The sequence below is a fragment of the Halichoerus grypus genome, chromosome 8 (assembly GCF_964656455.1).
Source record: "Halichoerus grypus chromosome 8, mHalGry1.hap1.1, whole genome shotgun sequence".
Classification (NCBI taxonomy): Eukaryota; Metazoa; Chordata; class Mammalia; order Carnivora; family Phocidae; genus Halichoerus; species Halichoerus grypus.
Genome location: NC_135719.1, coordinates 9,522,227 through 9,592,559, shown reverse-complemented (window position 1 = coordinate 9,592,559; position 70,333 = coordinate 9,522,227). Strand labels below are relative to the sequence as shown.

General features: G+C 54.0%; 2 protein-coding genes and 1 long non-coding RNA gene across 20 annotated transcripts in view; 1 reads left to right on the top strand and 2 right to left on the bottom strand.

The window, feature by feature from the left end:
• AKAP13 (A-kinase anchoring protein 13) overlaps positions 1–1,140 on the top strand; it is a 322,213-nt gene extending 321,073 nt beyond the window's left edge. For all 14 annotated transcript variants that reach the window (XM_078078910.1, XM_078078912.1, XM_078078916.1 and 11 more), the window contains one exon: positions 1–1,140. This exon is cut by the window's left edge and continues 3,309 nt beyond it. The gene's annotated coding sequence lies outside the window, so the exon portion shown is untranslated.
• Positions 1,141–25,342: 24,202 nt separating this feature from the next.
• KLHL25 (kelch like family member 25) lies at positions 25,343–58,690 on the bottom strand. 3 transcript variants are annotated; one of them, XM_036118368.2, is made up of 3 exons: positions 58,530–58,690; positions 33,790–35,593; positions 25,343–26,925 (listed from the first exon to the last, which is right to left on the bottom strand). In XM_036118368.2, the coding sequence occupies exon 2, from the start codon at positions 35,581–35,583 to the stop codon at positions 33,814–33,816; it is 1,770 nt and encodes a 589-aa protein (XP_035974261.1). In that variant the 5' UTR covers positions 35,584–35,593; positions 58,530–58,690; the 3' UTR covers positions 25,343–26,925; positions 33,790–33,813. The 3 variants fall into 3 exon arrangements, with proteins under 3 accessions (XP_035974261.1, XP_077935033.1, XP_035974262.1); XM_078078907.1 differs by lacking the exon at positions 58,530–58,690 and adding an exon at positions 53,619–53,782; XM_036118369.2 differs by lacking the exon at positions 58,530–58,690 and adding an exon at positions 36,596–36,774.
• Positions 58,691–62,258: 3,568 nt separating this feature from the next.
• LOC118552109 (uncharacterized) lies at positions 62,259–64,745 on the bottom strand. Of its 3 annotated transcripts, none has more exons than XR_004925366.2 (4): positions 64,611–64,745; positions 63,913–64,431; positions 62,744–62,909; positions 62,259–62,640 (listed from the first exon to the last, which is right to left on the bottom strand). It is a non-coding gene; the product is annotated as an uncharacterized LOC118552109 (long non-coding RNA). The 3 variants fall into 3 exon arrangements; XR_013450095.1 differs by having other exon boundaries at positions 63,913–64,216; positions 64,611–64,737; XR_004925365.2 differs by lacking the exon at positions 64,611–64,745 and having other exon boundaries at positions 63,913–64,582.
• Between the last annotated feature and the right edge of the window lie 5,588 nt (positions 64,746–70,333).

Sequence of the window (70,333 nt, the reverse complement as noted above, 5' to 3'; positions counted from 1 at the left end):
GTATTTGTCCGGGAGGGTGTGGGGAGGTTGCAGTCCACTCCAGTGTTGATGGGTGACTGGTTGTGCCCAGGCCAGCCGAGCCCTGGGAGGAACGGAGACACTGTTCGGGTGAGTGGGCCTCAGTGGCCGTCCACAGGGTGGCTTGGAGGGGACGCCAGACTCTGCCAGAGGGGATCAACCCCCCGCCCCCCAGGCTTGGACGCCCTTGGACTGTGGAAGCCCGGAACCAGCCCTGTAGGTTAGACGGCACGTGTGCCCTGCCCGCCCGCCTTCCATCCAGACACACGCATGCCGGTGGTGCTGGGCCCCGCCCCCGACAGCAGAGACAGAGGGAAGGGCGAAGAGTTTGTTGTGGTTTGTGTCTTCATTTGTCTTCCAGTGTAGCCTGACATTCCTAGTTACCCAGAGCTTTGGAATCTGCTTGCTGGCCAGGTTTCAAAGTGAAAAGTATTTTAATGCTGCCATAAAAGTAAAAACAAAAAGGAAGGGAAAAACAAAGGCTTCTGTCCTTGTACCCCTCTAATTTAATTTGTCAAAAGATAGACAGGCCTTGAATTAACTCTCCATCTCGCTAAGGTTGAAAGCCGGGCAAACCCAGCTGGCGAATGCCCTCCGGCCCCAGACCATGAGCCCGGCCTGTGCTGGGGGCTCCTCGCTGCCTCGAAGCAGAGCGCGCTGCCTCTTCACCCCAGATATTCACCCACCTTGAGCTCTCCTGCCTTTTGCAGCCACCCGCCTGGGGCCCGCCCGGTCAGCTTGCCCACAGTCACGGTTCAGCCTGTGGTTTTCTGTGTTCCTTGCCCGCTGGGGGCGCGGGGAGACGCCCGGACCTGCAGGAGGGCAATTACCGTACACCTTATACCTCTGCTTTTGTGGTTTTCAAATGCTAGACGAACATTTCTGTGCTAAATTCTTTTAAATAAAAAGGGGTTAAAACTCAGATGCTGTATATTAATTTGTAATTATGTATAAAGTAAAGCAGTTTTAAACTGTAAAAAAATTTTTTCAGTGTGTTTTCTGGGATTTTGCCACAACATACTGGCTTTGTATTTTATTTATCTTCCTTTCTAGTTATTGGCTTCAGACTCTACTTGTAAAGTCCCCTCCACCCTTTCAAAAAATAAATGTCCTCTAAGTCTCGATTGTTGCCGTGTTGTATTCTATCCCCATGGGCTTCCTGGAGGGCATCCCAAGATACTCTGGGCTCCTGGTAAAGGGGTACCCCCCCACTCCAAGAAGAGCCCTTTCCCCAAAGAGAACTTCTGTTTCTAATGTACCTCTGGGAACAGGAGTCAGGAAGAGTCTGTAAGCACTCAGTGGCTCCTCGGAGACATCTTCCTGGGGCCCAGATGCAAAACCGGGGGGTGACTGGCCAGCCCTGAAGTCATGGGATTTGTGCCTGGAATCAAAACTATTTTCAGGCAGATCAGTGCAGTAAAATCATCCTTTGCTAAAGATTCTACTCTGTAAAAAGAATTGATGTTAGTTTGCCTTCCTTTGACAACTTTCTCCGCCCATATGACCCCCCCCACCCAGGAAGAGGACTTTGGGGGACACTGGTGGAATAGGAGGACCCTAAGCTCACCTCGTCCCACAGACACGACTAGGTAACACTCACATCAGTGCAAACAAGCCAAAGACTGACTCTACAACTAAATGTAGAAATGAGGCCTTATCAAAGAGGGGAGGAAAGGGAGAGACACTGTGGGGAGCTAAACAGATCACAGCCCTCCATGGGAGGGAGGGAACAGGGCCCAGAAGAGGGGAGAAAAACAGATCATCGCACCGGGGAGCCTGCACAGGGAGGACGAATCCCCATTACATTTTGCTTTGAAAACCGGAAGGGCTGAATTTCACAAGTTCTTAGAACCAGTGGGACTTAAAACCTGGAACCTTAAAAATCAGCTGGCTTGGCTCTGGGAGTCTGGATGGCAATAGGAACCTGAGTCCCCACCCTTAAAGAGACAGCATGACAAACAGCCCAGGGAGACACAGTATAGAAACAGCAGTTTGAAAACCACCTGGGACATACAGGAGGGAGGGTTATTTACTAACCTCAGAGCACGTGCAGGAAGGGGCAGAGATCATCGGGAGACTCCTCCAGGACCTGGCAGATGCCCTTTCCCTCCTCTGCCCCCCAGCATCAACACACAGCCACCTGCAGGAACCAGGGAGCTGATCTTCACTGCCCAACTTGCGAACACCTCACCCCACTCCCTGCCCTTTGGCAGATCCACCCCCTCCAGCCAGGCCTGCCTCAGTCCTGGCGCTGCAGGTCCCCTCCCCCAGAAGGCTGCAAGAACCTTGCCAACACTTCATGTCCTATCCCCATGCACTTTGCAGATCCGTCCCTTCCAACCTGGCCAGCCTTGGTCCCCGTGGCTGCAGGCCCCCTCCCACAGAGGACTGGCATGCGAACCTTGCTAACGCTGCACATCCTGCCCAGCACACTTTGTAGATCCACGCCCGCCAATACACTCTTGGCAGGAGCCCACCCACAGCAGAGCCACAAGCCACAGTGTGCAGGCAGCCCTGACCTGAGCCAGCACCGCTCCAAAGAGACTCCTGCTCCAGGGAGAGGGAAAGACAACCATACACACCAGTCAGACCGCAGCCCCAGCAGTGGGCTGGGGACAGACATCTGGGCTGACTACAGGCCCCGCCCAACAACAAAACCTTCTCAGGGACCACACAGGGCAAGTGCCCTGTAGTTTGGTGATACTACAGCTATGGCCAACGTCTGGTCTGACCCAGCCCAAGCCCAAGGCAGCCCCAGAGCAGCCCACTAACAGTACAGGGACCAAACTGTGCCCACACCAGGGCAAAGAGGGCCACTGCAGGTGATTGAACAAAACAGGCTGCATGCAACACACACAGAGATCCCCCCCACCTCGGGGGGTGCCTGGGGGGCTTAGGCGATTGAGCATCTGTCTTGATTTTGGCTCAGGTCCTGATCTTGGGGTCATGAGACTGAGCCCTGCATCAGGCTCCATGCTTAGCACTGAGTATGCCTGAGACTCTATCTCTCCCTCTCCTGCGCCTCCCCCTGTTTGTGCTAAATAAATAAAAAATAAAAACAGTTTTTTAAAAAAAGGAGACACCCTTGAAGCGCCCAGGTTCTGCACTGCAGGGCACTACAGGACTTCTTCTTCCACTACTTGAAAGAGTAGGAGACATAGGTTACTTTCTTAACACAGAAACAAAGTTAGACAAAATGAGGGGACAGAGGAATATGTCCCAGGTGAAAGAAAAGGACAAAATCACATCAAGAAACCTAAGTGAAATGGAGGTAAGTAATATGCGTAACAAAGAATTTCAAGTAATGGTCATGAAGATCCTCACTGGACTTGAGAGTGGAGGACCTCATTGAGGTCCTTAGCAAAGAGATAGAAAACATAAAAAAGAACCAGAGATGAACTCAAAAATGAAATTAAAACTACATGAGGTGGAATAAATAGACTCAGAGGAAGCAGAACAGATCAGTGACAGAGGACAGAGTAGTGGAAAGCAAGCTGAGCAGGTGAGAGAAAAAAAACAAAATGAAAATTGACTTAAGGAACTCAGTGATAGTATCAAGCATAATAACATTCACATTATAGGGATCTCAGAAGGAGAAGACAGAAAAGGGGGCAGAAAATTGACTTAAATAATAACTGAAAACTTCCCAAATCTGGGGAAGGGAACAGAAATCCAGATCCAGGAGGCACAACAAAATCAACCAAAGGAGGTCCACACAAAAACACAGTAATTAAAATGGCAAAAAGTAGTGATAAAGACAGAATTTTAAAAGCAACCAAAGAAAACAGTTATATACAATGGAAACCCCATTAGGCTATCAGCTGATTTTTCAGCAGAAACACTGAAAGACCAGAAAGTAGTGGAATGAAATATTCAAACTGCTGAAGGAAAACAACCTGCAGCCAAGAATATTCTATCCAGCAAGGCTATCATCTGAATTGAAGGAAACAGTTTGCATTTCTCAGACAAAAACTAAAGTAGTTCATGACCACTAAACCAGTCCTACAAAAAAATACTAAAAAGGGCTCTTTGAGTGGAAAGGAAAGACCATAAGTAAGAGTAAGAAAAATAGGAAGCACAAAAGCAGTAAGAAGAAATATATCTGTAAAAATCAGTCAAGGGACTCACAAAATAAAAAGATGCCAAGTATGACACCATAGACCTAAAACATGGGGAGGAGAGAAGTAAAGAATGGGTTCAAACTTAAGCGACCATCAACATAATACAGACTGCTACATGCAAAAGATACAAAGCTAATGGTAACCAGGAATCAAAAACCACCAATAGATTGCAAAGAATAAAGAGAAAGGAATCCAAGCATACCACGAAACAAAATCAGCAAACCATGAGAGAGCAAGAGAAGACAGGATCAGAGATAAAATACAAAAACAACCACAAAATAAGTAACAAAATGGCAATAAATACAAATCAAGAAGTCCTTTGACTATAAATGGACTAAATGCTCCAAAAGACATAGGATGACAGTATAGATAAAAAAACAAAACAAAACAAGACCCATCTATATGCTGCCTACAAGAGACTCATTTCAGACCTAAAGACACCAGCAGATTGAAAGTGAGGGGATGGAGAAACATTTCTCAAGCAAATGGATGTCAAAAGAAAGACAGAGTAGCAATACTTACATTGGACAAAATAGACTTTAAAACAAAGACTGTAACAAGAGACAAAGGACATTATAATAAGGGGGACAATCCAACAAGAGGATATAACAATTGTAAATATTTATTCACACAACATGGGGAGCACCCAAATGCATGAAACCATTAATAACAAACATAAATGGAATAATAGACAATATTACAATAATAGTAGGGGACTTTAACACCCCATTTACATCAATGGACAGATCATTCAAACAAAATAAGGAAACCGTGGCTTTGAATAACACACTGGACAACAATGGATTTAACAGATATATTCAGAACATTCCATACTAAAACAGCCAAATACACATTCTTTTCAAGTGCACATGGAATGTTCTCCAGAATAGTTCACATATTAGGCTACAAAACAAGCCTCAACAAATTCAAAGAGATCAAAGTCATACCATACATCTTTTCTGACCACAATGCTATGAAACTAGAAATCAGCCACACACAGACACACAGAATCTGGAAAGACCACAAATACAAGGAGGTTAAATAACATGCTACTAAACATTGCATGGGTCAACCAACAAATCGAAGAGGAAGAAATCAAAACATACATGGAGACAGATGAAAATGAAAACAACACTCCAAAACCTCTGGGATGCAGCAAAAGCAGTTCTAAGAGGGAAGTTTATAGCAATACAGGCCTACCTCAAGATGCAAGGAAAATCTCAAACAACCTAACCTTACACCTAAAGGAGCTAGAAAAAGAACAACAAATAAAAACCCAAACCAGAAGAAAGGAAATAATAAAAGATTAGCAGAAATAATAGAAACTAAAAAAAACCAAAAACAATAGAACAGATCAATGTAACCAGGAGCTGTTCTTTGAAAAGATCAACAAAAGTGATAAACCTCTAGCCAGTATCATTAGAGAGAGACAGAGAAAGTACTCAAACAAAACCACAAATTAAAGTAACAACACCACAGAAATAGAAACAACTTAGAGAATATTATGAAAAGCTATATGCCAACAAATTGGACAACCTAGGGGGAAAAATGCATAAATTCCTAGAAACATATAATCTCCCAAAACTGAATCAGGGAGAATTAGAAAATTTGAACAGCCGATTACCAGCAATGAAGTTGAATCACTAATCAAAAAACTCCCAAGGGGGCACCTGGGTGGCTCAGTCAGTTGAGCATCCCACTCCTGATTTTGGCTCAGGGCATGATCTCAGTGTTGTAGGATCAAGCCCCGCATCAGGCTCCACACTCAGTGTGGAGTCTGCTTGAAATGCTGTCTTTTTCCCTCTGCCCCTCCCCCTGCTCGTGTTCTCTCTTGCTCTCTCTCAGTAAATAAACAAAATCTTTAAAAAAAACAAAAAACTCCCAACAAACAAAAGCCCAGGACCAGATATCTTCACAGGGGAATTCCACCAAACATTTAAAGAAGAATTAATACCTATTGTTCTCAAACTATCCCCAAAATTGAAGGAAAGCTTCCAAATCCATTCTGTGGGGCCAGCACTACCTTGATACAAACACCAGATAAAGACACCACAAAAGAAAGAGAGAGAACTACTGGCCAATATCTTTGATGAAAATAGAGGCAAAAAATCTTCAACAAAATATTAGCAAACCAAATCCAACAATACACAAAAAAATCATTCACTGGAATCAAGTGGGATTTATTCCCCAGATGCAAGGGTAGTCCAACGTTTGGAAAGCAATCAACACGATATGCTGAGTAAGGTATGGAGGTGCTGAATCCCTGTATTGTGCATCCGAGACTATTAGAACACTGTTCGTGAACTATACCAGAATTTAAAAAATTTTAAAGCCTTTAGGGCAAAAATAATAAAAAATAAGTACAACTAATTCGGGAGGAAAAACCCCATTTGCATCCCGCTGCACGGGGGGACTATCTGGGTCTGACCTCAGAATGGAGGGGCGCATGGGGAGACTGCTGAAGCCCCCCATGGCCTGCTGGCTGTCACTCCGCCGCGCGGTGTCTGCGCGAGGGCACAGCTGCCCCGGGTCCGGACTGCCACTCCCCTGCCGACAGCCCCAGGAGAGGGTCCTGCTAGAACCACCCTTGTGCAGCGGGCGTGGGCGCGCACCACCAGTCTGAAGAGTCTTCCGTGGGCCTGGCCGGAGCTGCCTCCCCGCAAGCCCGCGCAGCCCCGGGCAGGGGCTGTCCCCGTCACCCCAGCCCCCCCAGGCCCGGGCCCCACAGCCAGGGGCCCTCGGCAGGGCCAGCCGCGGGTCCCAGGGCCTCCCGCCGCGGCTGGGTCTGAGCCAGGGACGGGCTCCGTCCGGGAGGCCCGAGGCGTGAGGAGGTTCGCTCATTCCAGAAGAACGGTGGAGGCACAAAGCGCCCAGGGCTGCAAGGATCCGGGGCGGCCATTCAGCGGGGCTCTGAGGGACGTGCTGTGCCCCGTGGCTCGGCGACAGCACCACCTGGCCTGGGGGGGCTCCCCACTCGGGGGAGAGCGGGGCACGTGGAGGGGGGCGGCCAGCCACCTACTGCCCTGGGAGGGGTCTGCAGCGAGGGCTCTGCCCTACGGGAAGCGTGGTACCTAATGCAACAGGACAAACCTCTGAGCCAGAAACACAGGAAGAAAAGTCCAGAAAAGAGCTGGCAGGGAAGGAAGAAATGCAGTGCGCAGGTCTTGTTTTCTCAGAGGCCGGCCTGAGCTGAGCTGAGCTGGAGAGCATCAGAAATAAGACAGGGAACTCGCTTCACTCTAGGGGACCCGTCCCCTCAGCCCTGGCGCAGCCTTGGGGCCGGATACCACCTCTGCGAGCAGCACCCCTCAGGCCTCCCTCCCACACCTCCTGTTCTTGGGTTCTGAGGTTTTCTTTTCCTTCAGATTGCCCCCACTTCTTCAGGGGCCTCAGACCACCCAGAGGGAGGACCCCGCCCTGCCCCCCCGGGGGGAGGCCTGACAGGTGTCGCTGGGGCGGGGGAGGGGGGTCTCAGGGCTTGGCTGCCTCCCAGGACCCCGCGCCTCCTTTCACATGGTAATCACCTGCAGGACACAGCTCTGAAGAGTCCCACCCACTGAAGTTTGGGCTCCCCCCCCCAGGCTCCTCTGTGACCCTTTCCTTCTTCCCGCAGAATGGTTGTGGCCCCTCAGGATGGGGGCAGAGGGGAGAGGAACCCAGGAGGGCCTCCGGGGGAGAACCGACTGGCTCAGGGCTGGCTCTAAGTGGCTCCCCGAACAGAGCCCTCCCGTCTCCCCTTCCCTCCGAGGGTCCCTGCACCTCCCACCCACCCCCCCCCCGCCCCGGGGGTTGCAGCTGGAGGTTGCCTGGACCACTCCTTCCCAGCCCGGCCTCAGTCCCTGCCCGGGCAGGACTCTGCGCATCTGAGCATCTGAGACAGTGCTCTCTGCAGGAGCCAGCGCAGTGAGGAGCTCGCGAGTGGGCCAGGCGAGGGCCCCGCTCCATTTGGAGGGGGCTGTGGACGAAGGCTGGGGCGACCAACCTCCAACAGTTTAAAGTATCTCCCTTTCCCCTTTCAGAAGAGACCCACAGTAGCTAACTTGCAGATTTGCTATGAGCGTTTGATGAGGTATGTTGAATGCTTGGTCCTGGGCCTATGCATGAGTCTCTGCACCTGGGGCCTGCTAGTCGGGAGCCCCTAACTCACCCTGGACAGTGTCCCGACCAGGAGGGCCCCCGAGGGCTGACAGGCCTTCTCTATCCGTCTGGCCCCGGCGCCAGCACAGGGCTCCACTAGGAGCATCTTCCTGTCTCTGGGCCTCTGCCTGGTTCACAATACCCTTGCCTGGCCTAGCTGAATTGTCTCCTCCTCCAGGAAGCCTTCCCTGACACCCAAGGAAAACCCAGCCCCTTTCCTGTGGGCCTTACACCAGGAACCCACCAGTCTGCTCTTCCATGGGCTGGCCCCTCCCCAGCTCTGCTGGGGCTCACCTCCCCCCAGCTAGCGTGTAAGGCTGAGCCCTGCCCCCCGCTCCCAAAACTGGGCTGAAGGTCACCTTGTCCACACCCTCATTCCAAGGCTAGGGTGCTGGGAATAAGGACAGGTAGTGTGTCCCAGGGCCTAAACAGGTAGGGGCCACCCCTTGTCTACCCACAGAGTGGAGTCTGGAGGGCAGCCCTCAGCACCAGTGGTTTCAGGGGAGACCCCGGTTGGACTGTCCAGAGTCCTGTTCCCAGGTCCTGGGTGGCCACTTAGCCCCCTCCCCTACAAAGCAGCTGAGCCCCAACCCCACTGGGCCTTGTAGCCAAAAGTAGGCCAGACCACTCCCCCTCCTCTCTGGGATCAGGGAGCCCAGACGGCTCTCACCGTCTCCCACTGGGAATGCGAGCGGTATGGGAAGGCAGGGGTCTGGAAACAGACCCAAGTTCCCACCCTGGTGCCCCACTCCTGTGTCCGGGGCAACACACTACCCTCTCTGAGCTACGGTTTCCATCTGGAAAATGGGGATGATGGCACCTACCCCTTTGTAAGAGAAATAATTGTCCTTTCTTCCTGCTTGGCTGAAGGGATTGAACAATGAAATGTGTGTAGGTCCAGCCCTTAAGGGTGGACCAGCCAGGTGTGAGCATTTACTGCGATTTCAGGGCTCCTGTATGGTTTCAGATCATGTGGGTCAAAGAAAGCTTGTCACTATTTTGTCTCCTTGGGATGAGCTCCCCAGAGGGGGCCTGACAGAGCGAGGCCTCACTGGCTGGAAACCCACAGATCTTTATGATCCCACCGAACCTGACACCCTGGAGGGGGCTCTGAGTCTCCCCACTTGTGGATGATTGCCCCAAGGCTCAGGGAATTAGGCAAATGACCCAGCCACAGACCGCGTCACACCCACACCTGTTGACCCGCAGACCCATGGTTTGCCCTTAGACCAGCGTTCAAGGTACAGTCTTTGGGGGGGCGCTTGGGTAGCTCAGTCCGTTGAGCACCGACTCTTGGTTTTGGCTCAGGTCATGATTTCAGGGTTGTGGGATCAAGCCTCGCATCTCAGTCCTCACTTAGTGAGGAGTCTGTGCTAAAGATTCTCTCCCTAGGGGGCGCCTGGGTGGCTCAGTCGTTAAGAGTCTGCCTTCGGCTCAGGTCATGATCCCGGAGTCTGGGACAGAGCCCCTCATCGGGCTCCCTGGTCGGTGGGAAGCCTGCTTGTCCCTCTCCCTCTGCCGCTCCCCCTGCTTGTGCGTGCGCTCTATCTCTCTCCGTCAAATAAATAAATTAAATTAAAAAGATTCTCTCCCTATGCCCCTCCCCCTGCTCGTTCTCTCTAAAAATGAATAAATCTTAAAAAACAAAAACAAAACAAAAAACAGGAAAAACCAACCTACAGTCTCTGGATCTCCTGCATTCGAATGATCTGGGCTACTTGTTAAAATACATCTCCCTGGGCCAAACCCAGATTTAATGAGGCAGAGTCTCAAACGCATACGAAGTTCCAGAGGCCCCCTGCGCACCCCATCCCTCCTGCAGAGCAGAGCAGGCCCGGAGGGAGGGCAGGAGAACTGAAGGTGAAGAAGGAACGTCGGAAGGAGCTCCCATATTCCAGCCCCTTGGAGCAGCGAGGGCCTTCCCACTCTGCAAAGCGGGCCCCTCTCCTGCAAATGACTCTCCAGGAACACTGGGGCTGTTTACTAGGAGCCTTACAAACCATGGCGAGAGCTGCGCGGCCTCCTCCGGCGCTCTGTTTCCTTCCTCTGCGAGGCACAGAGGATGCCACCTCCCAGGGTTGCCGGGACAAGGAGTGGCAGGCCAGCTCGGAATCCCTGCTCCCCCCCCCCGCCTTGTGGTGCCGACCACCCCGTCCAGGAAGGCCTGGCTGGCCTCAAACCTATCAGCCGGCGCCGCACCTTAGGATCACCCTGGGGGGCGCGCTGGGGCCACACCTGCCGCGGGCCTTCGGGGCGGGCCGGGCGCTGGGACCTTTCAGTGCTTCCAGGTGACTCCTGTGCGCAGCTGAGGCCAAGGAGGTGCAGGTTGGATGATCCCCAGGCTGGATCCGCAAAGCAGCTCTGTTCTGCGGGTGCAGCCCCCTCCCCCGGGGGTCTCCAAGCAGCCCCTGCCGCACAGCTGCCCCGAGCTGGAGCCTGAGCATCACCCGAGCCTGCACCGCCCTGAGTGTCTGGATCTCTCACAGCTCTGTGTGCTTGTGCCCCAGAGAGCCGTGGCTCCTGCATCGACCCGAACCTGCTCTCCACCCCGCAGCCTTCACCAGGGGCTTGCAGAAGAAATGGACAGTGGTGGGCAGAGAATGCAGCACCCCCCGCCCACTCCGGGTGAACCGAGCCCCGCTGCGGGTCCCCGATGCTGGTGCCAGCCTCTCGATGACTTTCCCCCAAGCTTCCCGGCCATCGTGGTCCCTGTCGCAGCTCCCCCTGCCCTGGCCCAGCCACCTCCTCCCCTCTACCCTCCCCCAGGCTGACATTAGCCTCTACGACTGGGCTTTCTCAACGCGTAGGTGGGGCTTGTTGTGTAATATTGTCAATATTACAGTAATATTACAGTCAGTAATAACTGCAATTCATACTCCCTAAAGAATATCTGAGATTTTTTTTGAGAAGGAGAGAGAGGCGTGGATGAGGGGCAGAGGGAGAGAGAGAATCTCAAGCAGACTCCCGGCTGAGCCTGAAGCCCTATGCGGGGCTCCATCTGCCGACCCTGGGATCATGACCTGAGCCAAAACCAACAGCAGTCCCACGGTTAACTGACTGAGCCACCCAGCCGGCTGGGGAAGTACTGAGATTTGTTTTTTTTAAAACTTGTTTGTTTGTTTTCATTGGTCTTTTTATTTATTTATTTTTATTAAGTTAATCACCATACATTACCTCATTAGTTTTTGATGTAGTGTTCCATGATTCATTGTTTGTGCATAACACCCAGTGCTCCATGCAGAACGTGCCCTCTTTAATACCCATCACCAGGCTAACCCATTCCTTTTTAAAACACTATGACCCCATCATCCAGAATAAACCATCCCTTAGCATTTCATTAAGACCCCCAGTGCTGGGGCCCTGGGTGGCTCAGTCGTTAAGCGTCTGCCTTCGGCTCAGGTCATGATCCCAGGGTCCTGGGATCGAGCCCTGCATCGGGCTCCCTGCTCGGTGGGAAGCCTGCCTCTCCCTCAGCCTGCTGCTCCCCCTGCTTATGCTCTCTGTCAAATCAATCAATCTTTTAAAAAAAAGATCCCCAGTGTTTTCTGTGTATGTGGGGGGTTTTGTTGTTTTTAGTAAAATTAAGGTCATGTTCTATATAGACACTTATGTCCTACTTACCTCATTTCACATTTTGGTATGAACACTGGTATGAACATTGCTTAATATTCCACTTTACAGAGATAGCATTTCCAGGAACTTAGGTATTTCCAACTTTTCCCTTTTATGAGTAACACAGAGCTCTTTAATAACATCCACCTTTTTTCCTATTTCAAAGTAATGCAAGTTTATGAGAGAAAAATTGTTAATCAACCTAAAGTCTTCATTAGCATCTGCAAGTGCCCGGAGGGGAAGCTGAGCCAGCAAATTTGATAAGGCTTCGGGAGAGATTTCTCCGTTTTGCAACAATAAGGCTTGACAGGTTTTTCATGGGTCCACATGAAAGGAGCCCCTTAACCACAGTAGTGGCCACGAGCTGGGGAGCAGCGCGTTGTGCGGGGGATTATCTGGGCACATAAAGGCAGCCCCATGGGGCTTGCACCCGAAACACAGCGGCTGCTTCATTGGGGTGTTCCACTCGTGTTTATGGGGGGATGGCAGTCCCCCTTGTCAGGATAAACCCGCTTTACAGGGGCTTTGATCCAGTCTGCCGGACTGGCCAGTCCCTTGGGAACACCGCCCTGTCTGGATCGCTCACAGCTGTGTGTGCTTATGGCCCAGAGAGCCGTGGCTCTCCACCCCGCAGCCTTCACCACCGGACGCCGCTCCCGTGGGCTACCCTCCCAGCCACTTCAGTACGGGCTCCCAGGAGGCTGAGACAGGTCCTCCCACGACACCCTCTGGTTCACCACCTTCTCTATGACACAAGGTCTAAGAGGTGTTTTCTGCTGTCCTGTGCACTTTCCCCTTGGGGCTGGCTTTGAGGTCGTGGCCGAAGCTCAGACTCACTGAAATCCAGCTTGCTCCAGCATCTGGGTCCGACCCAGCGTCCTCTTCCGTTCAGGGGCAGCTGTTAGCGGTAACAAGAACCAAGGGGAACAATACTTTACCTTTTTCTTCTTAGTGTGCATTTCCTGAGGCAACTGGTGACATGCCCCCCGAAGATTGGATTCACCTCCCAATTCCATTGGTAACTCTGCCTCTAGCCACTGGGGGCCACACAGCTTCTGCTTCATCCCAGGGGTGACCACACGGCCACCCAGGAATCCCTTCTTCCTTTCTCTTGCCAAACCACATGCTTCCGGGAGCCTGGAACCATCTAGCAAACACCGCTTCTGTGACACCCACTAAATAAGTGTCCTGAGGCCAATTCCAAAGGGCCTGTGTGTTTGGGAGTGGGGTTCCCCACACCTACAGCCAAGCGATACTCACTTGAGAGAGTGTCCCCAAGCAGACTCCCCGCTGAGCAGGGACCAATGGGGCTCCATCTCCTGACCCTGAGATCACAACCTGAGCTGAAACCAAGAGCCGGGGGCTTAACGACTGCACCACCCAGGCGCCCCCAAGACAAATCACCAAATTTTAAAATGGGCAAAACATCTGAAGACATTTCTCCAAAGAAAGGATATGAATGGCCCATAAGCATGTGAAAAAATGTTTGCATCTTTAAGTGTCAGAGAAGGCACATCAAACCCCCGAAAATGAGACACCAATTCGTACTCAATATAAGATTTTTCTTATTTATTTATTCATTTGAGACAAAGAGATACAAAGAGAGAGAGAGAGAGCATGAGCAGGGGGAGGTGCAGAGGGAGAGGGAGAAGCAGGCTCTCCGCTGAGCAGGGAGCTGGATGCGGGACTCGATCCCAGGACCCTGGGATCATGACCTGAGCCGAAGGCAGACGCTTAACCATCTGAGCCACCCAGGCAACCGGGAGCTCTAACTTTAAAAAGAAGATGATAACACATGTTGGTGAGGATATAGAGAAATTAAACCCCTCACACGGGGCTCAGGGGAATACAGTGACGCAGTTGCTTTGGAAAACATTCTGACGGTTCCTCAGCTGGTTGGACATCAGTACTGATACCACAGGGATGAACCTCGAAGCCACGACGAAAAGTCGAGGAGCCAGTCACAAAGGAAGCACACATCATTTAGTCCATGTATACGAACTGTCCAGAACAGGCAAATGCAGAGAGACAGAAAGTAGATTGGTCATTGGGGCGCAGGGGTACACGAGCACCTGGCTCTGGGGCCCCCAAACAGACCAGGCATGGCCACTCGCCACTGACAGAATCCAAAGACAGAGGGACAAGTGGAGGTGACACAGGAAAGGAGTTTACTTCCAGGAGGCCAGGACCGGGAAGACGGCGGACCAGAGTCTCAAAGACTGTCCCCCAAGTGCTGAAGATACACCCAGGAGAATGTGGGACAAGGGCAGTGGGTACGTGCAGGTGGGTAGTGAAGGTCAAGTCGATAGCTGTCTTGGGGTCAATCACGCAGGGTCTTGCTGGTGTCAGGACAGTCCTTACTGCTTGAAGGGGAGTTTCAGTGCCCATCATGGGATGCTTTTGCCTGAGTTAAGGGATAAGCTGGAAAGAACTTAATCAGAAAGTACAGATGGAGTCCTCTTTCAAGTGCCCAGGATGGGGGCACTTGTAGGGGATGGGGAATGACTATTAATGGGTATGGGGTTTCTTTTGGGGGAGGGAATGAAAAGATTCTACAATAGATTGTGGTCCTGGCTGCATAGCTGTGAGCATATGATAAACCACTGAATCATACCCTTCCCTGGGTGAATTGTAGAGTATGTGAATTCTATCTCAATAAAGCTGTTACATATATTAACAATGTGGTATGAAGCACCTTTCCCAGGTGATGGATATATCAACACAGTGATTGTGACCATTTCATGGGTGTATACATACCTCAAAATGTTTAAAACAGTATGGTCAATTAATCTTCAACAAAGCAGGAAAGAATATCCAATGGGCAAAAGACAGTCTCTTCAATAAACGGTGTTGGGAAAACTAGACAGCCCCATGCAAAACAATGAAACTGGACCGTTCTCTTACACCACCCACACAAATCAACTCAAAATGGATTAACCACCTAAATGTGAGACCTGAAACCATAAAAATCCTAGAAGAGAGCACGGGCAGTAATCTCTCTGACACTGGCTATAGCAAATTTTTCTCGATAGGTCCCCTCAGGTGAGGGAAACAAAAGCAAAAATAAACTATTGGGACTACATCAAAATGAAAAGCTTCTGCACAGCGAAGGAAACAATCAACAAAACTAAAAGGCAACCTCCAAAATGGGAGAAGATATTTGCACATGACATATCCAATAAAGGGTTAGTATCCAAAATATATAAAGAACTGATATAACTCAAATAATCCAATTTTAAAAATGGGCAGGAGACATGAATCAACATTTCTCCAAAGAGGACATCCAGATGGCCAGCAGACACATGAAAAGATGCTCAACATCACTCATCATCAGGGAAATGCAAATCAAAACCAGAGTGAGATATCACCTCCCACCAATCAGAATGTCTAGAATCAAAAAGACTAAAAATAACAAGTATTGGCAAGGATGGAGAAAAAAAGAACCTTCATACACTGTTGGTGGGAATGTAAATCAGTTCAACCACCATAGAAAACAGTATGAAGTTTCCTCAAAAAGTTAAAAATACAACTACCCTATGACCCAGTAATCGCACTACTGGGTATTTACCCACAAAATACAAAAACACTAATTCAAAGGGATACCTGCACCCCAATGTTTATAGCAGCATTATTTATAATAGCCAAATTATGGTAGCAGCCCAAGTATCTATCGATAGATGAATGGATAGGGAAAATATGGTGTGTGTGTGTGTATGAATATATATATATACATACATATATATTTTATAGATATATATATATTCCATTGTATATGCATGTATATATGCATTCCATTGTATATACTTCTATATATGCATTGCATATACAATGGAATATTATTCCACCATAAAAAGAATGAAATCTTGCTGTTTGCAACAACATGGATGGAGCTAGAGAGTATAATGCTAAGCAAAATAAGCCAGTCAAAGAAAGACACATACCGTATGATTTCACTCATATGTGAAATTTAAGAAACAAAAGAAATGAGCAAAGGAAAAAAAGAGGGCGGGGGGAGGGGTGCCTGGCTGGCTCAGTCAGCAGAGCATGCGACTCTTGATCTGGGGATTGTGAGTTTGAGTCCCACATTAGGGACAGAGTCTGCATCATAAAATATAAAATAAAAAGAGACAAACCAAGAAACAGACTCTTCTTAACTATAGAGAACAAGCTGATGGTTACCAGAGGGGAGGTCGGTGGGGGATGGGGGAAACAGGTGATGTGGGAATTAAGAAGTGCACTTAAAAGGTGGGGAAAAAATACATAAAACTGTACATTCTAAATATGTGCAGTTTAGGGGCCTGGGTGGCTCAGTTGGTTAAGCATCTGACTCTTGGTTTCAGCTCAGGTCATGACCTTGGGGTCGTGGGAACAAGTCCCGTGTGGGGCTCACGCTCAGCAGGGAATCTGCTTGAGATTCTGGCTCTCCCTCTGCCCCTGCTCCTCCCCCCTCTCGCTCATGCTCTCTCTCAGTCTCATAAATCAATCAATCAATCAATCAGTCTTCTAAATAATAAAAATAAATGTGTGCTGTTTATTATACATCTATTATACCTCAATAAAGCTGTTTCTAAAAATCAGCTACAGTGAGCATCCAGAAAGGCGCACATTCACATTATCTGTCCTTCCAATCTCTTTATGAACACACACACTTTATTTTACAAAATGGGATAATCTTTCCTTTTCTCCACATGGGGATAGATCGGGAGCAACTTTCCAAGTCATTAAATAACGATGCTTAATGGCCACACAGAATTTTACGTTCAGTAACGTAGTTAACGTGTTCCAAACAGGGATATCTACGGTGAGACCACTGAGCCTTCGGGGTGCGGGGCCCCCCTTTCTACCAGAAGTGGTATAGACTTCCAGGCCCGTCCCTCCCCAGCCTGGCCTCCTCTGGAAGGAGCCTTCAGAAGGCCAGGCTTCTGCCCGGCAGGGAGCCCGTGGGAACAAGCCCCTGGCCAGCCGCTCATTCCTGGCAATCCTGCCTCCTCTTATTGGCCCAGGTTGGCACCCGGTGCTGAGTAGGTCTTGGGCGGTGGTGTCCTGCCCCCTCCCCCACAGGGCAGCTTGGGCCTCACACAGGCCCAAACGGACACCCTAGTCCCAGCCCAGTGTTGGCCAGGCCCTGGTAGTGGTCATCAAACTTCTCAGTCATGTGTCCCCTAAAATAATTTTACATGCTCAGCTCTTTGGTTTTTGTTTTTCTTTTTAAGTAAGCTCTACGCCCAACACAGGGCTTGAACTCATGACCCCAAGATCAAGAGTCTCATACTTCACAGACTGAGCCAGCCAGGTGCTGTCCCCCAGCCACCACCCCCCCAGAATAATTTTGAACACTCATCTACCTCTTGCATTTTTTAAAAAAGATTTTATTTTTAAGTCATCTCTGCACCCAACGTGGGGCTCGAACTCACAACCCTGAGATCAAGAGTCGCACGCTCTTCCGACTGAGCCAGCCGGGCACCCCTACCTCTTGCATTTTTAAACTGATCTCCAAAATGGTATCACAAACTTAATAGGTACGAAGTGTTTGATTTGGGACATATTATTTACATGCCTTAAATAGATTTGGGGATGAGATTTAAGTTGTTCAATGTATAGAAAATGTGTACTGTGGAACCCAATTAGCCAAGCCAGTCCTCGTTGGCAAACTGGCCAATTCAGAATTCATTTCCATCAGGGAAAAAAAAAAAAACAAAAAAACAAAACGATTTTGTTTTTTAAATTTAAATAAAATGGTCGGCCCGGGGACAACTCTTGGTTTTGAATTATGATTCAAGCTAAGAGCTGGACAGAGAGGTAGGCAGGGAGGTAAGTAGGACGGATGGACGGAAGGACAGGTGGACACACAGACACGGAGCCCTGCTGCGCTGTCAGTGGAATTCCTCCTTGGTGGCCTTAGGCTTTGCTGTCAACCTCTCCCTCAGTGCGGCCCGTCCTTAGCACATCCCTCTGTGGCCAGGAAGTTTCTGCACTGTGGGCGGTGGGACAGAATGGGTCTCAGGACAGGACGGGGGTGTCTCTTCTGTGCGGTGCAGGGGCGATCCATCATGGAGGGTGGGGAAGGAGGGGAGAGAGCGATGCACGGGAGCCCCGTGACTGTCCCAGCCGCGGCCACCGCACGGCCTCCCCTGGGTCTGGAGCCTGTGCAGCGGGCACTGCTCCCAGTGGGGACTTGCGCCCTTCCTCGGTCACCACCAGGCTGCAGAGAGAAAAACCCCTCCTCAGTGGCCTGCCCTGACCCCTGCTCCGACAGGCCTGGAGAGCTTGCTCACACCCAGGGACAGCCTCGGTCTCCTGGGGGAAAGCCTACCCCCCCCCCCACCGCCCACCCTCAGCGACCAGCCGGCCCCTCGATGCTTGGCGTGCACTGCGCAAAGCGGTGTCAGACCAGAACACACCTCTTCTAGCCACAGACACAGGCCTGGACCTGGAGGGGGTCATCCCTGCCAACAGCTCAGGAAATCACTCTTCCTGGATGCGGTCAGCTGCCCAGGGAGGAAAGTCTCAAAATCAAGCAGCCCAAGCAAGTCTCTCAGGACTCTGTGCACTTTCTAATTGGAAGCGGAGGTCCTGTGATGGTGCTAACCATTTCCACAGGGGGCTCGTGAACTGGACATCCGGGGGGGAAGGAGGAGGAAGTGTGGGGGCCCGGAGGAGAGAGATCGTGGTCTCAGTGCTGGAACGGGCAGTGGGCCCTGGGTTTCCCGGCAGCCAGCGCTAAAAGGGAAATGTGTCTTTCTCATGGACTTTCCCGTGACTCTCCAGGGAATCTGGCGTGCTTTGTCTTTCTAGTGAATTTCTCTTCTGACATGCACACATTCCTCAGTGGCAACCTTATATGAGCAAAGGAAATGACCATTGTGGAAGGAAGCCCAGCAACCTCGTCATCTACCCCATTCAGTTTAAACCTTACACCAGCCAATATTATCTGCCCCCACCCCCCTCTTGTTGCAGATGAGGAATTGAACTGCAGAAGCAAAGCGACATTCCCCAGGGAGAACACCCCCCACCCCCACCGGGTTCGAGCAGGGCTGGAATCTGGGCCCCAGTGGGCCTGACTCCCAGTGCGTCCGCACCACCCCACCCTGGGCAACCTGCAGGCTCAGCTCGTGGGGACACGGCGTGCGGTCCGAGGCCCACCGCGGCCCGACCCGACCTTGAGCACGGCTCAGACTCCCGGGCAGGGACAGCGAGGGTCCACAGTGAGCAGCAGGGCTAGGCAGAAAAAGCCGCCGCCGCCAGCACACCCAGCTTGGTGAGCAGAAGGGAGGAGCTGGAGCCCCGAGCGGTCCCTACGACAGGGACCTCACAGCCCGACTCAGCAGCTTGGGCTGCAGGGTATCGTCTCAGCTCTCATGTTACAGTTTCATTTCTTGGGGGGCCTGGGTGGCTGGGTCGGTTGAGAGCCTGACTCTTGGTTTTGGCTCAGGTCATGATCTCCGGGTTGTGGGATTAAGTCCCTCACTGGGCCCCGCACTCAGCACAGAGTCTGCTTGTCCCTCTCGCTCTGCTCCTCCCCCTGCTCGCTCTCTCTCTCTCAAATTAAAACAAAGCAACAAAAAAATCCCAAAACAAAAAAACCTCATTTCTCTCCCTGAGAAGCGGGGAGAGGAGAGCAAGGCGACCAAACCTAGTGTCCCTAGTGTGTGACAAGGCCTAGCAGGAGCTCAGAGATGTGACACAGAGCACAGTGTCCGCTCTACAAAGCGGACAGAAGGCAGAGTTATCTTTTTAAAGTTCGCAGGCAGTAGGACTGAGCTCCCGCCGGCATGGAATCTCGGAGCGTGCTTGGTCCTCAGAGCTGGCTCTGCGCATGGAATCTCGGAGCGTGCTCGGTCCTCAGAGCTGGCTCTGCGCGAGGCTCACCCCAGGGGACGGGGGCAGCAGAGTGCCTCCCGATCCCACCTCCCCGGTTCCCTGCCCTGGCCCGGGGGGCTGGGGGTGCTTGGGAGGCCGCTGCCGAGCACGTGGGGCCTCGGCACCCACGGGGAGGGCTGGGTCGCTGGACCCTGGGGGGATGGCGGCCACCAGCAAGGAGCTCAGTGCCTGGCACCTAGTTGGTGCTCCAGAAATTAGATGAAGTAATTGGCCGGGAGTACAGTCCAGTCCGACCAATTCGACTCAATGAACCAGTTACGGCGTGTCCTCCCGCAGGGGACACCTGCACACGCCTGTGTGATGAGCCCCACCGGAGGGTGACCAGCCTTCCCGACAGAGGCGAGATCGGAAAGGCTCTGGGGTTTGCCCACAACACACTGCTGGCAGGGAGTGGGCCCGGCCTGGCGGGGGGGCTAGCCACTGCTCCCTCCCCTGCTGCTCACCTCCAGCTCCAGCCAACCCCAGCGCAGGGCCCCTCAGCTCCGGGGGCCAGCAGAGGGGACGCGGGTGGGGCGAGCCCGTGTCCTGGTCTGCATGACTCTCTCCCCCATCCCAGGAACCGCTCGCTCAGGTCCGGGCAAACCGGGGCGCTGGTCCCCGGGCTCTCTTAACCCACCCCCAGGGCCCGTGGGGGAACTTACGTCTGGGTCCTCGCATGGCGCAGAGGCTCTCGGTCCCCGCCCAGGTGGCTCCCCACCGTTGTGCTCCGCTCCGCTTCCCCCTGAAGGCCACCCTGGCCTCCGCGGGCCAGCGTCCCAGGCCTACCCCAGCAACAAAACATGTCCACCAGAGAGGGCAGGGAGGGCTGTCTGGTCCCAGGGGCCAAGGATGCTCCCTGACGGCTGCGTCCGTGGGGCTTCCCAAGTGCCCCTCAGAGCCTGAGGCTGGGACGGCTCTGGACGGGGGGCCCCCAGCTCACGCCACCCTCCTCACCCTCAGAGCTCTCTCATCCTCATTTCAGTCCCTCGACTGTGCTTCCAGGGAGGCGGCCCAGGTGAGCAGGCATCCCTCGCTCAAGGCCAGATGGTAACCTGGATCTGCTTGGCTCTGAAACTGCAGTCATCTGGTAAAGACCCTGCCCGTTGACCTTGAGCCCGTGTCTTTTCCAGGAAAACAACCCTGCCCTCTGACCTCAACAACCACTTTGGGGTGTAACATGGCTCAAAGCATTGAGCCAAGAAGGAAAACACGACATGAACTAGGACATTCTCGGTGATGGACCGGTAAGCACAGACAGGCATCGGCCCGCTGGTTTGGCCTGGGGCAGCGGCTGGGCCGGAGTGCGGTCTCTGCACATGGAAGTTTCTCCGGGGGCCACCAAGGAGAACCACGTGGCGATGATGTTTGCTGGGCGTTTCCTGAGGGCCAGGGCTGCTCAGCACTTTGCACCAGACACTCATGTGTCCTTACCTTGTTCAGTTCTCCTGGGGACCCGCTGACATGGCCCCTCGTGATGTCTCCTTTACACACGTGGCTGCTGAAGCATGGAGACCCGAGGGGCCTGGCGTCAGGTGGGTAGCTGGAGGGATGAGAAGTGAGCTGGGTGTACACTAGCTTCCCCCACCCCTCCCCTCCACCTACAGATTTGACAACCATTTCTCACAAAGGTAGCCGGGAAGTCCTGGCGTGGGTGCCCACCTGGCAGCCAGGTGTGTGGATACAGAAGGATGGGCCTCAGCGGGTGCAGAACAATGCCCCCTGCTGCTCGGTTCTGGCCACCTGTCAGAGGGAGGGGCTTGTGGCCCTAGTGTCCCCGTTGTCTGGATCTGGGAAATGGGATCCTGGCCCCTGGGGACGTGCATCACAAATGTGTGCCTGGCATTCAGGGCTCTGCCAGGCTCAGGCAGCCCTTCTCCGACCCAGGGCCCTTGGCCAGACTCCTATCATTGGGGAGGAGAAGGTCGGAAGTGAACCCCAGGGGCAGCTCTCCACAGCCATCCGGGGGCTCTGCGGGGCTTCCGCTGGGGAAGACTCCGTTGGGGAGCGTGGCTCTGAGGCCTGGCCCGAGTGGCTGGTGCCCCGGAGTCATGTGACCCCAGCTGGGGGGCCAGATGGCAACCCCCCTGCCAGTGAGGCCTGGCTGAGAGCTTTTCCAGGGGAGTCCCCCGCCCCTACTCTTGCCCTGTCCTGCCCTGGATCGGGACCCCAGGAAGGTGCGGGGTTGCCGTGCTCAGCTAGGGTCCCAGGCCGGGGGTCCCTTGCTGGCCTGCAGCCGCAGAGGGAGCTCCAGAGAGCAGAGAGCCTCGGCACCCTGTCTGCACGGTAGGTCACGCCCTCTAACCTTTCCAGGGTTCTGGCCCCTCTGGTCAGCTGGGGAAGCCTGCGGACCCCGCAGGGGAATGGTTTTATTTTATTTATGTCCCCCTCCCCCTTGTTTTCAATACGTAAGCTACAACATGCAGGCTAGCAGAGGAATGCCCTACACGGTGCGCCGCCTGGCGGGAACCCCAGCCCTGGAGGCAAGTCCAAGATCGGCAGGATGCTGCTCTTGTCACACTGGGGCCGGCTCTGTCCCGGGCCTGTCCCGATAGAGCCCTGGCCTGTGCAGCAAAGCTCCAGTCTCCACGTGCGTTCCCGTGTGCGTGTCTGCGTCCACATTTCCCCTCTAAGGACACTGGTCAGGTTGGGTTAGGGGCCCAGCCTGCTCTGCTATGACCTCACCTTAACTGACGACATCGGCAAAGGGCGTTTCCCAAAAGGCCACACTGAGGCACTGGGGGTTGGTCAGGACTTCAACATAGGAGTTGGGGACAGAGTTCCTATACACCCATAGAATATTTTAGAAACCGAATTTATGTCTTGTAACGTCCACGCTTCTCTATTAGTGACGTGATTGGTGGCCAGTCTGAGAATGGTTGTAATTTGGACACAGTGACGAGTTTGTGATATTTCAAGATATGGACGACCGTAATGCCACGAGAACATGCGGAGTCAGTCCCAGTCCCAGAGGCTGATACCAGTGGGGCGGCTGCCTCCATTCCCAGCTGAAGAAAATGCTGTCAGAGGTTCTTGAATAGAAGGGTGCAATGCTTTCCCATTCAAGGGCACAGACCCCTGAAGTCAATCCTGAATCCCGGGTTAAGTACACCTGCCCAAGCCCAAGCCCAAGCCCAAGGTGGCGGCAAAGCAGGTGAGGACAGCCGTGCGTCCCTGCTGGAAACGGACCCCAACCACACCTGCCGACAGGCCGGGCCCGACGCTGACAGGTGCTGCGAGCCCGGAGGCCGGGAGGCCAGGTGGGGCCCGTTCTGGCCCAGAAGCCTGAGGGGCAGGGAAGCAGGGGGAGGCCGGCCACCTCTAAGTGGCAGAACGTTCGTCCCCCCCTCCCATAGGCAAGAGGCTCGTGGAGACACTGGGGCTGGGACGAGGCAGTTCGTTTCTCACTGCACAGAATACCCACCCACTGATGACCCAGAAGAACCAAAGGCTCTTTCTGAGCCGCCTCCTTAAAGACAGTTAATGGCTGCTTACAAGGCTCCTCTCCCCCCGCCCCAGGATTTATAGCCTTGGGTGCTGAGCAGGGATGGTGGCCACAGGCCACTGGGGTGGATGGTCTGGGCTGGCCCCTCCCCAGCTCCTACACCAGGGAAGGGCCTTTGGACATAGGCAGACCTGGCTGAGGAGCAGTGAGGAGGGACGATCGGACCCCCTTCCTGGCCTTGGGAAAGGCAGGCCCCCAGGTGGGCTCGTGGGGGTGCTGAAGGCTCCAAGGGGCCCGAGCATCGGGAGCTATAACCCGCGAGAGCTCTGTGGGCCACCTTGGGACAAGGTCCCCAGGGATTTCTTACCCCAGCGCTGCTGGGGCTCCCTTCCCAAAGCCCCATCCCAGACACGGCCTGGCCCCTGGGGGTCCAGGAAGCGTGGAAGTGGGCGTGCTGGCCAGTGACTGGGCACGCACCCCTCCCTCCTCCTCCTCCAGCTCCGCCATGATGGCGGCCCTTCTCGTCACCGCAAGGCTCTCTGGGTGCCCGGCCTGGCGTTCAGCGCTGCACAGAACCCAACCTCACTTCCTCGTGAACCCTGCCACCACTGAGTCAGACGCACACACAGGAGCGCGCACACCCGCCCCAGCTCCTTCTGGCCAGTGTGACCAGTGCGGGGCGGGGGGAGAGCTTTATCCTCCAGGCCTGTTTCCTCAGCAGCAGGGAGAGGACGAGAAGGCCCACCTCCTGGGGTCACCGTGCAGACCACGGGGGCAACCAGGCAAAGCGCTGGTCGGCGGCAGCACGGGCGGGCCTCCCCGATGCTGGCGCGCACACAGGGCCAGGCTCTTGAAGAGGCCTGAGGCTCTCTGCGCACCCCACTTGACCGGCTCCAGAGAAGGGGAGGCAGGCCAGGGTGGACAGGCTCCTTTCAACTCCAGGTCAGGCGGGCCGGTGCCGAGGTTGCTCCTTGTCCTCCAATACCCGCCTCCCCTTTATTCAGTGATCGGCTGGAGCTGTGGCTGCCATGCCCAGCCTCGCATGGGAGTGTGCACAAGTGACGTGTGCAAGTTGGGGGGCATGCCCTTAAAGAGGTTTGCTGGTCGTGTCCTTTCCTCTTCCCAACGGCTGGGATGCAGACGAGATGGCAGGAATGGGGTGGCCACATTGGGCCAGGAGACAGAAGCCTTGCATGGAAGCTGCCAGAGTAACAAGATAGGAGGCTGGGGCCCAATCCTACTCCGGCCTTGGCTCGCTTACACTCACACCCAGGCTGCATAAGGAGAAACACGCCTCTACTTACCATTTGTGCTGCTTCTACTGCAGCCTAGTAGGAGGCCGCCCCCACTTCTGGTGGCCAGTGTCCAGGCCTGCGAGGGGGGGGTGCTTGCCTGTCACTCCCAGCACTAGGGGCAGAACAAGCAGCGAGAGGGGCTGTGCCTGGCGGTTTGTGGAGGGAGCTGGGAGGGCGTCCCTGCTTGGCAGTTCTGAGCGCATCACACTTTCGAGATCGACTCACTCGTTCAGATGATGCTCCTTCGAGGTGTTGAGAAATGAGCTGTATCACGCCGTCAGCATCTGAACCACTTGTTCACACAGTTCAAGGCCAGTTTGGGTTCGGGGGGCCTGCGCACCGTGGAGCTTCAGAGCACACGGGCAGTGGGGGCCACGCTGGGCCGCCCGCTCTGAGGGGCGCCCTGAGCCCACGCTCCCGAATTGGGAGTTGCTTTGGCTGTGGAGGGCGTGAAGGGACAGCAGGGGACACGAGCGTCTGAGGCCGCACGGTGCTAATGCTGGCCCCTGGGGGCGATTGCGCCACCTGACCCGCCTCCCTCTGTTCACACAAATGAGTGTCAGCCGGGGCTCCCGCACAGACGAGCACATTGAACTTCGAGCTCCCCCAGCAGGGGCTTTTCAGGAAAGCAATCTGGATTCTACGAGGGTCAAGGGTCAATTTCAAGGCTTCACTGCTGGGACAGTCTGAGGAAAGGAAGCCATCTCATCTGGGTGCCGGGGGGTCCTTGGGGAGGAGGTCTCCCCGCCCCCCAACTCAGCGGAGGGGCAGAGGTCAGGGGGCAGACTCCGGCCCTGGCTGGTGGCGCGAACTCCAAGCCTGCCCAAAACGGGTCCCCAGTCCCCAACAGAAGCACGGTTTTTCTCAGCTCTTTATTAAGTTAGAAACAGAAGGAACACAACTCTTGGGGGAAGCACCACTGCGAGGCCCGTGGTGCTGCGTGACAAGTGTGTGTGTCCCACCTCGGCCGTCCAGAAGCCCGGGCCTCGGGGCGAGTGGCTTCCTCCGTCACCCCCGTTGCGCCATCCCCCAGGACCAGAGCCCACCCCGAGAGATGCCCACGGGGCCAGCGGCAGCACGAGGTCCTGCGAGGGGGTGGGGCGGAAGGATGACAGCGGCGGGTCTGTGACGTGGCCCCACCACAGGGCAGCCCACTGGGGCGCCCCAGCCCCGGACCAGCCGAGCAGCATCAGGCAAATGGCAGGTAGCTGGCAGGCGGCCAGGGAGCCACCGGTTTGGCCCCCGCCCCGTCCCCCCACAGCGGTGCCCGCGGGTGGCAAGGGCTGCACTGCAAACCCGAAAACTAGGTGTGAGCTGACCCCTCCAGAACCCCAGACACTGGGGATACACTGATGAGGGACCCACTGACTTCGGGGGTGGAGAAAATGAGCCAAGAACTGGCAGTCCTCCTGGGGACTATTCTTGCTTCTGGGGCCCAGGGAGCGACTGGGCCAGCTGGAAGGCCCAGATGCCAGAGGACAGCTGGTGCTGGTTGGGGGCCCGGGGTCACAGGCCTTGTTGCTGTCCTCCATGCTGAGGCGGCCAGGCCTGCTGGGATCTCGATGGGTGCCCCGGAGTAACCCTGCGGTCGTCAGCTCTTATCTGCCCCTAGGCTTGGGGGGCAGGGCCACATCCCGAGGGCCAGTATGGTCCTGTCAGGAGATGGGGTCACTGCCACCTCTTGGGGTGTGGGCCCTGAGGAGATGGGCAGCCCCCAAGTCCTGCTGTGACGGGGCACGAGTGTCCGTGTGCATCCGGGCCCAGCGGGCCTGACTCTGGGGAGGGGCCCACAAGAGTTTCCTCTTTAACCCTGGGGGTCTTGGTGTCATTTGCTAATGAAGTTTTGTGGGTGCCACTGAGGTCACCCGATGGGTTTCTGCCCGTGACACAACGTGTCCTCGATTTCCTCCCGGGCAACTTGTGCTCTCAGGCCCGGTGGACCCCATTTCCCTGAGGCCCGGGACACCCTCTGTTGGGTGACATCACAATGACAACAGGGAGGCGGCGAGGCCAAGGCAGTGCTGTCGGCGTCGCGTGACCCGAAGGCCTCCCAGTGCCGCCCACCCCAACCCACGGGGGGCTCCTCCCTGCCCCGTCTCCCTGCCCCCGAACAGGACTTGCTGCAACAGGCCACCTCAAGGCTCCGCACATGTGTCTTCTCCCCGAGGCCGAGGGACTCCTGAGGTCGGTCTGTGCGCCTCCGGAAGGTCTTCTCCCCTACAAACCACCGCAAAGCGGAAAAGGCCTCGGGCGGACACACAGGGCACTCCAGACAGCGTCTCTCCTCTTGTCTGAAGCTCAGGACAGCCCCCGAGACCGCTGCTCCCACTGCGAGTGCTGCCCCGGGGCCGGGCTGAGCTTCCTGCGGCGGCAGGCGGGGTCAGGGCCACTCTGGGACAGTGAGGGCTGCAGCCGCAGGGGTGGGAGAGACACACAGAGTCTGCAGGGGAAGAGAGAGGGAGGGGGAGAGAGCATGAGTCACATCCACATGGCTCTGTCCTAACCTGGAACAAAGCGAGAATCAGGAGGCCACACTAAGGGGCTGGAAGTCAGGCCCCGAGAGCAGAAGGCCCGGGGCGTGAGAAGGTGGCTCGTCCATTTACCAGCAGTGCAGCTGCTTCCCTGGGCCCTGCTTCCCTCACCCGGAACGCGGCAACCCCCCCCCGTCCCTTCAGCCACTCCAGCTACATGGCCTGAGCCCCTGCAACCCAGCAGGCGCCGCGCTAGGCGCTCGGGAGACAGGAGGGCAAACAGACACAGCGACTGTCCCCTGGATCGTCCCCCGGTGGGAGACCCCGTATGCTCGTACCAGTAACTGCATACAGCAACCACGCGCTGTCAGAGGTGCTATGCGTGAAAAATAAAAAAGTAGAAGAACCAGGACTTTTTATTTTGGTGGAGAGTGTGGGAAGATGGTAATATTTAACCTGAGACCTGAAGGAGGGACAGGAGTTTGCTAGAGGGGCCAACAGCAGTGCAGGCAGGAGGAACGGCACGTGCAAAGGCCTGGAGGTGGGAAGCTGGCACGTCTGAAAATCGAAAATGAGGCCGGTGAGGTGGAAACAGGACAGGCGTAGACACAGAGAGCAGGGAGGCAGGGGGGGACGCCAGCCAGCCATTCGTCCGTGTCCTCCACAGATATTTACTGGGCCCTGACACAAGCTCTGGGGACTGACGGTGGTGAAGGAGGGAGCACAAGCCCGCGGTCACCGAGCTCACACTCCAGCCTGGCTTCTCCATCAGTGCAGCGTCCGCCCTCTCTGAGCTTCCTGCTGTCCGGGGAAGAGGAGGGATGGATCTCAGCCTCCCAGGGGAGGACGGAGTGGTCCACCGCATGGGAGGGGTTTCGCGCAGAATGTCCCTGAAGCACCTGACCTAACCCAACTGGGCCAGCACGGTCGATTTTAAAGCCTGACCCACCGCGACAGCTCAGCATAGCGCTGCCTGAGTCCACGTGGAGATGTGGCTGTGGACGTGTGTCAGGGTCAGGGGGCGACAGCCGTGGCTGGAACCACGGGGACAAAGGACCCGGGACGGGGGGGGGGGTGCACAGGAAGGGCCTGGCTGGGCAGGAAAGAGGAAGCACTCAGGACAGCATGGCAGGGACTGAGCACTTGGCCTCCACACGGAGCCGAACCCTGGGGGCGGGGGCAGTGCTGTAAGAATTCTCGGGAGTTCTCCCAGAGGATTTCCAGGTAACTGGCTCGTCGGCACACCCCTTTAGCACCGGGAGGCACACTCTGGCCAGCACTGGAAGCGCCGTGGGCTCCGGGGTGGCCTTAACCAAGGAGACGCGTATGCGCCAGGGGACACGGAGGATGTCCTCCCAGCACGCTGAGCTGCCCGAAGGAGTCTCCGGTGGCTGCAGAGGGGCAGGGAAGCGGGCCCTCGGCACGGGCGGGCAGAGCGCTCCAGGAAACCTGCGGGTCCGCCAAGACGCCAACAGGCCAGACCGTCTCCGCAGGACAATTAATGACGATGCCGTTCTTGGGGTCCCAGCTTTGGTTAGAGTCCCCCTGTGTACTCGTGTCCGCTGTACAACACCTCCACACGTGGCGGCTTAGAACCACTTGTAGGTCTGCACGTATTCAAGTAACATTTAAAAATTCAAGCCAGCACTGCAATCTGTGGGACTTTCTTCCTTCAAGTCGGGTATGCCCCTCACTCCCTCACTGCCAAGGCTTCTGGAAGGTTGGCTTGAACACAGGGGGAAGTTCCCAGGGGGTCAGCAGCCCCCAGATGCAAGGTAGGGCAGCCACTTTGTCTTCAGGGGGGTCGGTGAAGGCCCCTCACAAGGTAGAAGCTGGGTCACAAGGCCCCAAACATCCCGAGACGCTCCAAGGTAGCCAACCCAAACCTCCGGGGCCCGTCTCTGCTCACACCCTCCCACCACACTAGGCAGGCAAGGGGTTCCCCCCCGAGACAAGGCCCCACCGCTGCCCCAAACCAAACCTCAAAGCCACCATGGCAGCGGTGAGGGGCTGTGGGACCCTGACCTGTCCCGAGTCTCTGAAGGCACTCTTATGACGGAGAAACTGGGGAGCCCACTGCCCGGCTCCTGAACTCCCTCCCAGCTCACACAGCCACCTCAGGCTCAGCCCATGGCTGTCCTGGTCTGGGCCACCGCAATTTGGGTCAGGTGCCTGTCTGAGGCCTAGGCTCCCCATCTGTGAGATGGGACACCCCTCCACCTTGCGGAGTGGTGTGGGGCCCGCGGTCACCACACGCTGCCCGCGTGCAGCTGGCCCTGGCAAGCCCCTTGCTGCTCTCACAGTCCTGTGGGTTGTGGGTGAGGGGTCTGCCCCGCAGGACTGCCGCAAGGGAAGGCGGCTGGCACCTGATCCCCGGCCTGGCACGCGGCCAACCCTGGTGAACACTACCGAGCACAAGACTGTGGGTGCACGACGGATGGACGGAGCTGGGGTGTTCCAAGAGGCCTGAACTCCTGCCCGGGCACCTTTCTCGTGACACCAGGCCCATCGTGTAGATCTGTGCTCTGGGATTTCCTCTCGGTGGCAATGTCTTTTAAGGCAGGATAGGATGTGCTGAGTCGCCCGTCCTGCGGCAGTGACTGAACCCCTTGCAGGGCCCCGCGGGGGAATAACGGGCTCAGCCTTTCCCAGAGCTGGGACTGGAGGCCCCTCCACCCCCACACCCCAAGTGGCTGGGTCCCAACAATGACTGTGGAGAGATGAGCTCCTGGTGGCCTGGACGCTTGCCCAGCATGCTGGGTGGGGGTCCAGGGAGGAGAGGCGAGAGCGCTGGGCCTTTACAGAGCTTGATGGGGGGCAGGGGGACTCAGTGGGAGAGAAAAAGAGAAAAGAACATTCATGGCTAGTCTACACTTCGCGGGTAACCCAGGGTAACCCAGCTCCAATGGCCTCCCAGCTGCCGCCGGCTGCCATCACCCAGCTACGTGGGTCTGGCTGTGACAGTGGGGCTCAGGGGCTGGTCCTGGAGCTCCTGCTGGCCTTGAGCTTCTGACACAGCAATCAGCCCTACCGCTCGTGCCCGTCCCATGCTCGGTGCCAGGGTACAGACAGAGGAGACCCAGGGCCTGGCTCCCCAGATGCCCACAGGCGTGGGGCACGGCTCGGGCTCGAACCCTGCTCCAACCCTTCCTAGCTGTTTATCTGATGCCAACGACGTAGCCTCTGTCTCAGCTGCCCCCTTTGCAACAGCGGGACCTAGGACAACTCGTTCTGAGGAGTCAACGAGATCACGATCACTTTGCTGTGGACACAGACACCCACCAAGAGCTCAAGGCTGGGGGCCGAGACAGGACGTCACCTGGCGTGATGCTGAGGGGCTGCAGAGGGCAGGCGACCTCTGGTTGCTGACTCCTGGAGTCGGAGTCTCGTAGGCCGGACAGAGGGGCACTCCAGGCACAGGGGCAGGAAGGTCCCCGAGCCAGCAGGGACAGCGAGGTGAACGCGGGAATCCGGAAGCCAGGCTCTGGCCCTGGCACCGGGCTGGGGGATTCCCAGCTGGCAGCCAGGCTCAGTGGAAACCGCCACAGTCCACTGCGGGTGCCCACGGCAGGTGGAAGGGGAGGCAGCCGGCATGGACACCTCTGCTCTTCCCGTCCTTCCTCCTTGTGGACGGTGTCGGCCTGGGCTCCTCTTGCGCCTCGTTCGGGTGCCACGGCTCAGCTCCCCCTACTCCCCCACACTGCTGCTGTCCCAGCCCCACTCCCACCCCCCCATCTGCCGCCCCCGACTCAGGGCCACCTGCCTGCCGCTGCAGCCCCATTTCCTGCCCGGTGCCGGGTCACGGGCCCCTCCCCAGAGAGCCCCGTTTACGCCCCGGCCTTTGAAGAGATCTGGAGAACTCCAAGCCGTCCTGGGCCGGCAAAGCTGGAGGGAAGCAGGGCTGTGCAGAGCGTGGGAACAACCCCGGGTCAACCTGTGGGACGGAGCCACGGGAGCGCCGGTTTCCCAGGCGGAAGGGGGACTGCAGGGAGGGGGCTGCTTGGCTGCAGGGGCCCGCGGGAAGGAAATGGCTGGGATACAGGGCAACAGCTGAAGGACCCTCTGCCTCTGCTGCAGGTGCTGCTGGGTGCTGGGCACACCTGCGCTGGGGACGCTCACACACTCACGTGCGGGCACGGCTCTGGGACGGCGGGGCCCAGGCATGGCTTTCCCTGGGGATGCGGGACTGGCTCCGTCTTGTGTCCCTCTGCACCTGCTTCCTCCTTCCTGAGATGGGGCTGACAACAGCACCCCCACCATGGACCAAGGCCCCGGCAGCACTCAGACGGGCACACCCCACGTGCCTCCTGTGGTGATGGACCCTTCTAGAAGGAGGGGCTGGCCCAGGGACGTGGAGCGGCGCCCACCGCAACCCGAAGCCATTACTGCCACCATCCTTCCGCATCACCGCCTCATATAAAAACCTACCCTGAACCCGCTCCTCACTTGACCTATACAAGCACTAGGGATCATACAATTTTCACTCCTGTATTCGAGATGGCAACGCTGAGCTCAGGGGAGCGCCATAAGAGGGTCAAGCAGCTACTGAGAGCCAGAATCAAAGAGTGATGCATGCTTCGCCTCCCCGTCCCTGGAACGGGGCAAAATGCCTGGAAAAGTGCAGGGCTCATGAGGTCCGCTGGCCTGCCCCCACCCCTCCCACGTGGGGTTGAACTGCTGTCCAGGGTCATGGGGAGGGGCGAGCACCGCGAAGGAGCCCTCAGGCCCCACAGGTGACCACCCCTGAGTGCAGGGAGAGGCCAGGAGGAGGTGCTACTACCTCTTAAAGCTTACGCCCCAGGGACCAACAACTGGGGCTACACAGATTGTTCTCGCAAAGAGGGAAAGAGCAGATTAAAACAAAACAGGGTAACCTCAGAAAGGGACAAAGCCCCCTCCTATCTGGATTGGCCTTTAGGAGCCTGAACACCCTGGACGTAGGAGGGGCTGCGGCCTGGATGGCCTCACACGCCGGCCCAGCCGACCGGATCATCGGGTCGGAGCACGTGCTTGCCTGGAGGGGCAGTCCCAGCAGCCACCACGTCAGCGAGGAAATCAGGTTTTCGACCCAGGCTGGCTCCTGAGGGGGCTTCTGTGACCTGAAGGGCCTGGCCTGAGGGCCGGTTTCTCAGAGCTGGGGCTGGTCACCAGCCCTCCCGGGTGGGAAGGTTAGCTGCACAGCCTCTTCTTGTGCTGGGAGACAGAGCCTGGGATCTCTCGCCCCATGCCACAGCTTCTCAGAGTCCCTGGGACCCATGCCTCCCTCCCTTCCACCCACCCTGGCATCCCCAGAACTCAGTCCTAACGGCTGAGGACCTGCTGCCCCTGCCCCAGGTGTGAGGGGCCCAGGAGGAGGGCTAAGGGTGGGGACACACAGCCTGGCATCCCCAGGGCCTGACCAAGGAGGGTGGGACCAGAACACAAACCCTTCCTGGTGCCTACAGATCTACCATCCCTTTTTCCAGCCCCTACTCCTGAGCTCCCTGCTGGGCCGGCTCAGGACACCCTGATCCAACCGCAGTTCTGGTGCTGTTCCTGCCCCAGAGGGGCTGCAGGAGAGACCCCACCCCACCCTCAGAAGAGGCCTGTCTGGATAAGCCGGTCTTTCCCTCCAGCTGACTCTGCACCTGCCCTCAGGCCTTGGGCAAGTCCCTCCTGTGTCTCCCCATCCCTCCATCACCCCAAAGAGCACCTAACGGTGTCCCTTAACTCCCTGCATCCACTGTCACCTTCCCCTTCTGGGTAAGGACCTCACATCATAACGGCCCCAAGAACAATGAGCAGGAGCAGTAACTTGGGCAGTCCTCTGCCGCAGTCCCTGCCCGGCCTGGGGGCCCCCCGTTCACCAGGACGCCCGCTCTGAGGAAGGCCTGCTCGCCACCTGGCGGGACGGGAGCAGCACCCCGCTGCCTCCACAGGGTGCCTGCCCTGCGGCTCCAGTAGCCCGCTTGCCCCTTGAGCTCTCCCATCCACCGTCCCTGTTTCTCATGGGACCCTGGATGCACACTGGACTCACCTGGTCCTGGGTGTGGTGTGGGCTTTAGCACTTGTGTCGTAAGGAAGTCTGGCCTTTGCCCTTGGCTTCTGGGAGAGGATCGGTCCTTCCCAAGAGACTGTCCTTGTTTAGGGCGGGGGTGGGCACATCCGTGTGACTTAGGGTAGGGGCTTTGGGTCACGCTATACCAGCTGACCTGGACTTGGAGAGGAGCCCCGTGGGTAATCCATCGAGCCTGCGTGATGGGGCCCCGAGAGAAACTCTGGCCCCCAGAGCTTGTGTGAGCGTCCCCCCGGTCACTCACTGACCGAGGCACAGTAACACGGTCTGGACTGCACGGGCAGAGGGCTCTGCCCCAGTCATCTGCACTTGGCTGATCTTAACCTGTATCCCTTCCCATAACAGACCATGACCGTGACCACAGCAGCCTGCAGTGCATTCTGTGAGTCCCTCCAGTGAATACTCGCATCTGAGAGTAACTTGGGGAAGCCCTAACTTGCCGCTGCGTCAGATGTGAGGATACTCTTGTGGGCAGACTGCTCCTCGACTTGGCCCGCCTTGCGCGGCCGGGCACAGGGGCAGAAGACCCCCAGTGATTCTGCTGGGCAGCTGCGTCTGGGACACACTGCACCCATCAGGTGGTTGTTCCCATTTGGCAGAGGGCTTACACACTCTGCTCAAGGTCAACTGCAAGTAACGGGCAGAGCCAGGCTTTAGCTTCAGATCTGGAAAAGGCTCCCAGAGCACCCAGCCACCTGCTGCCCCATCCAACCCTCCCTGGAGGACACAGTGACCCTGACCCTGAGTGGGAACAGGCCCCGGGCTGCGGGGGACTCACCTGGCTGGGCTCTGCTGGTGCTCCTCACGAGGGCAGGTGCTTCCAGGTGCTGACAAAGGCAGTGGGGATGAGCGAGTAGGGGACGGTGGTGATGCAGTTCCACGTGTCCGAAGTGGGGTCATAGCAGTCCAGGGTCTTACACCTCTGGGTCCCGAAGTAGCCCCCCACCACATAGAGCTTGTTGCCCGAGGCCAGGGCGTGGCAGGACATGCGTTTGGCGGTCATGTCCCCGATCCGTGTCCACTGGTTGGTCTCACAGTCGAAGCGGTAGGCTGAGGCGGCCGTGAACTCCGTGTCACCTCCCATGATGAAGATCTGGCTGCCCAGCACGGCAGCTGCCGTGTACCGCCAAGGCTGGGGGCACTCAGCCTTGATGGTCCACCGGTTCTCCGAGGGGTCGTAGCACTGGACCTTGGACACCATGTCTCGGTGGATGCTGGTCCCTCCGAAAACAAAGAGCTTCAGCTTGGCGCTCACCACTGCGGCATTGCTGACACCGTCCCTCAACGGGGCCACCATTGTCCACTTGTTAGCCCCGGGGTCGTACTTCTCCACCTGCTTCAGGGAGACAGAAGGGGAGGCAGGGAAGACACCCGCCAGGGACGTGTGTCCCCCAACCACATAGAGACAGTTCTCCAGCTCCGCTGAGCCGTGACCGAAGCGGGCGATCAGCATGGGCGCTGCCTTGGACCACTCCTCGTGGACGGTGTCATACACCCACACGTCCTTAGAGACCCCGTTCTCGGAGCCCCGGCCCCCGGTCACGTAGACCTTGCAGCCGATGGCCGAGGCGCTGAACTCCTTCCGGGGGCTGGGCAGGTCCGCCTTGGGGATGATCTCCTTGGCCTTGTGGTCCACCTGGTAGATCTTGTCGCACATGAAGGTCTGGCCCCCCAGGATCAGCAGCGTGTGGCCCGCCTTGCGCGGCCGGGCGCAGGGGCTGGTGACCACCCCGTCGTTCTGCAGGATCTTGGTCTTGCAACGGAGCGCCTCGTCTATGATGAGCCTGGTGCGCTCGTCGGCCATGAGGAGGGCCTCGCCGGAGACGGCCTCCTTCAAGCAGTCTGCCGGCAGCAGGGCCAGCCGCACGCTCCGGAGGAGCTCGGGCAGGTGGGCCTTTCTCTGCTCCAGGTCATGCTTCACCCACTGGAGGATGGCCTCGAAGACCACGCGCTCGTCCTCCGTCTCCAGCTCGTCGCTGGATATGAGGTCCAGCAGGGTGTCCTTGGACAGGCTGTTGAAGTCCTCGCTCTGCCGCACGGTCTCGAAGTGCACGAGGCACATGCGCCAGGAGAACTCGTACAGCCGGCGGCACTGGTGCGCGTCCGACAGCAGCATCATGCCCAGGCAGTTGGACGGGAAGAGGTTCTTCTCCAGGAACTCGGCGGCGGCGTCGCGCACGTCGTGGAACTGCAGCATGTCGCCGGCCTCCAGCAGCGACTCGGCGTTCTCCTCGTTGATGACGATGCGGGACGAGTAGGCGAAGTCCAGCAGCAGCTCCAGCACCTCGGGGTGCAGGTTGTCCTGGAAGTTGACCGTGTCGTCCCGGCTCTCCCGCAGGCCGTGGCTGAACATGGCCTCGAAGTAGCGGCTGGACGCGGCCAGCACGGCGCGGTGGCAGGGGAAGGCGCGGTCGCCAGCCCACAGCGTGACGTCCGTGAACATGCGGTGCTTGCGCAGCGTGTTGAGGTGCGCCAGCACGCAGTCGGGGTGGGAGGCTTTGTGGAAGAGGCTGATGTTCATGGACCCCGTGCTGCTCCGCGACTTCCGGGTCTCATGGACGCTGACCGACATGCTGAGCCACCTGCGGGAGGCGGGGCAAGGCCACAGGTGAGAGGGGCCAGGCCCTGGCTCCCGGCACGGTGGCCCCACGGCAGCTCCCCCTTCAGCCCCGCCCCTCCCCTCGGCCACGTGGTCAGGGACGGTGTGGGGGGTAGTGGCTGGTTTTTTACCTCTGCCCTTCAGAAACTGATTTTTTAAAAATTTCAGACCAGCTTTGGAACCAAACGTCTTTGGCCTGGAAATGAGCCCCCTCGGAGTGAGTTTGAGCTGCAGCTGCCTCCCACGGTCAAGGGAACACGTATATGGTGGCCTCGGGACACTAAGCGGACTTCAGGTCAGAGCAGGGCTAAGTAGCATGTGCCCTGGGCCACATCCCATTCTCAAGCTGTCCTCTGGGGACACGGCTCAGGTGGCCTGATTCTACAGCTGGGGAAGCTCAGAGAAGCAAAGCAGCTGGCCCAAAGTGCCGGAGCCAGGATTCCCACATGGGCTCTCCAGTTCCAAGCCCAATTTCTATTCTCCACGGGCCCAACGAGACTGATTCTTTCAGGGTTTTCTGTGGCAGGCTGGATACACAATGAGCCCAAGGAGCCACAGACCCCAAGCAGAGCCTTACGCCCTCCCCGTGCTCCCAGTGGGACCTGTCCTGAGCTGGGCTCCAAGCAGCACTGGCCAAAGTCCCTCATCTCCCTTGCCCCTGGAAAATTCCCAAGAGCTGCCGCTACAGCCCAAGGGCTCAGTATAGACATGTTCTCCAAAATCCAGGGTCTTCCGAGGCTTCCTGACCCAGCGGGGATGAGCAAGGGTTTGGAGGCAAAGCTGGCTGATCAGTGAGTGGCTCACCTACAAGACACCTGCTTGATTCTGAGGTGCCAAACAAGAGAGCCACAAGAAGAGCCGGGTACAGACCACTAAAGCAGTCCAGATTTGCCTCGGCCGAAGCAACTGGAAAACCCGCAACCAAAGGAGCCTCCTCAGTCCCTACAGGCGACTCCAGGATCTTGGGCCACAGCGAGAACCTTACCTGCCTCCCCGCTATGCCCTTCAATGCCAGGCCAGGACTCGGGGCTCAGAGGGCTGCTCTGCATTAGCATCCTGACCCCCCAAAGCCTGTGCTGAGTTCTTCCTGCTGGTAATGAGCCCCCCTCAAAAAACCCCAAACCTCCTCTTCTTCCTTTTTAATTTTCAAAAGTATATAACTCCCCCAACCCCAACTCCCAGTCAATTTTCTGCTTAAGTAATAATCTGGTAAAGGAAGGAAACGATTTCATGCTTCAGTGACATTGTAAATTAGCGTCCAAGTGCTCTGCTCTCTCACTCACTCACTCCTCCCCTGGCAAAGAACCAGAGAAACCACAAACTGACGTGATCTGAGCTGCCTGGGCAAGGCCCCTGCTCCCGGGCCCGGGCAGGAAAGGCGCAGGGGCTGGGGCTGGCCCTGCTGCTCCTGGCCCCCAAGCCCCAGGCGGCTGACCCACCAGGGACGCGGCTATGCACACGTACCACTGTAGGCCACCAGGCTCTCGGTTATGAGGTTAGCCCACGGGAGTGGGAGGTGCAGCCGGCATGAGGGTAAGAGAGTTGGGCCCAGGTCCAGGCTGGACCGGGTGGTCCCCGTTCAACCACCACCCTGGGCACCTCTCCCCCGAACCCCCCATTTTCTCTTCCGTGAAACAAAGTCCCTGTCCTGCTGGGACCTCAGAGTTACTCAGTTGTTGGCAGTTATTTACCGAGCACGACCTCTGAGCCTGGCCCTGGGACCAAGATGCCTAGAGGTCGAGAAGCTCCAGTGGCCTAGCCCACAGAGGCTTTCCTGGCAGCTCCGTACTCGGCCCAGATCCGAATTCCAGACACTGCAACACGTTTCCCCAAATCTTGCTCACAGACACTTTCCCAAATGTGGCCATTCATCGAGTGACTCCATCCATCCCGTCCCCACTGTGCCTGGGCTGAAGAGGAGCTATGGCCTTTGACCTATGCACCAAGCCGGGGGCGATGGCTCCAAGGACTCCGATTCAGGGAACCGGGTGGAGATTCCCTATGGAGGGGGCTAAGGGTGGGACAAAGCAGGACTCAAAGAATAAGAAAGCGTCAAAAAGCAGGGCAAACCCAAGCGGAGCAGCCGAGTCTGCCCTGAGAATGAGGTCAAGTGGTGACCTCTCCAAGGCCGAGTGCGCAGCCCAGGGCTCCCGAGCTGGCTGACGTCTTGCTCAGCACCAAGATGCCTGCCCACTGACGCAAATCCCCTGCACAGGCGAAGAGCCAGGCGTGGGCGCACGCACCCAAGCAGGTTCCCGCCCCCGAGAGCCGCCTGTCCGGGCATCTCCGTGCCGAGGGCAGAGGCACCTGCCTGGCTGCTCCCCAGACTGTACCACCTCCTCTTGGACAGTGCCCGTTCTGAGCCAGTCTGCCGGTGACAGCAACCACCAGGCATGCTCTGACTTGCCCTGGACCCTGGAGCGAGGTGATCTTGTCCCAGAAGCATCACGACTCCAGGAGGTGGAGGGTCTCGTTACCCCAGTTCACAGATGAGGATGCTGAGGCCCAGACACAAGAAGGGAATCACAAGAGCTGCAAGTCTCCGGCCGGGCCCACAGGTCCCCAGGGCTGTGCTTCTGCTCCGGGCTGGCTGGCACAGGAGGACAGGCCTCAGAGCCTGGGCGGGGAGACGGGGGGCAGGTGCTACATGCCCTGTGGCAGGCTCCTCACCTCAACCACAAAACATCTGGAAGCTGGTCGCCTCCACCATAACATGTCCAGGACAGTGCTCAGCATTTCCTCCGAACCTGCTGCCCCCAGCCCAGGAAAATGGGCAATGGCACCAACATGCTCCTTCTTATCTGGGCCCAATCTCCAGACTCCCCCCATCCCTCCCCACCAGCAACACCTAGCCCTCACAAGTCCTGTGGTTCTGCCTCCTAAGTGAGTCCTGAGTCTGACCCTTCTCCCCGCCTCCATCCCTCCCCTGGACTACTGGAACCCCCCCCCCCCACCCGGTTCTGCTTCTGCCCTCAGTGATCTGGGCTCCCTCCAGACACCAGAGGGCTCCAAAAGTATCACCTGGATCCCATCACCCCCAGTCACAACCCACCAGGGGGTGTCCCAGCACCCTCAGTGAAATCCCAAGTTGTCACTGTGGCTGCCAGGCCCCACATGAGTTGACCCTTCCTCACTGGCTGCCTTCTGTCCTCATATCCTGCCACTTCCCACCCTGCTTGCCCCCTCAGGCCACACTGGACTTCTTACTGGCCGCAGGACCTTTTCACACGCTGGTCCTCTGGCTGGAAGGCTCCCCTGCCTGTCACTTTTTTTTCTGCATGGCTCGCTCTGTCACCTCCTCAGAGGGTGACCTGACCACCTTGTGGAGATCAGCTCCTCCCCACCCCTCACCCACTTCTGCCCTCATCACAGCACCCACCGCTATGTAACATGCATTTGTCTCCTGTCTCCCCAACCTGCTGAAGGTGGGGACCACGTGTGGGGCTGAGGTGACCCCAACACGCAGTGGGACCTGGCACAGAGCAGCCGCTCGATTTGACTGAATGACGAAGACTGGAGACATGTACAATGCACAAAACTCACTCCACTTGACGTCTCATGGAGCGCTCGTTCAGCTTGTTCAGCCCAGACGCAGAGAAGCTGGAGGCTGGGACGGGGAAGGCTGTGCCTCTCCCCTTCCTTTGTGTCTGACAGGGGTTTCTGTCACTGGCCATCTAGAGTCCCCACCAGGACAAGCGCTCACTAACATCAGTTCCCTGGATCGGTGACCAGGCGCTGTGCTCCTTGCTCGGGCGTCTCCACTGTGTGGGTCCCTCAGCCCTTTCCACCTACAGGGAGGCCACCCCAGACACCGAGCATGGGTTTTAGGAGATGGTTTTCTGTGTTCACTAGCAGTTACACGCGCAGCCCTGTGCGGGGCGGGGGACACAGAGAGTGCGGGACACAGGCTCCCGTCCAGTGGCAGGAGGGGCCAGCGTTCGAGAGGGTGTGTTCAAGGGCCGTCTCCTCGGCTCCCTGCCTTGGGGGCCATAATAAATCAGATGCTCTCATGCTGTGTGTATCACAGAACTATTTTGATTACCTAAGCGTCATCCTGGGCTTTGATGGATTTAAGGCACATGAAGTAACAGCCATGCTCCAGACTAGCAATTTATCATCCTGCTAAGAGGTATTGATCCACCTCCGCTCCCCACACTGCAATCCTCACCTGCACAGAAGCAGTTAAAATGCACCAAATAACAATGTGCCCAGCTCATTTCTCCCATCACCCTTGGAGAGTTAACTAAAGTGGCCAAGGCGGTAAGACCTCCAGAAGAAACTCGCCATGCTCTCCAAAGATCCCAGCCCCAGAAAACTAAAGGTCTCCGTTCTCAGAGAAAAAATGCACCACAGACGATCAAAGCTACTGTCAGGAGGCACCTGGGTGGCTCAGTCAGTTAAGTGTCTGGCTTCTGATTTTGGCTCAGGTCATGATCTCAGGGTCATGGGATGGAGCTCTGTGTCGGGCTCCGTGCTTAGCACGGGGTCTGCTGGAGATTCTCTCTCCCTCTGCCTCTGCCCCTCCCCACATGCTCTCTCTCGCTCTAAAATATATAAATAAATCTTAAAAAACAACAAACAAACAAAAACAACAACCAGCTGTTGGTACCCCTGCCCAGAAGGCCTGACTGCATCTGGCTGCAGCACTAACCCCCTCCCCGCCTCCCTCCACCAGCCAGCAGTCTGCGCTCCTCAAAATGAGGATGTCAACGCTACTGATCTTCACCGGAGGCCAGAGGGAGTGGGAAAGCCCAGGGCCCTGCTGCTGGGTTGCAGGTAATGTGGCTCCGACTCACTCATCAACCATAAGCTTCCTGAGCAATTCCCATGTGCCACGTACTGGGCATGGGAGGAGGTGATGGACAGAGACAGGTTCCTGCCCCCACGGGGCTGCAGCTCTGGGGTCAGTGCTGTGTGTGTGTGGGGGGGGCAGACCAGCAATGAGGAAATAGGTCAGTGAGTGAGGAAAATAGGAGTGGGCCACGGTGACAAGACGGTGGGGTCACTTAGGCCCCTGTGAAGAGGGGACATGTGAGTTGAAGCTTCACTGATGAGCCGGAGCCAGGGTGTGATGACAGGAAAAGGAAGGTTCTAGGTGTAGGAACTGCAAACACAAAGGTTGGGCAGAAACAAGGCTGGCCCCCACTCAGGGAAGAGAAAGGCCAGGGGCACAGTCACGTGGGGCTGAGGACCAAAGATGCCCACGAACTGTGACACAGCTCCCACCGATAGGCGGGGTCCATGTCCCCTCCCTTTGCGTCTGAGCGGGTTCTGTGGCTGCCTGTGATGGACCAAACGGAGCCAAAGGGAGCCTGGGCCCAGCGAGGCTTCCGCTCCCTGTCTCTCGCAGTGCTCACTCGAGGGGAAGCCAGACGACATGAGCGGCCCGGCCACTCCCCGTCCATCTGGCCGCCATCTGAACGCCGGTGCCAGACACGTGAGTGAGGAATTCACCTCGCACAGCCCAGTCCGAACTGGGGCGCCAGACACAGGACCTCAGTGACTGCAAAGGTCACACATCACCCAATCTCAAAACCCGGGACAAATCCTGACTGAGCACCTGCTAGATCCCAGGCAATGCCGAAGGCCCAAAACCAAGATGGCAAGGTCTTAGCTCTTGGGCCACGCAACACACGCGTCCCACAAAGGCAAACGTGCGAGCAGGATGGGAGAGGGCCGGGGTGGGCAGAGGCAGCAAGGACCCTGCAGACGCTTCTCCGGTGGGATTCTGCCTCAGCCATACTGAGAACTGTGACAAAGCGGAGGAGGGACCAAAGCTCGTCCAGGCCACTGGTTAGACCATGCAGCCCTTACTGTGTGCCTTTGGGAAAGTTAATTCGTCTCTCTGGGTGCTTTTTTTTTTCAACCACAGATGAGAACAAGTGAGAGACAAACGAGACAGTAAATGATGCGCACTTCGAGTGGCCTGGTCCGTGGGCTGTTTCAGTATCGTTGCTCCATTACCACGGTCACCAAACACACAACAGAGCAGACACCCCTGCGCCTTACTCCATCCCTACTGTTTTTCTGCTTTTAAGTAAGCTCTATGCCCAACGTGGGACCTGAACTCACGACCCCGAGATCAAGAGTCGCACACTCCAGCTACAGGGCCAGCCGGGTGCCCCTGCCCTCTGCTTTGATTAAGGCAATTTTCACTGTCTACTCTATTCATTTATAAGTTGTTTGACTTTTTTAATGATTATGCCATATTTTTGCGATCAGAAAAAACACCGAAGGTGTGTGTCATCTGGGTGTCTCCCGGAACTGTAAAAACGAAAGAGTTAAATGCTATTAAACACCGCATATGTGCTGGGATGTGTGATGCAACACACTTCCCAGGCCAGGATCTCGGGGTGGCCACGTGATGCGGCAGCTCAAGAGCCTGCCCTGCCCGCCCCACCCCCACGTCTGGGGACCCAAGCACCTCAGGGAGCCCGCAGGGCGCAGGGCTATCCGTTCTTCCATCTTTTAAGTGGAAAGCAAACTAAGCACCTTACAAAGCACACAGATCTAATTGTTAATTGAAAGCAAAATCACTATGACCATGGTAACTGAATCAGAGGCAAAGATCATTCTAGATACAAGTGCATCATCAGACAAAGGGTCCTTTCCCTAAATGCCTCCGCCTTTCGAGAGCCCTTTCTTTAAAAAAATAAAACTTTATACACATTCAAAAACTTGTACGTATCCTGTTTTTAATTTAAAACGCAAAGGACTAGAACTATTTGTATTTTTTGCTGTCTCTATTTTGATTTTGCTTTCCATCTCTATTGTGAAAGATCTCAAACCTGCAGTAAAGTCACAAAAATTGTGTAACACACACCTTCTGCTCAATGTGGTTAGTCGGCTGGATGCAACTTTGCCCCACCCCAGGCCACAGCCTCACTCCCGTCCCTCCTACAGGGGAATGGCTTGGCTACAAGGACAGTTCTAGAACGGAGCATGGCCCAGGGAAGGGGTGAGGGTGTTGCTTCATACAGCGCTGGGTTACAAATGAAGTTCCTCTTTAGGCAGTACCAACATGACCCTGCATCCGATGGCTCCCCATGAAAGGGAGACAGCAGGTCAGCCTGCCCCTGAGCTCATCTCCCCACAGGGCAGAATCCCAGACACCCTGGAGATCTCTGGCAGACCACACTATGAGACAAACTGGTTCTCTCGTCTGTGGTTCCGAGATCGTGATCACCAGCGCCACTGTACCCTCTCAAACGTGCCCAGCTCCCTCCTACAATGTGTGCCCTGCTGGGTAGTGAGTCCTCAGGCTTCCCTACACATGGCCCACCTGTCCACCTGCAGCCAAAGCCTGGAAGGGAAAGGGAGGTCCTGGTAGGCCAAGAGGGGTGGGCAAAGGCTTCAGTGCCTTCTCCACCTGTTACAGCCTTTGTACTTAATGCCCGCAAATGTTAAGCACACTTGAGGAAGGCCAGCCTTTTTGGCCTCCATGACTGATAGCCAAGTTCCAGGCTGTTGCAGCCTCTGCTGGCTGGGAAGCCAGGGGGCTATTATTACTAGTTGATAGATGCATTTGAGATGGATGCCAACTCCACTGGTGTGGAAACACTGCCTGGGGAAGGGCTCGGGGGTTGTGCTGTGTTGGCTTACCCAGGGCCAAGGCTCTGCTTTCCCAGAGGAGGCACAGGACAGGCGGTAAGGGGTCAAGGCTGTGCAGCCCTGCTGAGAGGTGAAGCAACACTTGTTGCAAAGCCTCAGCAGGGAATTCTGGCCAGGAGGGGAGCCAGACCAGACGCAAGGCTACGGTGGGCCTCTGCTGTGCTGGGCATCTCACACAGAAGGTGCGATCCCCACAGCCAAGCCTGACACGATCAGGACCACCGCTTTAATCAGGACGGGCTAGGTTACACCACATCAACAAACACCCCCAAATGTAAGCAGCCTCGGAGAACGGAGGTTTCTCTCTTGCTCATACTACGTGCATCATGGTTCGGAGGTGGTGGGGAGGGGGGTGTGGGAGTATTCTTGTGATCACCGTCAGCCCCAGGGACCCCCGAGGACAGAGCAGCACCATGTCATCAGTTGCTAGTGCCAATGGGAAGAGGGAGAGCGCTCTGGACCGTGAGCACCGACAACCCCATGCTTGGCCTGGAAGACACACAGCACTTCTGCTCCCGTCTCACTGGCCAAAACCAGGCCCACAGCTTCACTCACCCACGAGTACCAGAAGTACAGTCCCGCCATACGCCCCACTAGTTCTGTCATCCGGACGTGAGAACGGGAGCTCTGGGATTCAGGGCAGGAGCAGTACTATGAGTACTGAACTCTAGTCCTCGAGTACCACCGTTCCACGTGCTTTCTGTGCTAACGCATCCGCCTCCCCGCAGCCTTGGGTACAACCGCCACCCGCCCCTCCCCTGCTGGACACTGGGCGATGAGCTCCCACCACTGTACTCCGTGCGCCCAATGTCACAAGGTTGCTGGGGTGCAGATCCCTGTCACTCTTTCCCATGCACCAAAGGACAGAAGAAATCTAGGCGCCACAGCCCGGGGTTCCAGCCACCGGGTACTCTCGTCTCCGTCTACCCCTTGTCAACCAGCTTCCGTGCGCCTGGGGCAGTGCCATCGTGAGGAGAACGAAGCCTCCGTGCCCCAAGATATCCAATGTGGGCAACGAACTAACTTCTCTCCTGTGTGCTGCAAAGGGTGCAAGTGAGAAAACAGCCTCTAGGGTCATTTTGTGGGTCCTGTTCAGGTGAGGACACCCAGCTGAGCAAGGCTGCCTCAGGGAAAGGATCCAGCAGTCTCCCATGCCTTGCCCAGCTGCTCCAAGACAATGTAAGGATTTTGCCAGCTCCGCACTGGCAAGGGTCTGTGTTTTAGGAGAAGCCATCTTGCTCAGGAGAGAAGCAGACCCTCAGGAGACACCGTCTGGGCGACACATGCAGCCCACAGAAGCTACCGCCCTGGGCAGTCGGCACCCGGTTCTCTGCCCAAGAGCCCTGTCTTCCCACGGTGTGAGCTCCCCGGACCAAGTGAGACAGGCCAAGAGGCACACCCAGGAGCTCAGTCATTTTTACTGAAAAGGCAATGTAAGATTGAAGCACAAGATACAAAAGATGTAAATCCCCCAGAATTACAGCCCTGAACACTGGCGTTTTCCTGAGGGTTTTCCTGAGGGTGGGGGATAGGGAGGTTGTGGCTGAGGACACTGCCCTAAGGGGCAAAAATTGGTTCTTGGATGAAAATCTTGTGTTGTTGTTGTTGTTAAGATTTTATTTATTTGAGAGAGAGAGAGAGAGAACGAGCAGGGGGAGGGGCAGAGGAAGAAGCAGACTCCCACTGAGCAGGGAGCCCAACGTAGGGCTTGATCTCAGGACCCCAGGATCATGACCTGAGCCGAGGTCAGACACTCAGCCGACTGAGCCACCCAGGCGCCCCTCTTGTTCTTTTTATATACAAAGCACAGATACACAGTACATTGACTTACAGTACATCTGGTATTAACATTTATGGGGGGGGTAAGCACAATTGGGGAAAAAAGGTCTAAAAAGGTTTTGGGGGAAGGCGATAAGGTTAAGAAACACTGGGAACTATTTTCACTTTGGCTTATTTTCCCCTTTTATCCCCAAACAGTTTACATTGTTGCAGTTACAGAATCCTATTTTACACTGTTTTCACCTATTTACATAGTTTCCAAATTCCTATCCTTCACTCACTATTGAGCAAAGGTTAATTAAGTGCCTGCTCCCTACAGGCACTGGGACCCACAGCCTTCTGGCTTCCTCATCAAGTAGCCCAGGGCCTCTGTGGTTGCCAAATGTAACTTTCAATGTCTGTGAAACATACAAGGACCGTCTAGGTCATTCATCCAGTTTTAAAAATTTTTACCCAAAGAATAACATTTTTGCTTATGTTGAATTACTGTATTCTCTAGGGATAAAATCTATGGAGAAGAATCACAGATGTTTGATGTCCTATTGTCCTAAAAGTTCTGTTTACCATGCTTAAACTGCCTCTGCAACAAAGCGCCTTCTTACAGCTAAGGGGGGTAGTGGTGCACACAGCACCAAACTCATCAGGGCCGGACAGACAGAAGTTACCGCATCCTGCTCCCCCTCAGCTCAGTGGGGGCCGCCTGGACCGTCGCTGGCCCCCGAAGCTGGGAGTCTGCAAGCCCAGCTGTTGCTGCAGCTGGGAGCAGGGCCAATGAAATGGACACCACTGCTCTAATCAGACAAGGGACAGAGAACAGCGCACTCAGGCTCACCCATCTGTCGAAATAACTTGTTTCCTTTCACTGATGCAGAGTGAGACAGAGAGAAACAAAGAGGGGCAGAGAGAACAGTCCCCTCCAAAGCAAACATTGCATCATGGTCTTGGGTTCCTCCCTCTTCAGAAGGACTGGCCTGGCCCTTGGCAAACAGAGGGGGGCTGGGGACCCGGAGCGAGGCGGTCTCTTTTCCTGTCTGGTCCCTTAAAAGATTCGCAGAGCCCCACAGATGGAGCCATTAAAAGCACTCTGGCCTAGATATCACTTTCAATGAGCCACCTGGAGCAACAGTCTTGGAGGAAAATGAATATGCAGAATAGAAGGGGGGCGGGGAACCAACAAAACACCAAGAGTAAAGCACTGGCCATTTCCTGTAGTGGGTCTTTCTCCCTGTTCATTTTTCTCCAGGCTGTCAGCGTGAGTGTTGAACTGGAATCAGAATGCTCCTCAATTCCTAAAGCCCAAGATATAAGCTGTCTTTTCTCTTCCCATTGAGGGCCGAGAGCAGGGGAGTGTAGATGGAGAGCAACTCAGAGTATCTTTCAAAATGACAAATGCAGGTGCCCTCTGCCCCAGCATTTCCACGCCTGGGAACCTTGCCCTCAGTCCCATTTGCACATGAGCTTTTGGCTGCAAGCAAAAGGCTGGAAAACAACCTCAATGTTCATAACTAAGAGTCCTAGTCAAATAAACCTTGGTTCATTCACAGTGCAATGCGATGCAGCCAAATATATATATATATATACACATACATATAAAGCAGGTGGCTTTCCATGCTACCATGAGAAATGCTGTGAATTGCAGGCTGTCTTTTACGTCTGCTGGAAACCAGACTACCTATGCACACGCCCGTGGGTACGTGCACAGACCCTCTGGGAGGCTGTGTGGAAACTGGTTCACAGCAGTACCAGGACAACAGGGGAGACCCCCACCCCTCTGAAGGGAATTCTGTGCCAGATACAGTATCACTTTTTTTTTTTTTAAAGATTTTATTTATTTATTTGAGAGAGAGAGAGATAGCGAGAGCAGGAACACAAGCAGGGGGAGAGGGAGAAGCAGGCTTCCTGCCGAGCAGGGAGCCCGATGCGGGGCTCGATCCCAGGACCCTGGGTTCATGACCTGAGCCGAAGGCAGACTTTTAACGACTGAGCCACCCAGGCGCCCGATACAGTATCACTTTTTCAAAACCCTGCATGAACCTTTGTGCCAGGTGCTTTTAAATGCATTCTCTCACTTAATCCTTCAGACACCTCTTCAAGGTCCCACTTGTACAGATGGGCCAACTGAGGCTCAGAGAAGATGAAGAAACTATGTGCACACATCTTCAGTATTCAAAGCTGTTTTGCTCCCAAGTCCCTGCTCAAATAGCACAAGGTGGGTTATTTATGAAGACAAAGAACCTTCCTGGCCACAAATACTGTGTGCAGCTGAACAGGAGATGGTATTTTAAATGAAAACCCTTGATTTCTCGAGCACCCCCCGTTCCACTTAGCAAACCTGCATCTTCCCTCCTGGGCATCAGGAAAGGAGGAAGCGTGCGCAGGTGTGTCTCCCTGCCAGGCTTAGTACTGCCAGGAAGAGTGCCTGCTACAGCGGACAGCGGATGACCTGGGGACAGACCAGACCTGCGATACAGGCCTTCTGTCAGGCACCTGCCTTCCCCCCTGCCTGGAGAACAGCCACCATCAGTCTGGGGCCTCCCCTCTTGCTGCTACTGCCTTGTCTGTGATGTGAGACCTGTGCTGGTATTCAGATGCTCGGTGCCCTTGTTTCCACATTTGTCAAATGGGCGTGCAAATCATCACACCCACCTCACCTGCCTGCTGAGGGACTAAAGGGGGAATTAATGTAGAGAGCTAGGCTCAGGTTCCAGGTTCCCAGGTGCTCTGGGCAGCACCGTGCACTCAAAATGTTTGTTGTAAAATGTTTTCATTGAAGAATGTGAAGAAAATCCAGCCTCACAGGGATGAGCTGTCGGAAAAGGAAGGAAACTGTAAGAGCCTTTTCAGATAATTTAGGGTATTCTTCTTTGATACCTCACCGAGACCTGACAAGCAGGAGCCTGTTAAAGATTAACTGCACTGTGGAACCTGAGCCTGAATCTATGACTTTTGTACACTGTGACATTCCGATCAGTCCTGGTCTATCTCGCACTCTGAATGGAGTTTTCACCCATGCATGCTTTGGTAACACCGTGCAATGGTCATTTGGAAAACATCAGCTCACTAAGCCATGCACTTGGAGAGATTAGTGAAAAAGGCAAATAACACCTTGGTATTGTCATGAAAACAGTTTTGACCTTGGGGACCCCTAAAAGAAACTCAGGGATCCTCCTAACCACACTTTGAGAACACCAGGTTAGCAGAAGAACTCCCTTACCCTCCACATTAGACACGTTTTTGTTAAGAACTCAGAGGAAAACTTCTACGGAAAGCACGGGGTGGGTGACGGCAGGATCACCTGACCCTGCGGGTCTAGGTCCCCTCCCCAGCTTGCAGTCACGGTGGGCAGCCATGGAGGTGTGGTCACAGGGGCCAGCACCTTCTACCCTGCGGCTGGCTGGCCTCCCCACCTGCCCTGGCGCCTCCCTTCTGGCCTGCCCTGCTCCTCCCCTCATTACAGCCACTTTCTTCTTCCCACAGGACCCCCTAATTCTCCCCCAAAATAACAGATCTGGGTACTTTGTACTGGGCAGGGCCTCAGACAGCAAACTACAGGGGCCATGCCTGGGCCGCTGCCTTTGGGCTTTGCAGCTGATAATTCTTGGTCTCTTGAAATTACATATGTGTGTATATTTATAGCCAAATACATCGGTGCCCAGAAATTGCGATTCATTCATATATACATTTTTAGCACATCGCTTGGCCACCAAGTTCCATTAAATCTTCCTTCCTCTGGGTTCCTTGTGTCACCAGTCCTATGCTGGAGACAAGGTGAGGCCCTCCCCACTGCATGCTGGACTGTGAGGGGCCCCTGTCCCCAGTGTGTCCCCCCCCAATAATCTGAGGCCAAATGCTTTGCTCCGGACCACCAGTCTCTCCTGCTCAGAAAGCCTTCAATGAGGCTTGGCCATCCAAGCCTTATTCAGTCTGTCCCCGGCTCCAGCTTCATGGCCCACCCCAGCCCCTCTCCCCGCCACCAAGCGCGCAGACACAGCCTGGCCTTTCCCGCTCTCCCTTCTCCCCTTTCTGCCCTCAAGTCTCAACTCCTCCATGAGACCTTCACCTCACCATCACACCCCCTCTGGACTTGGCAGCTGGTGCGCAGAGGGCCCTGCACACACAAGATACTCAAAAAATTACCCAGATAAGGAATCTGAGCATCTACTATGTGCAGGGCTCTGTGCTATGTACCAGGGACACGGCAGTGAGTAAATGCACATTTTTGTGTTGTTTCCTGAAGTTAACATTCTGATACCCGTTGATTCTTTGCTATAGCATTCTGGTGTTTCTTGTCTGGCACTCTTTATTCCTTCAGGTCATTGTATATCGTGCCCTTATTTTAATTTCCAACTCCTAGAGGACAGTAATCTGTGTCACTTTTGTTGCCTAGAGTATATGCAAAGCTAGTAAATATGGCCGAAGGGGAATGGATTAACCACAACATCCACTGGAATAAGAATCAGAAAGATCCAGACATCTGTCAAACCCACGTGAGAGGTTCCTGCTGTCTGCTGAATTAACTTGCAATATGACTGACATATTTCATATTTAAATATTTCAAGTGCTAGATGGGAAAGAGCAACCCTCAACCCTGCCCTGGACGGTGTTCCATAAATCGCAGGAATCAAACTGGAGATGCCAACTAACGAGGCGGCTAGGCTCTAAGCCCCTGGTTCCAAATCCCAGTACTGCTGTTTGTACCTGTATGACTGGCCCCAGATACATCCATTCCCTGAGCCTCAGTCTTCTCATCTGGAAAAGGGGGGCGAAAATAACTGTCCCGACGTCAAAGGACTACCGTGGGAATGAAAGGAGAGAATCCAGGTAAAGAGCTTAGCACAACGGGGCACACAAAATTCACTCCGTTCGTGAGAGCTGCTGTTCTTCATACTGTTGGTGCAGCCCCTGGAGGCATGAGCCCCGTGGTGGGAACATGCAGATAGCCGGTCCCCTGAGCTCCACCCTGGCCTTACTCCTGTGACCCACATGGTATGCTTGCCACGTTACCCACGTGGCAAAGGAATCTGCAGATATAAGTAATGATGTTGCAGACTCCTCAGGTGACCTAGAAACAGAGAGGTTATCTGGGTGGGCCTGACCTAATCACAGGAACTCTTTACAGCAGAGTTTTCTCCATCGGATCACAGAAGTGGATGCCAGAGATTTCCAGCAGGAGAGGATTTGATATCCCCACTTCGGGTCTGGAGATGGAGGGGGCCATGTGGCACAAAATGTGGCAGCTTCTAGGAGCCGAGATCAGCATCCAGATGACAGCCAGAGAGGACAGGGGGACTTGAGTCCTACAACCACCAGGAACTCAACTGTGCCAACAACCTGAATGGCCAGGAAGCAGACTCTCCCCCAGGGCCTCAGGGTAAGAACTCAGTCAATACACTGACCTTGGACTTCTGGTCCAAGACCCTAAGCAGAGAACCCAGTCCAGCCAGCTCATGCTTCTGCCCTACAGCACTATGAGCTAATAAATAGGTACAGCTTAAGCCACTAAGTTTGTGGTGATTTGTTACGCAGCAACAGGATCTAATATAAGCCCTGCTTGGCCTCAAACCATAATGCATATAGAGGAAAAACATACCAGGTGCTTGTCCAAAGGGTCTGGGACCATCTTACCCGTGTCTACTCCTAGCACTTAGCAGTGCAGGTATCATATAGAAGGTTCACCAAAAATACGTTCACCGAAAATAATGTCAACTTCCGGGGCACTCAGGAACAGAATGGCTTAGCTGGTTAGCTTCAGTCCCATGACCAGCCAGTTACAAGGTGTTCAGGTGCAATTATCTGGGCAAAACCCAGCACAGGCCTTTTCTTGGCCTAGAGGAGAACTCCAGACACGGCAAGAGGTCAGAGGAAGCCACTCAGCAACCAGGGGAGGTAGGCGTCCACGTGCAAAGGGTCTTGCTTTACACACCACCCGACCGTGCTGTGGCCCCCGCCTCAGCCTGCGGCAGCTTCCCACAACTTGACTGGCCAACCAAACCTTGACATTTTGCTTGTAATTGTACCTTCCAGTAAAAAGTCCTGGTCGGAGTGGTAAAAATAGCAGTGGAGGCTTCCTGCAGCACAGACTCCAGTCTGTCTCAGGGCCTGAAAGGAAACCTGGTGATCTGGTCTCACGCTAGCTCCGGGAAACGCCCGCGAGCTGGGCTCAGGCTGACAGCAGGTGGCACCCAGCGAGGGCAGCCCACTCGTGCCGCTGCCCCCGGTGGACCACCCTCAAATCAGCTCCCAAGATGCTCCCCTCACTCCCTTCATGAAAATCCCAACCTTCAGCATCAGGGGATGTCTGAGAAATGTACAAACTTGCCAGCAGCCAGGCTCCCCAGCCTCCTCCCCTCCTGCTCACTAGCTGCAGAAGGACAGAGAGGGGAGGTCCCCTACCAAGGCCCTTTGGGGGTCCCACGGTCCCCTTGCGCATCTGCTCTTTATTACCCTCTCCCATGTCTGTCTACCTCCCTCTCTGTGGCCTCCTGTCCCCTACAGCTGTCCTAACCAGGTCGAGTACTGGGGGGATAGTCGAAGTCTCCACCAGGGCTTACGTCATCCCCAGGGCAGCAGGGCTCAGGCCAGCCTGGATGCTGCCCCTTGAGCAGAGGAGGTGAGGTATTACAGCCCACTTGGGGAATGACAGGAGAGCCTGGCTAAGGTGTCCCCACGTACCGGAATCCCGGCAGTCATGAATTCCTCCAGGGGCCCAGGATATAGGGCTGCCAGCCTCCTGGGTCCCCCAACATAGGGCCTGATGCCACCCAGGAACCACATGGGAGTGGTTTTCCCTGGCCCCAGACTCCTCCTTTCCTTTTCTACCAATCTCCAGAGCTTCCCCATCCTTCTGTCTCCGAATCAAGTACAAGGGCCCTTTTGTCGATCTTTTGCTTGTTTTAAAGCCTCCTGTTATAGGAAAACAGACAAGGACCCCCAAAGTAATAAACATGGGAATCCATAAAGTTCTAAGAGCTCTAGCCTTTGGTCTAACCAGCAGCTAAATAGAGGGATCAGCCTGTGGTGACCAATGCCCCTCTCAGAGCCTTTTTATGGATGGGGTAGAGATCTTTCTCTACCCTCCTGGCTCATTCCTTCATTCCTGCAGGTGAGACAGGGAGGAACACACCTACTCGGCTAGCCCTCTGACTTCTCTCTCAGGCCAGGTGAGGGATGCCAGGCAGACGTCTCACCTAATGCCACCCCAGCCCCTCCCCTAGACACACTGGCCGTTCAGAAATACTCGGATTCACTCACATGTTCTGAGCTTCAAATATCGGGCTCTCACTAGTAAAACCCATGATGTTTGCAGAACTTTTCAGCATCAAATGAACTTTCAGGAATGTTTTCCCATGCGCCACAAGCAATGCACAGCAGCCTGGCAGGGGGCAGGGCAGGGATTAAAAGGGCCTCATTTTACAGATGAAGCTTCGCTGGAGGTCAGGAGACCAGTCAGAGACAGAGCCAGCAACTGCTAAACCTCGATATTCTGGAAAAAAACAAAGATGGATGAAAACAGAAAGAGGAAGCCTGGATAAACTGGATCACTTTTTTTGTTTGTTTGTTTGCTTGTTTTAAAGGAATAATGAGATCTTTACCCCCTTCCCCCCCATCACATGAGCTAAGAGTGACAATGTGGAAAATATCAAGTATTATCATTATGGGTGAGGGTGTGGGCAAATGAGCTCCCAGACACCATCGGTGGGTGAGTGAGCTGCCTAAGTCTTTGGGAAAGGCATTCAGCTTTGACAATGAACATTTAAAAATCAGAAAGATGCACGATCCAGCACATACACGACTTTTTGGATTGTATGAAGGGGGATGGATCAGATAGGACCTAACGGTCTCCCCCAGAGAGGCTGAGATGAAAGCTGGTGACCGGGCCACACGGGAGTGTCATGCAGCTGTAAGATGGGCAGGAGCGCCACCACACACTGGGCCACAAACCCAGAAAGAGGGCGGCCAGAGGATATGCACCAAACCATCGACAGATACCAAGGACGAGGGGGACTTCCAGGCCATGCTGCATTTTCTCTCACGTTGTCCGTTTATAAAGGAATCTACTGATGTGTTATCGAAGTTAAAGGAAACAATTAAACAACTTAAAGGAACGTGTTTTCCTTGGCCTCCCTGGGAACCAGAAGATTACAGCGGGTGATGGCTGCCGCTATCTCTGGCTAGATCCCCCTCCGCGGCCCATGCTGTTCCCAGACTGTCCATTCGCTTGCTCCCTGCCTTGCATGCCCTTCCTCAGATCTTCCCATGGGAGCCCCAGTCCAGTCTTGCAGGTCTTGGCTCAAAGGTCACCAGCCCAGAGAGGCCTTCTTTAGGCCCCCTCAGTCCCCCACCTTGACCTTTTCCTCCTCATCCACTAATGGCAGTTGTATTTATTTTGTCTATCTGGCCCCCGTGGAATAGGGGCTCCAGGAGGGTGGGGACCTTGCCTCGTTTTCTGCTGCATCCCAGAGCCTGGTAGAGAACAGATGGCAAAAAATATTCATTGGGCCCATTTGGAATGGAGATGCTAGAAACGGTCTACTTCCTCACCTCTCCAATGGGGAAACTGAGGCAGACTCTTGACATGCCACTCACTCTTTAGCAGTGTGCCACAACGACCCAACTACCTGTCTGCCTCACACATCAGAGGCCGAACTTCCAAGAAAGGACTCTCTTTGAACGTGACTTCTTTTTCCCAGTTTCTAGTCCAGGATGAGCCATTCAGAAGATGCTAAATAAGAGCTTGCTGCATGAATGGAGCTGTCCTGCTTTCTCCCTTGGATTTTCAAAGCTGTGAACAAGAAGAGGCATTCACAGGTTAAGGGACTCGCGGCCCAGGGTCTCACAAACCTGGCTAGCATGCAGCAGAACTTGAACCCTGGATGCTGGATTTAATGGCTTTCTAGAAAAAGAGCTCCTGTGTCTCTTGGCCCTCGCTCCTGCCCACACAAATCTGGCCTGGCCAACTGTAAACCTGGCAGGCAGCTCATCCTGGAACTGAGTGAGCAAAGCTCCTCTTATCGTAATTAGGGAATTAATTACATTCACCCTAGATTGATCTGTGGTCAGCCTCTCCTTGGGGGCCCAACGAGAACAGGCAGAAAATAAGCAAGGCTTTTTGTTTCTATCCTATCCCTGCATCCTACTCTGATGGACTGGCTGACAGAAGGTATCTTCTTGGCAGGCAGAGGTGGGTGGGAAGTGACACCCAAGACGAACGTGGTCCTCCCTCTGGCAACAAAGACACGGTTCTCCCACGGCCCTGCTCAGCCCCCGCCTTCTTGCGGGAGGAGCGATCCAACTGGTCTTGCAGGCACCTCCTTGGCAAAGTCTGGTGTGTAGGAGGCTCACGTCCTCCTGTCCCCCTGGGCTCCCTCACGATCCCTACCAATCTTGGGAGATTTGTGCCCATCTCTCTTCTTGGAAGTGGCCCTGGGGACACCTGTGGGCTAGGTCCCACCCTTTCCATCTTGGGATTGGGGCGGGGGTGTCAGCCTAAGTGCTCCCACACCTGCCAGAGCAACCTTGGGAAGTCAGTCATCCACATGCCACCTTCCTTTGGGCCCAGCTTTGTTCTTCTTTGACCCAGTCCTCTGCCGTCACTAGCCCCTCATCCATGGGCACCAGTGCCCGCAGGCCCTTTACACCTGGGCCCTGGACTCCAAGGCAGTGGGCGGAGGCAGGGAGCCGAGGGAGGCCTGAGAAACTGGAAAGTCTGACTCAGTTTCCACTCACCAAGAAAGGAAAGAAAATTGGGAGCTTGCCTACTGTATACTTTTCTCGTTCTACAGGAGGGAAAATTAGGGCCCAGAGAGGGAAAGCGACCTACCCAGAGCCCCACAGCACACACCAGAGGCAGAGCAGGAAGTCTAGACTCCTCACTTCCAATTTGCCCCTCCACACTCCACTGGCTGCTCTCTCTCTCTTCCTGCCCAAGAGGGCTAGGCAAATAACTCAAGCCTATAAAACTACATGACATCAGAGGATGCAAGGACTTCTGGGATTTTATAGCAAAACATCTAATAGAAGCATTGTACAGAAGAGCATCCACACATGTTAGAGAAGAGCAAGTTGAGGCCCATAAAGGTAAGGGGACCTACATGGCATCACACACACAGAGGCACAGCAGGACTTTCAGACCCCCCCACTTAAGCGCTCTTTCTGCCAACAGGTTCCAGATGTGAGCGCTCCAACTGTTGTAGGATGGTGAAGAGGTGGAGTTGGCCTTGGGCCTCAGTCACATTGCAACAAAGTATGGCCCAGAGAGCCTCTTCCAGACTCCGTATACATCGCAGGGTGCAAGAGACCACTGTGAGGAAATATGGTGAAATTCGCCAACTAAACTGGATTTCTCAGGTCGCAGAGCCAGCGCTTTGAAGAACAGGTCAATGAGTCACACATGCCTACCTCTGTTCCTCCAAAGGGCAAGGACAGGGCTTAGAAGGAAAGGTCCAGCAATGAGAAAGAACAGAGTCTCCTGGCACCAGAGGGAGGGGAAAGGGGTGGATGGAGGTGGCTGAGGCCCAAGAGATCACAAACACACGAGCAGCATCTGAATTCAAGTCTGGTTCCCGAGCCCGTGCTCTTTTCCCCAATCTTGTGCTTGAAGAGACTTAATAGGAAGCCCTCCCATCTTTGAGCTCTCTCTCTGCTCCCACCATCCCCATCCTCACAGCCTAGGGACCTGGAGTCAGTCTCGCAAGGCAAGTGCCTGCAGGTGACAGGTATCAGCTTTCGTGAATTTTTGATGCTCAGGGGCCAGGTGGTCCAGGAACAAGGCTGGAACCTGCTGTGGAGGCTGGGCTGGATTCAATCACCCGGGGAAAGACCCAGATTACTAAGGGGGAAAGCCCTACTGGGATGAGGTGAGTAAAAGCTGTGGATGCACATGTGGGCCCCCCCCCCCAAGCTGTCCCAACTAAGTGTTTTCTGGCTGGGAAAATGCTTCAATAGCTCTGGTTGCCTGAGGCAATTCAATTATGAAATTTACCACATCAGATGAAAACCATCAGCTCAATCAGCCAATTCATTTTCGTCTGGCCACTCTGTTTCCTCCTCCCAATTCTGTCCGCCCCTCCCTGGCCAGGCCACATCCACACTGCAGGCTGCTCCAGATGGATGAGGGCTTAGACGATGGTTGGTCTTCGGGGCCGGTGGGGTGGCTTTTCCCAGGACCCCCTGAGCAGAGAGGCTGCAACCAGAAGCTATCCCTCTTCCTGGAGACTCCGGGGGCTGCTGACTCCACAGTCTCAGATGAACCCTTCTATCACCTCCCATCTGCATGCTCCCTGACCTCAACCTGCACCTGGCGTCTGGGAGAAGTGCGGGCGGGTGGTGGGAGAAGGCCGCTGCCTGGGGCTCGGAATCAGTGCTCTGCCATGCCACTCTCATCTTTACTTTGTCAAGGCATCATGGCTCCAAAAAGCCTTTGCCACCTGTTCCCCTCAGCTCCCCTTGCTGCCTCTATCACTGGGGTACTGTGCACACACCTGTGTGTCCATGTGGCAGGGCCCCTATCCACGTGCCAGCACACCCCTGTCTAGGAGCTCCCAGAAGACAGGGCCCTGATCAAGACCCTTCAGACAAAGACTCAATTAGTCAATTAACAAATGAATGAACAAACCACTCACTAAATAACACTCCTTCCCCAGCCCCCTTGTGCATCAGAGTGGCAGAAGGGAAGAAGCCAGCCGGCTTTTGCTGCAGGCCACGAAGTCCCAGGCCTGGGTAATCTTCCTCGTCTTCCTACTCTCCTCTGCCCACACTGGGTGCCCAGAGGTTTGAGAGGCTTTTAAGGAGCATCAGGCTGCAGAAGCTGCCTCGGATGCTGAGTGTGCAGCTCACCCACAGCTCCTCTCTCTGCACCACAAACATAAATCCAGCTGCAGCCCCAGCCCCAGGATGAAGGTTTCTACCATTTCTCTCTACCTTCCTTTTAACAACCTCCCTGGAGTCACTTCCTGACAAATGGAATGACTCAAACCAAGAGAGCTGCCAGACCCAGAGGTCTGACTCCATCACCCTCCTCAGGCACAGCATGGGGACCCCAGGACCCCTGGTCTCAGAAGGATACCAAATCGGCCCCCAGTGGGGTGGACCTTATATCCTACTCCCCACTCGCCCCCAGCCCCCAAATGTAAGTCTTTACCAACAGCCCCTAGGAATCCTAAGAGCACACCCGGGCCCACTGAGCATCAGTCCCACCTATGAAGGGGGAGACACAGGTCCAGGGTCCCAAAGGGCCTGACCCCACATCACTGTCACCATAGCCTGGTCTATGATAAGAACGGGGGGTTCCTGCCTCCTCCCCCAGTGCCACCCGCAACTTCACTCTTCACATGGCCAGAGTGAAACCAGAAGGCCCAGACACCTGGTGTTCTCCGCCCTGACTCACCAGGGAGGGCCAAAGCTCAGGGAGCCTTTCCCCTGCTCAAAGCAAGTCGGCAGGACCCAAGAGTGCCCAGCTTAAACCTGCAGGGGCCTGGGTTGCCCTCCACCCCAATCCCTTTGATCAGGTCTCTAGAAAGACTTTTCTTTGCACAAGAGAGTGATCCTGCCCCCTGGGGACTTTGAAGCAGCAGTACAAAAAAATGTACGGTGCCCCTGGGGGTACAGTCTCTCAAAGGAAAAGCTTCTCAAGCAACCAGAGGAGGAAAAGAAGGAGGGGAGGGCGTGCCCAAAAGGGGTCGAGGAGCCAGGGCAGGATGTGGGGAAGAGGACTGCCGGGCTGGAGAAGGCTCGCTCTGGACCTGCTAGGGTGGCGCCCCCTCGACGGGCAGGTGGGTGGGGCCTAACAGCGTGTGACCACTGCTCCGCTGCTCCACAGCTCTCTAAACAGAGACGAGGGGCCCCGTCAGGCGGGACGTGGACGGCCGGGGGCACCGGGGCGGCGGACGCGGGCCGGGCTCGCGGGGACGACACTGCCCTGGTTAACCCCCCCGGCCCTCGCTCCGCACGAGGCAGGCGGCCATCTGGCCCTCGGCGTCAAGTGCGCGGGGACTTCGCCTAGCCCGGGCGCGGAGCCCGGCCGCTCACATCCTCCAACACAGCAGCCTCCTCTTTCCAGGATCGATAGTAATTTTTTAAAAAGAGAGCCTGCAGACTCAATGAATCAACCACTCCCGGGGGAAAAGAGTTGTAGCTCCCGCGCGCAACATCCATTTGCAAAAACAATTCATTCCCTCGCCCGGAGCTCTCTGCAAATACCCTCGCCGGGTCCCCAGGCACGCGCGGGGCGGGAGCAGGCGCGCGGACTGGAGAGGAGGTGGCCGACTCCAGTCCCCTCCCTCCGCACCATTGTCCCCGACTCCAGCCCCCAAGACCCCGCGGCGGTCGGGGCGGTCCGGGAACCCGAGCACCGCGGCGCTGCTCCCGGGACACGCGCCCCCGCGGGAGCTCTCTCAGCCGTGGGCTCCCACGGTGGGGCGCGCAGGTCCCCACCCGGGGGCGGAGTGACAAGTGCCAGCCCAGAGGTCGGGGCGCGCGGCTAGAGCGGCCCGAGGCCGGCGCCCCCAGCCCAGCCCGGCTTCACCACTCACCGCTCGGGGCGCCGCCGCCCGCCGCGCTAGTCGCCCCGGGTCCGCCGCCGCGCTCAGAGGCCCCGCGCAAGGCTCCACAGCCCGGGCCGCCGCCGCCGCCGCCGCCGCCGCCGCTGCCGCCGCTCCCCTCCCCCGGCTCGCCACCGCCGGAGCGCGCTGCCGCTGCGGTACAGCCCGGGCGCCGCCAACAAACTAGTTTCTCAGGCCTTCCCGCCCCGCCTCCCGGCGCGGAGCCAATCAGAAGCGGCGCCTCTGTGACGGATGGGCGGCCAAACCCGTAGTTCAGCCCGCAGCGGGAGAAGGGGGTGGGCGCCCAGGCCGCGCCGGCTCCGCGAGGGGGCGGGGCGGGGAGAGGAAAAAGACTTTGACCAGATTCTTAAAGGGACAGGCGCCTGCCCGCCCTCCCCCCCCCCCCCCGCGGCCGAAGTTTAGGAACAAAACCCTCCGGTGTTCTAGAGCTTTCCGAGGGAGGGAACTTTGTAGATTGCAAATGCCTCTTCTCTACCGGGTGTGCGGAGCTACACTTTTACTTGTGGAAGTGTTAGGGAAACTCTTTCGTTTTACTCTGGGCTTATTTCAATGTTTGGGATTTTCTGCAGCCACTAAACCCCATTGAGTACTTGGAATATGTATTTTTCAGGGACTTCAGCTCTCCAACCCATACCATTTCTCACTAAGTTCTTTATGTAAGCCAGGCTTCAAATATTCATTCATTCATTCATTCATCCATCCATCCATTTATTAATTCATTCCACAAACGTTTGCTTCACGCCTGTTCGATATGCTTGTTTCTGAACGGGAGAAATGATCTATAATTTCTATGTCTTGTCTTTTAGTTTTGCATTTCATTCCACGACTTCAGGTTGCTGTGCGTCTAATTTCTTCATCTGTAACGCGGTGGGTAAAAAAGTCCTATTTCCGGAATTAAAGAACACGAACTCCTATGACAAGGTAAGTGTGCAATAAATGTCATTTCTCTCTTCTACTGAAAATTGATAATAAGATAGGTTACTTAAGGATACGAAAAGCCCCGGTAAAGTGAAAGTCCCAACTGCTGTAGGAGCCCATTATGGGGCGGGGAGAATTCCCAGGAGGCTGAGGTCACACCTGACGGGAGGTCTGAGGAAGGTTTATAGAGGGGGAGGGGAGCACACAGAAGATTTGGAAGAGGGGTGGGATTTTGACTGGCGGAAGCTGGGAAGGAGAGCCCTGCCTAGAGAGCTGTTTGGACAAAAGAGATTTCGGGGTGCAAGGTAGCAGCAGGGAAGACATCTGGGGGAAACTATATGTTGCAGACAGAGAGGACAGCAGAGGAAACCTGATCTGGATTTGGATCCTGGCTCTACCCTCAGGAGCTGGAGAGGGCTGGAGGCAGATTGCTCAGCCTCCGATTCTTACTGGTGAAGGGAGGATTCTAGAACTTATGGCAGGGTTACTGTAAAGATTAAATAAGAGAGCATATGTAATGGGCCTGGCACCTAGTCAGTGCTCAGTAGAGGTTTGTGTCTCTGTTTGGCCTAGATCTGGAGAGGGTTAAGACAGGAGGGTTCTGGTATTTAAGAGCAGTGTTGGCCAGAGGTAAGAAGTTGGCTAAGTGTACTGTTAAGGTGCCTCCAAGGGAAAAAGGAGGCATCAAAATAATTGGCCAATTAGAGAAATGACACAGATCACATTTGTAGTTTTAGCATCCCGCCAATTTTCTAGAGCTAGAGTATTTATATAATTGTTGGTTGGAGGAAGCTCCACATACAAAATGGATTCCTAGCAAGCTCATAACCATTGTTTATTATTCCATTCGGGTTCTCTGAGAGTTTATAAGTGCCAAGCATCTAAAATCGAGTCTGCTGACGTGGGTGGAATTAGAGGGTATTATGCTAAGCGAAATAAGTCAATCAGAGAAAGACAATTATCATATGATCTCACTGATATAGAGGAATTTGAGAAGCAAGACAGAGGATCATAAGGGAAAGGGAGGGAAAAATGAAACAAGATGAAACCAGAGAGGGAGACAAACAATAAGAAACTCTTAATCTCAGGAAACAAACTGAGGTTGCTGGAGTGGAGGGGGGTGGGAGGGATAGGGTGGCTGGGTGATGGAGATTGGGGAGAGTATGTGCTATGATGAGCACTGTGAATTGTGTAAGACTGATGAATCACAGACCTGTACCCTTGAAACAGATAATACACTATATGTTAATTTAAAAAAAAAAGAAATACAAAAAATAAAATTGAATTTGCATTATCATTCTCCCCCTCCTCAACTCCACAGCTTAAATTAGGTACTGGAATATATTAAAATCAAATGCCAGCATTGGAACGAAATCAGACCAAGAACACGTGTTGAGTTATTGAATTTAGATATGATTTGAGAGGAAAAGAGGAGATGAAGCTTGCTTTGCCATCTGTCTCAGTCCTCACTCTGGACCCAGGAGCATAACCACCTTCAAGCACCACCATCAGTGAGGTGGGGAGGGGGGCCTGGTTCTGATGTCCAGCCGGTGTGTGGCTGCTAACGTATTTATTCCGGATAGCCATCTTTGAAGTGGATGTCTCTGCCTTCAAAGCGAGAAAAGAGAAAACCCAACTGTCAGGGCTGACACTACAGCTGACCCTACCCGCGTGTTGTAATGACCCACTTATGACCTGTTAGTCCACCCCACCGCACAGGGAGTTCTGGGAGAGCAGGGAGCATGACTTCTCTGAATCCTTGCTTCCTCTCACAAGTCGTCTACACAGTTTTGAAATCCTATGAACAAATCTCATATCAGTTAGAATTAGCTTTTGGTACATGTGACAGAAAACCCAAAATAACTGTGAATTTTAAAAAGACGGAAATTTGTTTCTTGCTCATGCAAAATAAATCTGAAGTTAAGTAATCCGGAACTGGTAGGCAACTCCACATTATCAAGCACATGAGCTATATTTCTACCCCGCCAACCTTAATGCTTCATTTTCCAGTTGCCTCATGTTCCAAGATGGATGCTGGAAATCCAGCCATAACATCCACATTTCAGAGGCAGGAGGGGATAGAGTAGAAGAGCAGATGTGTACCTCCCAACCGTGTTAGCTCCATTTAAGCAGAAGTCCCACAAGCACTTCCATTTACGTTTGAGCGTATTGCCTCTCAAAACAGAGTCAGGGGTCTTTTACCAAGAAAGAAAAGAGGGAATAGGTTCTTCATGTCAAGGGACAGTTCCAGCCGACACCTTTTTCTTTTTCTCCTGTCGTTGTCATCTGTCCAGTCTTCTGGTGGCTCAGAATCTAAAGTCTTAGAAATTCTGAGATGATGTGCAGAATGCAATGCAAACTTGTTAATAGGCAATTGAACTCTTGGTTCTTCTGTCTTTGGGATGTTCCTTTTCAGTTTCCTCTGCTGACTCCCCCTTACTTCCCAGATGACCAGGTATTGGAGTCACCTCCAGAAGATAAGACCTCTTCTCTACCTACATTCATACTCTAGGTGATTTCATGTGCCTTCTGTTCGTGTGAACTCTGGGATCTTCCAAATCTGTACTCCCACCCCAACTTCTCCATAACTCCTGGCCCACAGGTACAACTGCTTACTCGATGTCTCGGCTTGGATGTCTAGGGGCACCTCACCCTAACATGCCCCCGCTGAGCTCCTGCTACACTACCTTGCAAAACATACCCTGCTCCTCCTGTCAATTTCCAATGTTATGGTTGGAATGGCCCTTGTGGCAAGATACCCTTCAGCCACAACCATCAGGAAACTTTGAAAACCTGAGTTTATTACTTGCAAAACATGGAAATTACACAGCACCCTTGGGGCCACACAGAGAGGTTGCAGGTAGAGAGAGAGTGTGAGTGCAAGGAAGCATGGGGGTTCTGTGTTTATTGGGGTCCAGGGTGGCGGCCTGGGGTTTCATGGGCTCACTTTTATTGGTAAGTTCCAAACATAAAAGCTGGAATTTAAAGAGCAGGAAGAGAAAAAAGAAGTGGCCCAAATGGTCAGTTACTGAAACCAACCAAGATCTCCAAAACAAAGGAGCCTCAGTGAGGTGGGGAGGGGGGCCTGGTTCTGATGTCCAGCCGGTGTGTGGCTGCCGACGTATTTTTTCTGGATAGCCATCTTTGAAGTGGATGTCTCTGCCTTCAAAGCGAGAAAAGAGAAAACCCAACTGTCAGGGCTGACACTACAGCAACTCAGTCTTTTGCTCAAATAAAAAGTCTTGGCACCATCCTCCCTTACTCACCTCCAATCCTTGTCCAGTTTGGGCGAGACGGTCTCACCACGTTCCCGGCCACCACCAGGCTGCTCCAAACTGTTATCTCTTCCCTGGATCATCAGAACCACCACCCGGCTCTCTGCTTCCCTTCTGGCCTCCTAGAGTCCATTCTCAACACCGCAGCCAGAGGGAGCTTAACGACAGGATGGATGTGTTGTGGCTGTCCTCCCTTCACCATCCTCGTGTCTCAGAGTGAAGGCCAGAGTCCTTATGTTGGCCTGACCTGATCCGGCCTGGACCACCTCTCCCACATCATCTTCCACCTCCCTGTCCTCACTTGCTCTGCCCTGGAACCCCTGACCCCATGACCAGGCCTCAGACAAGCCAAACCCATTCCCACTGCGGGGCCCCTGCCTTTGCTGGCTCTACCCGGAAAGCTCTCCCCCACCCCGATGGCCACACGGTTCACCCCCTTGTTTCTTTAAGTTTCTGCTCAGATTAGTTACCTGACCGCATAGGCCGCCCTGGCCACCTCTATAACGTCACCATATTCCCCACCCTGGGGATCCCTGGCCTTACTCCCCAGTACTTATTTCTACCTGAAATTTTATGTATATATTTATATATTTAGGAGGGTAGGGGAAAGCAGGAAGCATCCCTGACATCTAGAAGCGACCCTGCAGGGACAGTTAGGCCTCAGTGTTCTCCTGTTGAACATAAAGAATTTCACAGAACATCGGCATCAGACAAGGGCCACTCTTGACCATGGTCGGTCAAGACAAAAGCAAGACCACTCCATAATCATGTCTGAACACAGCAAATAATAAGCATTGTCCCCAGTCACAAAATCCCAACCATCCACCTCTCCTAGCTAATATGAGTGCCGTTTATTAATTACAGCTTTGACCTTGATCTGGTCTCCTTTTTTTGGATACGATTTATGGAGATACCCTATCATAACATACTCATCCCTGCTTTCTCCAGCACCCAATCTAGAGCAAACCCCCACTTCCTTGGGCCCTTTCCCAAACCACCCACCCAATGTCTAAATCCTATGCAGGTTCTTCTAACACCCTTGTACCAGGGTGTGTGGTCTGTGTCCTTACGACAAATAATAAACCCAACTTGTTCGTCTCCAGGTGTTCCCAGATGACAATACAAACCCACACACACTGAAAGTACAAATACATACACACCCATTTTATTTGGCCTGGCGATTGGCTGTTCGCTCTCCCAGAGTATAAGTTCCATGCGGGCAGGGGCCTTGGCTTGCTGTTCCATGTATAGACCTAGAACAGTGTCTGGCACATGGTGGGCTCTCCACGAATATTTATTCCATGAATGGGGAATGAATTGCATGTAGCTTCAGGTGCAGCGTCAGCCACCGTTCAGTCGGTGGTTTCTGATCTCAGTGTTGGATACATTCGACCAGGTCTTCAATTTGGGGTCAAGCTCCCTACAGACGGAACTCCTGGTGTGATGGGGCTGCCCAGGGCAGGGCTGTGGCAAGATATGGCTTTGTCAGCTTCGGCTCCCAAGGGAGGGGCTGGGTGTTGATGATTGCCCTTCTTGGGGAGCAGCTGGGATCAAGGTCACTGATGAGTCACCGCTTGGGCTCTGGGTGCATAAATGAGCAGGGCAGGGCTGGGTCTGGCAGAGACAGAGGCTGTGGAAGGCGGACGGTGTCCTGCCTTCACCTGGTGGCAGTGTGGGGACTGTATGAGGAAGAAGTCCTTCTGAGCTGTCTGCTCCTTCCATCCCCAGGAGTGGGAGCCACTTGGTGGCGGTCTCCCTTCAGCAGTCCCCATGAAGCCCCTTCCCCCAAATGTACTCTCCCCGTACGATCAAAAAGGCCACAGTGTAGACCTTTACTTGCTATCAAAAGCATACTCACGCTTCCATGCCTTACAGGGCATACTCGTGCTATGGGAAGGCCAAAGGGGTGACCGTGTCCGTCTGCGGGTCACAGAGACACCAGGGAGGAGCCTGCAATGTCCAGGGCCCGGCCTGTGATGTCAGCAGCGGCTGAGGAGCTGGACCGAGGGGGTGGGAGTGAGCTGCAGGAAGGAAGATAAGAGAACATCACGGAACAAATGCCTCCTTTTAGAAATGTGGGCTGGGGCCTGTCCCACTCCCTTCCTTCCCAGGAACCAGAAAGCAAAACACAGTATGGAACAATGGTTAATAAACAACCGTTGAAACGCAAAGCAGTGGGTATCGTGGGCTATCTTTGGAGCCCCAAGTGGGAAAAAAATCAGAAAGTGTGCTTGTAAAAGCATGTATGTAGATGAAGACACCGTGTGAGGACATTCAGAAAAGGGACTCAGTGGTCCTCCCGGGGGGTGGGGGGGACAGGTGGTGGGGCCCGTGAGGGACAGAGGTGGAGACAGCCCTGGATAGTTGGACTGTTTGATTTCTGAGCTGTGGGCATCTATTGCTTCACCAGAAAAGAATTTAAAAACAAAGTCAGAAGCTTAAAAAATGAAATCCTATGCAGACTAGGGTGGGAAAAAGGGAAGGTTAAAGGAGATTTGTACTCTGTCTACGTGGTCTAGAGTTTTAGAAAAATATAATCCAATTTTCTCTGTATAATTAAAAAATCATGTTTAATACAGGAAGGGAGTCAGGGAGGGAAGAGAGAATGGCATTTGGAGACAGCCCGAACAACCTGGGTTTACATTCTGGCTTTGCCACTTACTGGGTGACTATGAGCAGGTTATTCTGCCTCTCTGAGCCTCCATTTCTCCATCAGCAAAATAGGAAGGATAGTAAGAGTAATATCGTAGTTTCAACTTTATAGGATTCTTGAGACGGTTAAATTAAGACAAAATAATCTGTGTAGAGCACTTAGCCCAGAGACTTGGACCTAATAAACCCTAAAAATAGTCGCAGCACTAGCCACAGCTGCAAGTAAATGTCTGTAAAGGGCCAGGGAATGTCCCTGGGTTACTTAGCATAAGTGCTCAATTAATTATAATTATTATTTGGGAATATCATCCTAACTTTGGAGATGTGCTCTGGTAACTCCCCAGAAGGGTTGGGGGCAGGAGCCTTGTACCTCTCACTTGCCACCCCAAAAAATCTGTCCCATTAGGGGTCTGATCCCTCCAGTTGGTTGTGGGGGAGTGGCCTCCAGCCCTGAGGCCCTCTCCCTGGCATCCATGAAAGCTGCGAGGAACATAGGAACGTAGCCAGGACAGGACTGCAGGATTCCTGGGCCTGGCTCCAGAAGAGCTTCTCCAGGGAAATCCACAGTGTGCCCTGTGCAATTTTGTTGCATGCTCAAATGGCTCCATGCATAACTGAGTGGGAGTGACACCTAGGAGTTGTTTAAAGGCCAGAGGCTTTGTTCGTTGATGTGTTGTTTTCAAAATGTTTATCAAATGCTCAGCATGTTCTAGGCACAATGCTGTGAGATGAGTTAGTTCCTGAGGGAGATGGGGCTCAGAGGTGAATAAATTGTCATCTTATTCTTTAAAAGAAAACAAATCATGCCCAATAGGGCAGAAGATACAGGAACTGCAAAATGACACTAAGAATGCTGTAGAGATTTGGATATAATGTTGTGACAGAGCAGGGGAAAGATGAGTTTTGGAGGCGTTTGCCCTGGGCCCCTGCTGGGTGAGTTGAGTTTAACGGGGCAGAGAAAGCATTCCACGGTGAAAACAAAGAGCTGGCGTGGGAAAATTGCAGGGACAGCTAGCAGAAAAGAAGAGATGCCCTTGGGAGGACTATGGGGGTATAGGGGGTGGGGAGTGGGGGGTGATGGGAGAGGTGAGAAGACTAAAAAGATAATAAATGACTGACTCCTGGTTATTGTCCTGCTGCAGACCCTACCCAGGCCCATAATATAACAGGCCTTCCCATCACATGAAGAACCACTTGAGCAGATAAACTGTTAATGTTTATTCATACAAAGGGTTACAGCACAGCAATGAGGTATCTTTATGTGTTAACAAGGACACATCTTGAAAACAGTGGTGTTGAGTGAGAAAAGCAATTTGCAAATGGATACAAAGAGTACCATCACATTTATGTACATTGTAAAATCTTACAAAGCAATGCTATGAAGTACATGCTGTTTGCAGATCGTTGTTTATATTGTATAAATGTAAAAACACAATGTATGCATACACATGACATGCTGCAGTATAACAAAATACTTTGGGAACTTCAATGGTATTGAAGATTTTCTGGGAAAATACAGGTTGTCAAAGCTACCTCAAAGATACGTGAAAGACAAGAAGGGCTCAATGACCTATTTTACAAGTTATTGATAAAAGGGTCAATCCACCAGGAAGACATAATGATTCTAAATATGTGTGCACCAAACAATAGAGCCTCAAAATACATGACGGAAAAACCGAGAGATCTGAAAGGAGAAATAGATAAATCTACCATCTTGGTTAGGGACCTCAACACTCCCCTCTCCGAGAGAGCAACTGATAGAACTACTGGACACGACCTCAGCAAGGATGTAGAAGATCCTAACGGCACAATCCACCAACAGCCTCTCGTTCACATTTATAAAACACTCCATCTGACAACAGAATAGATATTCTCTTTCAGGTGCCCATGAGACATTCACTAGCACGGATAATATCTTGGACCGTAAAACAAATGTCAACTAAAAAGAGAAATTGAAATCATACAGAGTGTGTTCTCTGACCATAATGGAATCAAAGTAGAAATCAATAACAGAAAGACAAATAAAATCTCTAAACATGTAGGAATTAAACAACACACTTTTAAATAATCCATGGGTCGAGAGGGAAGTCTCAAAAGAAATTAAACAAAGCAAAACAACACAACACAATCAATCTCCACAAGATATCTGCCAAGCCGATACAATATTAAAAGCCACAGAAGTTCAATTCCCTGCAAAACCTGTTGTAAACACAGAACCCAAGGTCTTCACAAGATCCTGTTCGGCATACTTAAAAGAGGACTGATTTGTGATGTGCCAGCAAGAAAGTGACCCCAATTTTCTCCCTCACAGAAGAAAAACAGGAAACGTACATATAGCTGGCGGACGACGTTCCCTACACCCCCTTCTTCCAACATAATTTCTTACTGACTTTCCTCCACAATTGGCAGGATGTCTGAGCATGATGTCTCGGATGTACACCTGAGTTTGGAAGCATTTCTCTATGTTTTCTTTTTTTATATAGGACGTGGTTGAGAACCATCTGCCACCGAAGTTATTCATCATTTGTATAAGGGTGGGTCATGGGGGCGCCTGGGTAGGCTCAGTCGTTGGGCATCTGCCTTCGGCTTGGGTCGTGATCCCGGGGTCCTGGGATCGAGCCCCGCATCGGGCTCTCTGCTCCATGGGAAGCCTGCTTCTCCCTCTCCCAGTCCCCCTGCTTGTGTTCCCTCTCTCGCTGTCAAATAAATAAAATCTTTAAAAAATAATAATAATAATAAGAGTGGGTCATGGGCAATGAATCATGTACACTTCTGATATTAAAAATGACACAGAACAGAATGTCAACAAAAAGACAACATATCCCAGTATGTGGGATGCAGCGAGAGCAGAGTTGAGGGGGGAGACTGGTAGCACTAACTGCTGACATTCAACATGAGAAAGAGTCTCAAGTTAATAACCCAAGTTCCTGCCTGAAGGGATTAAGAGAAGAAGAGCAGAAAAAAATTCACAGCAAGGAGGAGGAAGGAAGGAATACAGACAAGAGAAGAAATCAATAAAATGGAAAATAGGGAAACAATAGAGAAAATTGGTGGAACAAAAATCTGGTTCTTGAAAAAAAAATCAGTAAAATTGATAAGCCTCTAGTAAGACTGACAAACAAAAAGAGAGAAGACACATGGGGCACCTGGGTGGCTCGGTTAAGCGGCTGCCTTCTGCTCAGGTCATGATCTTAGGGTCCTGGGATCGAGCCCCACGTCAGGCTCCCTGCTCAGCGGAGAGCATGCTTCTTCTTCTCCCTCTCCTTGCTGTTCTGCCTACTTGTGCTCTCTCTCTGTCAAATAAATAAATAAAATCTTTTTTAAAAAAAAAAGAGAGAGAAGACACAAACTATCAATAGCAAGAATGAAATAGGGGACATTGCCACAGATTCTGTTGATCTTTTAACATACAAGAGAGTAAAAAACTCATTTCTTTCTTTCTTTCTTTTTTTTTTTTAATAACAAAGATCAGTGTGGCATGTTCCAGAAATAATTAAAGGAAGGAAATAATAATCACAGAATTGCAATGCTTGTTTGCCAGGCTCCAGAATTATAATTTTTTAAAAAATCACTGATACCGTGTTTACAGGGTACACATCTGGATGTGTCCTGTGAACACAAATTAAAAAAACATTTTTTAAAAGATATTATTTTTAAGTAATCTCTACACCCGATGTGGGACTTGAACTTAGAACCCTGAGATCAAGCGTCACATGCTTGTCCAACTGAGTTAGCCAGGTGTCCCTACACATTTTATTTTATTTTTTTAAAGATTTTATTTATTTATTTTAGAGAGAGAGAGCGGAGAGAGAGGGAGAGAGAGAATCTCAAGCAGACTCCGCGCTGAGCGTGGAGCCTGATGTGGGGCTTGATCCCAGGACCCTGAGCTGAAAGCAAGAGTTGGATGCCCAACTGACTGAGCCACCCAGGCACCCCTACAGGTTTTAATTTTTAATATCAAACAATTCCAAAATAAAAACAAATTTGAATAATGGCAGTGCCATATAGTACAAGACATTTTTTGGCTACATTTTAAACTGCATTCCATGGGGCACCTGGGTGGTTCAGTTGGTTGGGCGTCTGCCTTCAGCTCAGGTCATGATCCCAGGGTCCTGGGATTGAGCCCTGTGTCGGGCTCCCTGCTCAGTGGGGAGTCTGCTTCTCCCTCTCCCTCTGCCATCCCCCTGTTGTGCCCTCTCTCACTCTCTCTCTCAAATAAATAAATAAAATCTTAAAAAAACCCACTGCATTCCAGTCTATGATTCTTTTGTAACATACAATAGAGTAACAAAATCTTTCTCTTTTTTAAAAATTGGGGAGGGCTGTAGATCTTTTACTACAAAGATAATAGGGGTATACTATGAATAACTATACAGTGATAAATTTGACAACTTAGAAGAAATGGACCATTTCCTCAAATACCACAGACTACCAAACTCAACCAAGGTGAAATAGTCAATCCGAGTCATCCTATAGCCATGAGAGAAACTGAATTAGTAATTTTAAAACTCCCAGAAAAAAAAGTCTCTAATCTCATATAGTTTCACTGGAGAATTCTACCAAACATTTAAAGAAGAATTAATGCCAATTCCACATAATTTCTTCAGAAAACAGAAGAGACGGGATCACCTCCCAATTTATTTTATGAAGTTATTATTACCCTGATGCCAAAAGCAGTACAAAAAAAAAAAAAAAAAGGAAATTGTAGACCAATATCTCATGAACTCAGAAACAAAACTCTCCAGGGGCGCCTGGGTGGCTCAGTCGTTAAGTGTCTGCCTTCGGCTCAGGTCATGATCCCAGGGTCTTGGGATCGAGCCCCGCATCAGGGTCTTGGGATCGAGCCCTGCATCAGGCTCCCTGCTCCGTGGGAAGCCTGCTTCTCCCTCTCCCACTCCCCCTGCTTGTGTTCCCTCTCTCGCTGTGTCT